Source organism: Perca fluviatilis, chromosome 12 (assembly GCF_010015445.1).
Source record: "Perca fluviatilis chromosome 12, GENO_Pfluv_1.0, whole genome shotgun sequence".
NCBI lineage: Eukaryota > Metazoa > Chordata > Actinopteri > Perciformes > Percidae > Perca > Perca fluviatilis.
The window spans coordinates 36,480,145-36,552,233 of NC_053123.1; the positions used below are offsets into that span (position 1 = coordinate 36,480,145).

At 40.0% G+C, this 72,089-nt stretch overlaps 1 protein-coding gene and 1 long non-coding RNA gene across 3 annotated transcripts; both read left to right on the forward strand.

The window, feature by feature from the left end:
• Positions 1–15,047: 15,047 nt before the first annotated feature.
• LOC120570177 lies at positions 15,048–15,924 on the forward strand. The gene is made up of 5 exons (XR_005641008.1): positions 15,048–15,094; positions 15,186–15,273; positions 15,378–15,543; positions 15,627–15,734; positions 15,838–15,924. It is a non-coding gene; the product is annotated as an uncharacterized LOC120570177 (long non-coding RNA).
• A 36,111-nt stretch (positions 15,925–52,035) lies between these two features.
• Positions 52,036–55,782, forward strand: LOC120570170 (ladderlectin-like). Of its 2 annotated transcripts, XM_039818423.1 has the most exons (7): positions 52,036–52,112; positions 52,344–52,400; positions 53,097–53,159; positions 53,588–53,677; positions 54,055–54,183; positions 54,813–54,924; positions 55,017–55,778. In XM_039818423.1, the coding sequence occupies exons 3-7, from the start codon at positions 53,097–53,099 to the stop codon at positions 55,082–55,084; spliced, it is 462 nt and encodes a 153-aa protein (XP_039674357.1). In that variant the 5' UTR covers positions 52,036–52,112; positions 52,344–52,400; the 3' UTR covers positions 55,085–55,778. The 2 variants fall into 2 exon arrangements, with proteins under 2 accessions (XP_039674357.1, XP_039674356.1); XM_039818422.1 differs by lacking the exons at positions 52,036–52,112; positions 52,344–52,400 and having other exon boundaries at positions 53,052–53,159; positions 55,017–55,782.
• Positions 55,783–72,089: the final 16,307 nt, after the last annotated feature.

Here is a 72,089-nt window from a genome sequence, read left to right on the forward strand (position 1 = left end):
CGCACAGGCAAGTTTGAACCTTTTTTTCACTTAAAATACAAATTGTGCAATTGTATAATTGTGTGATACATTAGTGGATAAGGTAGGCAGTGTTACTTTATTGACAACAGTTTGGCCCAAAGCTAACGTTAGCTGCTAGCTTCTGCTTATCCTAAGCTAGCAGCAAGGTTACCGTTAGCTAAGACTAATGTTAGCTGATAAATGCGGTACTTTTCTAAGCAGGTAACTTGGCTAAGGTTACCGTTTAAACTTCGTAAAAGCTTTTCAGACCGGTAGCGTTAGCTAAGTTAAAATACTTGTGTGATTCTACTATTTCGTAATTGCGGGAACGTTAGCTAGCTAGTAACATTAGCTAGCTAGTAACGTTATACATTTCTAACAGGGTCGGCTTTCGGCTTTTGGTTGCTTAAACCTAAACAACCTAGTTAGCTAGCTAATACCAACAGTTAAGCTATTAATTGGGTTCAATTCAAGTCAGTGTTGTGAATAGTGTTTTAAAGTAACTTTAGTACTAACGTGAGTTAGCATTAGTATAAGTCTAAGTATAAGTATAATGTCTAAATAACAGGTAAGAAGAATAGATTGCGCTAGCTAAATCATGCTGCCTCAAGACAGACTTCCACCTGCATCTCTCTGTCTTCTGATTCAGGAGAGAAGCACGGAGGTTTTATAAGACAGATAGCAAATTTAGGCTGGTTACACACTGCCTGCGTGGCGTGAGCGTGGCGTTTCTGTTGTGTCAGCTGCGTGGATTTTTCTGTCTTGACACACCAGAAATGCTGCTGCTAGCCTTGTCTGTACACATGTACTGTATGTTTCTTATTGATAAAATTAAATACTGTGTTACACATAAATATCTACAGATCTGATTACAGCAAAGACAACGTCTGCAGTATTGATGGAAAAATAGGCTCCAGAATATTTCCTTCTGTATTGACAGGTGCAATATTAGAAAATCTCGAGGCTTTCAAACATCAACAGGTCATTTATTAATATGTATTCGTGTCTGAACAACATATAAACATATTTTTATATTCTATTTTGCCTGGAAATGCTTCCAACACGCTTATGTGTCGCTGAAAAATAGTCGTCGGTTCTATTTCTAGCATGCACGCTGTGTGCTCGAGTTTTTCACGCTTCGAGAGGCGCGTGTCACGCAGGCAGTGTGTAAGCTCTAACCTGTTAACATGGGAGCCGAAATAAAAACGGACACGCCACGCAGCTGACACACGCACCGGCATTCGAGATTGAGCGGGGTCTAATAATGAATGTTATTGCGCTTGACTGACGCAGGGCTCAACTCCTAAAATATATGTGTATGTGTATGGATCAACTGATCTGTTGCACCACAATTAATCAATGTTTTAAGTTGATTAAGAACCACATATTTAAAAGAACAACTCATACTCAATTGTTTCTCCTATGTTTTGCTTATTACCAATATATTGTAACCTTTGTCTTTCATATTGGGTTGAATGCAATGCAAATCCTGGAAATTCACCAACCTCAAAGAAGCTGTTCTCCTGAAGCACTAGGCCTACTGTCTGTATCACAGAGGCCGGCAGAGTTCTATCGGATCACCAACAAGAACCTACTAGACAACTTTAGAGCAGCCATTAATCAGCACAGTCCAGGACTGCTTAGACTCTGTCGGGCTAGGAGGCCAGCTTTTCCGTCTGAGATGGATCAACTCCTTAAGGGACTGGATGAAGAGGTGATTAATTTAGTAATCTCAGTATTTTGGAAAATGTTGACAGTTGTATTGCAAGAAATTGTGGGATTTCTTTACTGCAAGATATATAAAGCTAAAATAATAAATCAAAGTTTCCAATTTAAGGTGTTTATCATAGTATCAAACATTAGAATTAACCCATTATACACTACCTAACATACAGAAAAAGTAGCAACTAGGTGCTGAACAAAGTGGCACATGTAGCAATTAAAAAGCATTATATATTGTAAGTTTTGAGTTACCCTTAGATTTGCATTCTAATAAAATTTGCTCGATGTGGAAGAAAACAGCGGTTTACCAATACTTACCAATACAGTTAATTGTGTGATTCAGTTTTAGTCCTCTGCCTTAGTAAATAAAAAAAGGCAGCTGTCACAGAAGTTGCTCAATTGTTAACTGGCCAGTCCCTTTGCGTATAGCTTTGGCTTTTCTGCTTGTTACTTAGATTTTGTTTTAATGTTTTTCATCCATCTGTTTGTGTTTCAGACCAATGACATCACAGCACACAGACAGGCTGCAGCCTTGAAGGGCCTTCCTTTGTATATCTGTGAAAGTCATGAGAAGCTGTTCAGGAGTTGTCTGGTGAGTGGTTATTAGCAACTCCTGTTTATCTTGTACTTGACTAGGATTGTTACCAAACAGTTAACACTGCCCATTTTTCCATTCCAGTTTATCTATCTACTGTTGTCCTTGCCCATTTTTATCTAAATGCATGAAGTGTCTCAAATAGATGTACTTTGCTGTTAATATTCTTTATTTAAGCTGCAATATTGAGAAATTTGGTTTGGTGCTCTTTAGTGCCATCTAAAATCCCCAAAATTGCAACTGCACTGAAACGTATAGTTGTGAAACGGATAAGAAACTCAGTGAGAAATCTGTCATCAAATCCATGTTTACTCATTAATTAATCTAGATACCTAATTTTGGAAACTTAAATTAATATTTTTTGTTAATTAGACTCTTTATATAGCCGATATATAATAAAGCTTCTAATATAACGTATTCATACTAAACTTATGCTCTTTTGAAGGTATTAACGCAGCTCTCTCCTGTCAGATACACCGCACAGGGAGGTCTTATTTTCTGTCAATTCTAAAGGGACCGTTTTATTACTTATTATAATTTGGTGATTAACAACCAAGTCTCTTCCTGTTCCATGAACTATATGACAATTTTTTCTCGTTGTCTCTGCAATTTAAGATTTACATTAGCGTCTTTGTACTGTCTTCTTTTTCTTTGCCCTCTTTGTTTGTTTATTTCCGGTACCGGCAGCCGCCTGATAGGTCATCAGCATGACCAATTGCTGAACCCAGATTGTCTCTGTCAGAAAGCTGAACGTTTAGTAAGCAGCAAACGATCCCGTGATACAGATAGCCGCAGTAGTGCCATTTTTTAACTCTCTTACAATATATAATTAAACTGTACATTTTCAAATCTCAGTTGTTTTTTTAACAATTTGAATATATATTCTCCGCAGTTTCTCCGCAAAGAGTCATGCAAAAGGCTGCATATATTGAATAAGATAATGCCTCCTTTGCATATTTAAACACAACATTTCAGAAAACGTGTAATACAACAAATAACTGCCTTAATGAAAGTTATTAAAGTAGATTTCACGGTGATATCTATTAGGTAAAATGTCAACCCTTAATTCGTGTGTTACCAGAGATGTGCTCGTACGTTTCTTGGAAATAAGTCATTCAGCATGAAAAAAGCATCAAACATGACTAATGGACTAAAGAAATCTAAGTTGACTAAGACCAAAACGACCGATTAGTCGTCTAATCGACTAAGAGGGAGCAGCCCAGATTTTTGATTAAAAAACGGTAGAGCTTGAATCGCGATTCAAATGTGAATCAATTTTTTTTGCACACCTACTGTCCAGGCAACACTGTTTATTAAAGGAATAGTTTAGCATTTTTTAAGTGGGGTTCTATGAGGTACCTATGCATAGTTATGGAGATGGTGATGAGTGCAGTCACTATAAGGAGATGGAGGAGATGTCACTGTAGCAGAAGTCATCCTTGTACTGTGGGGGTGAGTAGAAAAAATGCCTTTTTACCACATAGGAAATGCTTACCTAAAATAATAAATAAATGTGTGTTCAAATGTACACAAAATGTTGTCTCTGCTTTAGTTTGCCGCCAGACAGACATTTATTTTTGCGCCTCTTTTTTGTAGTGTAGTTTGGGCCATGTATTTCTGCACCAACTCCCCTGCTCTGATTTGGCGTGTTGAGTGATTCGCTGCACTCCACCAGCACAGGTTGGCATAGTATTACAGGGCTAAGGGACATCTCCCCCAAACTCCTTATAGTGAATTCACTAATCACCATCTCCATAAGGGAAAAGACTAACTATGCATAGGTAGCTCATACAACCGCACTTAAAATATGCTGAGCTATCCTTTTAACTGTCTCTGCTACTACCAAACATTGCTCTATCTGTACACTTAAGTTTTTTTCTCCTTTTCTACCCATTACTTATATTCAGTTGTTCTTTAAGTAACCTGCCCTTTATTAGTTAATAATACTATACTGTATTATTTACTTGTGTAAGGATTTCATTGTGTGAAATTGTTGATACACCGGCAGTATTTTAATACATATAGCATTTGCTGCAACATTTTACAAGTTAGAAAAGTAGAGTTACGGGTCTCCGCTGCTCTCAGTTGCTTGTATGAAGCATTTGATACATGTTGAATAAAAAAAGCTTTGAATCAAGACATTGTATATGATTATTTGTATGTGCACATTATTTGTATAAGTGGGTATTATGGTTATATTGAAATTGCCCTAACTTGGGTTTTAAAGTTGTTACAAAGCACAATCATGAGTTACTGAAACTTGGAAGTTGAGTTGAGATAAGAAAGGTTTTAGAGTCATCACAATGTATTGTTATGAGTCACTGCGACTTTGAGTTTAGTTAAGATAAGTAAGGTTTTGAAGTTTTCCCAATTCGGAATTATAAGCTACTGCAATTTTGAATTAGTTTGAGATAAGTAAGGATTTAAAGTTCCCTTAATTCATTGTTGTGAGTTACCGCAACTTGGAGTTGAGTTAAGCAAATTTAAAATTGAAAGTTGGACCAACTCAAAAGCAAAACTTAAAAAGTTAAGTTTTTTTCCCCAACTTAAAATTTTGCTGAAGTTTGTTGCCTTAAAATTGTAAGTTGTGTCAACTTTTTTTTTTTACGGTGTAGTTAGGGAGTGAGGAGTTGCAGCGTCCACCTTACCCGGCCCACCTGCTTCTCCTCGTAGTCATCAGTTTTATATACTGTATAATTAATAATATAGCGAGAGTAGAGGGAGGCAAGCCAGTACAGCCCGATCCGGTTGGGGAGAGTTCTAGCCCGACCAGGCACCTCTCTTAAACCTGCCTCTCTTAGTTATGCTATTACAATTCTAGACTGCAGGGGAGGCTGTTTCCTTCCTATGACACACTGAGCTGCTCTCTCATCTCTACTTGTTACTTTTGTATGCATCCAGTCCCAGAATTGCTTGTTACTAATCTAGCTCTGGGGAGTTTACTCCCCCGGAGTCCTTATGTTTCTTCTTCTCTGCAATTCCCGGCCCGGTCTCGCAGCGTCTGCTGCATCCGCGGCATCCACCCATGCTCTGCAAGCGCCACACTACATCCCGCAACGTCCTGCTGTGATGTTCCTATGCACAGAGTAGTCTGGATCCGGTATAGGGGACTGCACTACTCAGTATGACACGATGTGCCCTGCTATGACATGAACTTCCACGATAACCTTCGAAATCACTGTGACCTTTAATGTGACTATTATTGGCACTGTTCATCACACCCCCAACCGGCCCGTCAGACACCGCCTACCAAGAGTCTGGGTCTGCCGAGGTTTTTTTCTAAAAGGGAGTTTTTCCTTGCCACTGTCGCGACAGCCACTGCTAATGCTTGCTCTTGATGGAATTACTGTAATTGTTGGGGTTTTGGAAATTATAGAGTGTGATCTAGACCTACTCTATCTGTAAAGTGTCTCGAGATAACTTTTGTTATGATTTGATACTATAAATAAAATTGAATTGAAATTGAATTAATAGGCGCGTGTGTTCGTGGCGGCCGCTGTCCATTTCCTAAGGTTTTAAATTGCAAACAACTTTTTACAACTTGTGAGCACTTTGTGTCGGCCGCTGTCCATTTCCTAAGGTTTTGAAATGCAAACAAACTAATTTTGAATACTTGAAATGCAAACAACTTTTGTCCATTTCCTAAGGTTTTGAAATGCAAACAACTTTTGAATACTTTTTTTTTTTAAACGACGTGCGCCTGTGAGCACCCACGGAGGAAAACATCAATCGGCATCTATGACACCATTTACAACAACTACTGTTGTTCGACATCCCACTCCGAGCCTCCCTCCCAAATTTGGTGAAAATCGGCCGTTAGGGGGCGCTATAATGAATGTATTGGCAAATAAGTCAATGCATTTAAATGGGAATAATTTGCAATGGAAATATCTCTGCTGCAGTAAATCTCTGCTGCATCACAAAACTTGAGATTATTGTTCGACATGCCACTCTGCGGCTCTCCACCAGATTTGGTGATGATTGCCCTTTAGGGGGCGCTATAATTGAGGTAGTGTTTTTGCCTTTTACGCAACAAAGAGGAAATTGTTAACAGACTTTGGACCTCGCACTTCATCATATTTCCTGACTTTTGCCTCGGCGTCATCGTGCTTTGGGTTCTCCTTTCGCAGGCTCCGCTTCCGTGGTCTCTTAGCGTCGTTAGGGGTGACTCGCGCCGGGGGGACTGGTGCCGGGGAGGCTTGGACCCTGTTCATAACTGCTTGCAGTTCTAGTTATTATTGATATTGACTAAAATTAGTAGAAGTTTTTCCAAGTGATAATATTGATAAAAGAACAAATAATGCTTTTTGGAGTTATGTTTTGTGCCACACATTGCCTCGTGTGTGTCAGTCGGGTCTATCTCATTCCACCTACCGTTGAAAAACTGTAGCAGAAGGTTGACCATCACAGCACCTCAGACCACAGCACAGCTAGACACGATAAAGGATCATGGTCTGGCTACAGTTCTCGGCCCAGAGGGAAAGGGGTGGACCAGTGCTAGGCATCTTGTTGTGACTTCAGCATCTGGAGATGCACTATGCCAAACTAAAGAGCCAGCAGCAAACATACTTATAATACATCACACCAGGCATTATCATGGTTCGAGTCATATTTACAGGGTCGAGAACAATGTGTAGTTATTGATTATGCAAAGTCTGCCCCATGTAAAATTACGACCGGAATCCCGCAGGGACCTGTTCTCTTCAGCCTGTATGTGAACAAGCTGCTTGAAGTATGTCCTGAAGTTGGCATTCAGATGTATGCTGATGACACTGTGGTTTATGTGTCCGGCAAGAGCCCTGTTGTTATCGGCAGTACATTGACTAAAAGTCTTGAGAAAGTGTCTGACTGGCTAAACAAATCATGTTTAACACTTAATCTGAGGAAAACTAAATCTTTGTGTTTTTCTATAACAAGAAAGCTGATAATAAATAACCTTAACATTAAAATGAATGGTGAACTCATCGATCAAATAGAAGAAGAAAAATATTTAGGAGTGATTTTAGATTCTCAGCTAAATTACAAAAGTCATATTAAAACCATCTCAAGAAAAATGAAGGCCAGTATGAATTGTTTCAGATTGATCAGGACCAGTTTAACATTTGAATGTGCTCATGTCTTTCTGAACACTATGATCCTGTTTTTAGATAACAAGCCCATTTGATTCAATCACTGATACATTTTAAATAAATTTAAAATGTTAAACTTTGTTAATTTTGTTAATCTTAAATATAGACAGTTGTTTTTTAAATGTTTAGCTGGACTTGCACCTGAGCCACTTTTCTTTCTTCCAGATCCACAAGAGCTGCTGCATGTGGAGACTGTAAAATTCCATTTTGTAAAACCTCTTTTGCCCAAAATGTTTTTTCTGTGAAAGGAACCAAACTGTGGAACTGGCTTCCTACAAATATAAAGACTCTAACTAAATTGTCCACCTTTGAAAAACTAGTAAAAACACGGTTAATACAGCAGCAGTGTGATCATGCCATATGAAATGTATAGCTGTCTGTATGTGAGGTGTGCATCTGTGTGAATCCAAGTTAATGTGTTTATTTACTACAGTTATTTTCATTGATGTTAACTGTTTTTTTGGACATTTTATTGTATTAACTGTAAAAATTTGAGTCCTTTTATTATTTGAACTGTGAAAAGCCCTCCTAGGAACAGGTGTTGCGAATTAGCCATGTCTATAAACACTGTGATACAGGCATCGGATTGTTATTGATGTAATAATCTATGTTTTTTGTATCTGTCCCTATTTAAATAAACTAAAAAAAACACACGCCCTACCCAAAGCCTGGATGAACATTCTGTGATGAACTGATGACGTCTATCTGGAGGTACGGGACATCGGCCAGCAGATGGACTGAGAGAAGGAGGTGGGGGGACTAGAGACCGTCCTGACCTGACACATCTGACGCAAGTTAAGTAGCCCAGAGACTCACATTCTGAAAATACACCCACTATTAGGAGAAGATAATTAGAAGTACTTATTTTTATTTTTAAGATACGTATTCAGTTGGTGTGTCAGGAAATGTTTAGAGTACATTTCACTGTTCAAATTTGAATTGGATTGATGAAGAGTTGATAAAAATGATCCATTCAAAGACTTCCTAGAAATTGTATGTTTCTAATTTTTTGCAGTTGCTGCATCTTTCCTGGTGACCTGTGGAAGTTGTGTGAGGTTTAGTGCTGAGAAGGTTTGAAACCATGATAATTAAATGTATCAACAACTTTAACATGAGATATGATTAAGACTTACATCTAAATGAAAATGTTTAATGATGTACATTATGAGTAATATACTAAGACAATGGTATACACATAATTAATATAATATTTACTCTCATATTATTCTTATTGAAGTTACAACACGTTTAATCATTAAAATATATTGTATTTTTGATGATGCAAAAGTAATTCAGAAGGGAAGTTAAAGATAAAACTTACACAAAAAGTAAGATATAATATAAATTAAAGATAAATCTTATAAACAGTAAAAGATAATACCTTTATACTATAAAGATAATAATATATAATATACAAATATACCTTGTATATAAAAGGGATGACAATTCAGTCAGGAAAAGCTAAGAGGAAACAAGAGCTTTAGAGAGATAGAGAAGTGCACTGGATGATGGTCTATGAGAGACTGGCTCAGGTTACAGCAGGCGTTTCCAGAGGAGGAGTCTGCCACAAGACCTTCTGTCTCTGAGCTTTCAGCACACCAACATCAAAAACTGGAATTGACTCAAATGCCTCGTGGGAAAATAATTAGAAAAAACAAGACGTCAGTTCCAGGCCAGTTCCTGCTGGTGCCAGAGAGCTAAATGTACTTTTGTATTAGGATAATGGGTTTCCTATTGATGGATTGTATAGGAGTTTAATTTACCAGTAACTTTCAATCAGAAGTCAATTATATTTGACCTACTTCTTGCCTTTATCTGAGGGATATTTAAATGATAGTTTTCCTATTAATGGAATTTTTTCCAAAATGCCAAAAGCTGAAAAAAATTGTGAATATACAAAAGTAAAGTGCTAAAAATCGAAAAATACAGTTGATTAGAAGTTTTAAAATAAAGCTGACAAAGACTAAATATATTTTTTGTGATTGAAATTTTGAGCTGCTGTAACTAGGGAATTTCCCCGTGTGGGTTCAATAAGATCTTTCTATTGTCATATAGGTGATTAACACACAGTTAATTTTTGATTTCAAAGACAAATTATTGTCTTTTAGGAATAACTAATTTGGATTTCAAAAGACAAAAAGTTAGTATCAAAGTTTTGTCAAATGCTCATAGATTCTATTGTAATCTGACATATTTGGGTTAAGAAGAATTAGGATTTTTGTACACAAAACATACGTTTATGAAATATCTTTTATTGTCATCAAACTGCCCGACAAATATATTCAGCTGGACTTGTAAGTCCAGCTGAAATTATTAGTTGCTTAATCAATTAGTTAATTGACAGAAAACTGCTTTGATCGTTTCCAGTTTAAAAAGATGTGAGGACTTTTCTATATTGTTGCTTTTTTATACCTTAAATACATATTTTTATGATCCCATTCTTACGTAGATAACATTTTTAATGGAATATTGCTGGTAACAGAAAATGTTTACAGTTTGGAATCAGTACTTACTTTGTCCACTATAACTCTCTGTATGAACCTTGTTTAATTGACTAACCCTAATGTAGCAATATTTTTGAATCAATAATGACATAGATCAGACTTAGAAAAGAAGTGTGTTTAAATGCTCGTTTCTTACAGAGGCTCAGAACAGCCAAGAAGGGGACTACACACACACACACACACACACACACACACACACACACACACACACACACACGCGCACACACGCACAAGACGGTGGTAAAGACTTGTTTCCTACGATTTGTCAAGTGCTAGTGGACGAACCTCTGACAGCAGAAGAACATGGAAGATGCTATTTGCAAATATATAATCATAAAAGTAATTTGTTTATTTGTGATTAGGTTGTAATCAAAAGAGTGGAGTGTAATGGCACATTTAGCATGATTCTTTATATTCTTGTCTTATTTCTGTTTCTCTCTGTGTATCTCACAATGCTGAAAGGGAGTTTATCTCATTCCCACATGTAGATTCTGATTCTAATTAAGTGAGAATCACAAAGTCTGGAACATAATGTGAGCACTGTTTATCTGAACTGATAAAGGTACAAGGTCACAGTAAACTATCTTCCTCTGCCTATTCACTCCTCCCTTGCCAGTTGAGATGTACAGGTCAGGTGACCTCAGGGTGAAAGTAGGGCAGAGGGGAAAGAACAAAATGGCTCCGAGATGTCTCTTGTGTTTTTCGATTGTCTTCATGTGTATCAGATTGCCTGTGACAAATGTAGAGTCGTGATAAGCCAAGTGCGTGTATTTGCAAATATATTTTTAATAAAATACAAAAACCTAACTTGGTTTAGTTTGCAATTGTTTTTATTTTTTTTTAACTTTTTAACTTTCTAAACCCACTCCTGCTACACAGAAACTTCCATAACACAGTAGTTTTAGGAAGCATTTTCAGGAAATTAAAAGGATAAGCAGATTGTTGCCGAGGATATTTGTTCACAGAGTAAGATATATATAGATTTGTATGGGTACGTGTACATATACAACATGTGTTTTGGCATTTTTGGCACACTTCTACCTGAGCCTATATACTGCACACAGACACAACTCACCCATCTCATTCAACTATTTCACAAACTGAGGAGTTGGTGAAGAAATAGGTACCCCAATTTAAACAAAATATTTCTAAACTATAGGCCTATTTGGACCTACCTCAATTAAAAAAAAAAAATTAATTTAAATAATATTGCTTGAGGCTGCAGGGGAGTAGCTTCATGATATGACGCATATGGTTATGTGTTGCTCTTGTCACTGTTTGTGAAAGATAAGCAATAGATTGTGGCTGTCTGATGTGATTCACTCTGACTACATATCACTTTGTTTATGTTTTTATTGTAAGTATATGTCAGCTGTATGATAAAACAATATGTCAAGTGTTATGTGTGAAGCATTTGAACTCAAGGCAAATATCCCTCTGGGGACAAACCATGATATGTAAAAATTAAAACCTTGTCGTAGGACTATAGCAAACACATTGTTGAAAAGGTCTCAACCTGGAGAGTAACATTTGTCAGTCTGAAGAGGATACATCACTCCTGCTTTGAAATATTGACCTCTGAACCTTGAACCCAGTACATGTTTGAAGGCTTGTCATTTAGCAACAGAAGGTGCTACACACATAAGACCAGCTGTTATAGAAGGTACTACACACATAGGACCAGCTGTTATAGAAGGTGCTACACACATAGGACCAGCTGTTATAGAAGGTGCTACACACATAGGACCAGCTGTTATAGAAGGTGCTACACACATAGGACCAGCTGTTATAGAAGGTGCTACACACATAGGACCAGCTGTTATAGAAGGTGCTACACACATAGGACCAGCTGTTATAGAAGGTGCTACACACATAAGACCAGCTGTTATAGAAGGTACTACACACATAGGACCAGCTGTTATAGAAGGTACTACACACATAGGACCAGCTGTTATAGAAAGCTCTGCACCTCAGCTGTTATGTAGATATGGTCACCAAAGATTACCCACTGTAAGCACTGTCAAATATGGTAATAAGCTATTTTCATCTATTTAATTATCAATTCTGCTGTCGGCCGTGAATGGGCTTCATTCCATTTCAGTTTGCCGCCCGCCTGCCGGCCGAGCAAACAGTTCATGAGACAAATAAATGAAAATGTATTTGTACAGTGTGGTATTAGTTATTTTACTGCAGTAAAGTATAGGAGTACATTGGTATTAAGAATACATGTGTTATGATAGATGGAACTTCTGTACCTTGGCATAGAGTCAGGTCTTTGCCTGGATGTAGAAAGCAAAACAGCAAGAGCCAAACTGAGTCCTGTAATGGAAAATTACATTTAAGCATGTTTTTTATGTTCTTGTCTTATTTCTGTTTTAGTTTCTCTCGCAATGCTGAAGGTGAGTTTATCTCATTCTCACATGTTGATTCTGATTCTCACTAAACTAAGTGGGAGCCACAAAGTCTGGGAACGTAATGTGTACGCTGAAAAGACAAGGTACAAGGTCACCCTAAACTATCTCTCTCGATACATTCATTTCTCCCTGGATAGCTGAGACTTCTCAGATAGTTGAGATAAACGGGATGTCTAAACCTTGGGGTAGAAAGTGGTACAGAGGGGAAGAAGCGAAGTGGCTCCTGAATGAATGCTCCATGACACGTTCCTACAACTCGAGAGGCTTCTCCTTCTATTCGTCTCCTGACATGTCAACAGTATATGCCGTAGTATATGGCGTTACATACTAGCACCGTTTCCCGACTGACTTAAGCACTGTATATCCTGCCCCCTTGTGGAGCATCATCAGTATGTGAGTAACCTTACGACATTAACTAGATGTAGCATGTGAACAGTTACATGACATCTCCCCCTTTTTTGAGTTGTAGGCTTATTAACAGTTTTTCCCTCTTAAGAAAATGAACAGTTTACAGCGGAAATCAAATCTAACCTTACACGACTGTAACTCAAGCTTTTAGATGTTAAGTTGAAAAATATAACTCTTGAGGCACCTTCTACAAGTCTTATACGCCTCATATGATTTTGTAAAAAATATCAATATTTAAAGTGTTTTGAACAAACGTCAACATGACCCTTTTAACTGTTAACAATAAACATGAATCTTTTTCCTTTAGTTTCTCCACATTTCACATTTATGCATACATTCGTGCACATTCATCCCCCCATGTTTTTTTTTTTTTGCAATTGCAATACTTAATAAGATGGGGTAACCTGAGGTCATGAGGTAGACTGCCCATGCACCTCCATAGCTGCTGGAGATTATTCTGCTCCAATATGCAAGCTATGTGTTAATCACGCGTCTTTCAGTCTCTCTGGTGGACGGACAATTTCTCCCCATGAAGACACACAAGCCTGAGCAGGGAGCTGTACCACAGGCACCGGTAGCACAGTCTGTTCCACAGGTGAAGGTGGAGGCGAAGACCAGGAAGGTGGGGAATGTTCAGCCACCTGCATGTCTTCCGTTGTGTCTGGCTCCGTGTAGGTAGGAAAGTTGGGCATAAGTAGTCGTGCTGTTCATCCGCAGTGTCCTGTGATCTGTTAGGATCAGGTAGGACCTCGGAGTTGGGTGTGGCAGTTGGACTGTCCTTGTTGTTGTCCAACCTGACTCACTGTCAAGTTTGACTGCCACACTGTCCCCTGGATTGAGAGGTGGAAGTGGTCTGACGCCGTGGCGTTTGTTGTAGGGCAGCCTCGTAGCTTTCTTTGGACTTGGCATCAGCTTTACGCACTTTTGAGAGGTCCGGCCATCTTGGAGACAGTACCGTGTTAGTAGTATAAAGATGGCGGTTTTGCGCGTGCATGTGTGACGTCATCGTCACACGCAACCGAAACCTGCCATGCCAACTGATGATATGTGTGATGTGATGGCGCGCCGCCGCAACGTCGTTATCGCCGATCGCCATCTAGTGGCTGAATATGTTAGTGCATCTAATCGTCGAAGCTGCGCACGACGCATCGGATGTGATGATCCCGCGTGGCCGAACGTCGGCACCCCTGCGAGCGCCATCTAGTGGCCGAATATGTTAGTGCATCTAATCGTCGGTACGCGACGCATCTCAGCGGATGTGATGAGCGTCGCGGTCGAACGTCGGCACCCCGCGAGCGCCATCTAGTGGCCGAATATGGTAGTGCATCTAGCGGATGTGATGACTTCGGTGTCGCGGTCGTACGCCTCCCTGCAACGAGGGTCTTGTGGCCTTGAGCTGAGGCGGCCTCTCACACCCGCTTCGAATGAGGTCACTCTGTCGTACTACCTGGGGGGGGTCTGCACACTTTTTAGCTTTTCTGCTAGCTAGCTAGCTTACTACCACGTTTTTCCACAATCAATACCGGTGAGTTGTTCTTTTTTTTTGTGAGAAAAAAAAAGAGGATCCTTTTTTCAGCAGTGCACTGTTTAAAACCCCTTGTTTCATGCTAGCTGTCTCTTTTTTAGATGCTTTTTTCTAGCTAGTCTGGTAGCTAGCTAGATAGCTACCACGTTTTTCCTCATCAAAAAAAAAAACCTCTGGAGTTTCACTTTTTAATTCTTCTTGGTGAAAGCAACGCAGGTGTTTCGTTTTTTCAGCAATACCTACTAGTGGTAAGTAAATTTAAAAGCACCTCTTGTGTTTAAGGATGTTCAAAGATATTTAATTCATTCAGTCATTCATGAATTAGCTAAAACTTTGACCGTGCGTGTTCGTAATGCGGGCGTGGTTGTCACATATGACGATAGTAAAAAACACGCTGTTAGCCCAGTGGTTAGCTTGTAAATGTGAGGTCTATTGTTGGGGTGTTAAATCGTCATAAAGGGGTGGTTTGTGGTGTTTAAAAACCCCTTGTTTTAAGGCTGACTGCTCACTTTTTACCTGCGTATTTTAGCTAAGGTGCTAGCTAAAAATTTTCCCTCGTTTTCTCAGGCTTCCTCAACAAATACCTCTGAAGAAAAGAGGATTCGTTTCTACAGAAATGGCGCGTTTGGTGAGTAAATTTTAAAAAAAAAGCTTATTGTAAGGTGTTTAATTCATTCAGTCATTTGTGACTTAAAAAGTTTTTTTTTTTTGTATAATGCAGTTTGCGTCATTAGGTGATTTTACAAAGAGCTGGGACAATGTGGCTGTGTTAGTTGATGAAACACTTATACCACAAGGTAAAAACCTATAAATATATTATACACTACAGCATTAATTGATTTAGTACTGTGTTTTCATTAATTTTTTGTTTTTTGTTTTTTAAAAAAGAGCTGTGTAGCCCGATCCTACAGACCCCAACACACCAGAACATAAAACAAAAGGTCCTTCTAATAAGGAATAAGAACGTTGGAAACAGGTATTTATGGGGCTATTTATCTCTTTCAGGCTGTAATATTTATTACTATTTAATTTATCACCGTGTTTCTAGTCCTCTAATATATATATATATTCTGTGTCTAGACAATCCGTTCCTGAACAAAGGATCCGTAAGGGTGATGGCTACTCGATAGCACATAGGGCTGAAATCAACCATGATAAAAGGCCGTGTGCTTCTCTAAACCTCTCTGTGAAAGCTGCTACCCCTAAAAACGTTCACCATCGTAAGCATAAGAAGCAATTTATTGAGGTGAGTTGAAAAGAAAAACGGTAAAATGCTGTGTTGTATAAAAAAAAAATAATCTAATGCATCTAATCTAATGCTTATTACAGCCTGAGCCATACCAGAAAGGCTTCCCGCCCAAAAGACGCAACCATTCCTTTGTTCCGGTTTCATCTTACCCGGCCACTGTATCTTATGATCCTAACACAGTTGCAGAGGTGAGAAACCCTTTTGTATCTAGCAGAATATATTTACATGTGTTATAAAAGCTTTTTAAATAAAATGTATATGTTGTTAAAAAAGACCTTTCCTTTGTTTTAGCAACTAAAGGCTACGGAAGACTTAGTTTCATTGTATTTGACGCCTGAGGACGATTTCACACAGCCACCCCCATGGAGCAGAAACGGATGTCTAACACGCCTAAGAAGGGATCTAAGAAGAGATCTATTGAGGTGAATTGAAAAGAAAAACATGAAAATAGAGTGTTGTATTTAAAAAAAGAAAAAAAAAAAAAAATTTCTAATCTAATGCTTATTACAGCCTGGCGCGCCATACCAGAAAAGGCTTCCCCCCAAAAAGACTAACCATTCCTTTGTTCCGGTCTCATCTTACCCGGCCACTGTATCTTATGATCCTAACACAGTTGCAGAGGTGAGAAACCCTTTTGTATCTAGCAGAATATATTTACATAGTGTTATAAAAGCTTTTAAATAAAATGTATATATTGTTAAAAAGGCATTTCTTTTGTTTTAGCAAGTAACGACGACCGAAGACTTAGAGTCCTTGCATTTGTTGTCGGTCTAAGTGTGATTTCACACTTAGTACACCAAAGCCCGCGCACCCCACGAGTGACTCCATTAGAGGGGAAAAACGGACACCCCTTTACAAAAGACATCTGATGAGGTGTGTGGGTGTGTGTCTGTGTTGTGTGTGTGTGTGTGTGTGTGTGTGGCGCGTGTCTTTATTTAACCAGAAAAATATGTTGTTATACCTCTAGACAATCCATGCCGTAGAAGCCGGAGAAGGGTCTGAAGACACAGGACTAACAGCGGCAGCTCCTACACCCCCTCAACCAAATCGGCTAGCTACAGCAGAAGGGTCTGAAGACGCCGGAATAGCAGAGACACCACTTACAGCCCATCAATCGAGTCAGGCATCTTTGCAGGTGTTCCCTGAATATAATGTAGGTGCATACCTCTTTAACTGTATCTATAGCACCGAGGAAGGATCCGACCATGTCAGCTGTATACCACACACCTCTGTCATAACGGTGTCAGATAAAAAGTGTAACAGGGGAATACATCAGTAACCAATCCTGTAAATGTATTAGAGGTTAACGTTCCATTCCTTGATAAGCAAGCAGTGCCTAATTATAATACTTACAACCAGTTTGAACACTGTGGGGCACTAGGAGGTCCTGAGCAGGTGACATTGCTTCAGGGTGAAGAGCTTTTTGAGTATTGTGTCAACACTACACCTCAACAACCGCGTCAGATGGCAATTATAAACAAATACAATCAGAATTAGCGAGGAATTACGAAACAAAACGATGCTCTTATGAATAAATTAGATGTCTTGCAAACAGCTAACACACAATTGACTGGTTTGGTCACAGACTTCGGAACAACGCTGGCCAGCCAGGTCAGAGCTAACACGCATTTGGTTGATTTGGTCACAGGTTTTGGCACCACGCTGGCCAATCAGGTCAGCTCTCTCAATACGCTGATTGTACCTATGATAGTATGCCTTTAAAAGACTATGAATATGCCCCCCACAGTAAAAAAACAGGCTATAGTTTGTGTACAATATAAAAAAAATTTTTTAAAAAAATTAAAAAGAAAATGCCACCTCCACCCAAAAAACCAAAAAATCTGAACCCTTAGGTGTGTGTCGCATAGTAGTGACGAGGGAACTAGAATGGCCACGCGAGGACGATTACACAAGAGCAGTAAGCAATCCTCAGGATTTTGCACGTTGTGTGCTATACATGCCAAAATATTCGAAGCCTGGGCCCAATCTATGCCTAGTGCTAGCGCGTAGTGAAAGCAACAGTGAGAAAACACAAGAATTAGATAGTCCGCCCCTGAACAGTTGTCACATAATGGTCCTTCAGACGTGTATTCCAGCAATACACCGTCAATACAGACGCTACACAATCATCAAATACAGACCCCCAGACATAGATCAGAGTAATAAGAGACCTGCATGTTTTCCGAGTGTTCAGCCGTCAAAACGATCCTGTACAGATGAACAGACCGGTCCCCAACCGTCCACAAGCGCTTATAGTACCCCTCCATCACCCACAGAAAATCCTTCGGGTAGTGTGCAGTGTGGTGCGGGGCGCGTTTCTAAGGTAACATCCGAAATAGCATCCAGACAGATACCCCTTTTAATGCTGCTGAATTTCGTCAAGATTAAGCCGCCCTCGCGAAATATTGATTTGACTGATATCGGTAGTGTTCCTGAAAGGGTGTATAGCACCTTAACAGATTTAATAGCGAGGGCTTTGGGCAATGCAACACAGGACAGCGTTTTAAATGTTGAGTTAAGGGGCCAGCCGTGATGTCCCTATCCAAACAATGTTGAACTCAGGCGATGGCTATAACACAGACACATTTCTGGAGCAAGTCGCACAAGCGGATGCAGAGTAACGATAATTCACTGACCGATGACTCTTTAGAATTAATTGTGACAATAGCGCACACGTCGGAGGGGTGTCGGAGACGTCGAAAACTAGGAAGCATTGGTTACGATCAAATATTGTCAGAAAAAGGTAATGCTTTGTATAATAAGAATAACGCTGGTAACGACAATCTCTGCTTTTCTCTCTGCCTGGCACATTATGTGAATAGCAGATGGTCGCATGATGAGAAGATGAATTATGCTAAGCATCTGCATAGTGATTTGGGTTTTGACTACACACATAAGGTTTCGTTCTCTGATGTTGACAGATTTCAGAAACATTTGAAAATGAAAATTGTGATATTCCATCATGTAGCCGGATGTAAAAACCCACGATCTTCAAAAACGCACGGACCAACCAGATGTGAAAACAGCATGGTTGTATTTGCATGACGAACATTATTATCTCATCGTAAATAAAACGGCTTTTTTGGGGCGGCCGTTACGCTTATGGCGGGTGTTACAAGACCTACCAGAACCCTCTGGGGCACCTTTGTAGTTGGCTTTGTAAATGTGTGTTACACTGATTGTATACCTGACAAGACCATTAAATGCACAGGCTGTGGACGCATATGCAAATCGCAACAGTGTTTTGAAAACCATAAAAACCCGACGTGGAAACACGGGCTTATACCCTGCAATAAAATCAAATATTGCGAGTCCTGTCACGCAACATATCGTGTGTCGAAAAATCCACACAGCTGTAAAAAACCTAAATGCCTACATTGTAGAGAGCCTTTAGGGGCTACTACGCACTCTTGCTATATACAGCCCGTCGAACGCAAAGAAAGTAGTGATAAGTATATATTTTACGATTTGAAACACGTTATCAATGTGGGGCGCCATGAAGCTAATTTGATGCGTTATGGATATGGACGGGTCAAAAAACTGCTACTGAAACAACAAACTGTGTCGCATCATTCATTAAGAACTACAGACAGGAGAAATACAGAGGCTATACTTTTATAGCACACAATGCATCAGGTTTTGACAGTTATATAGTTTTAGAGTATCTGGTGAGTCAGAAACTTTGTCCAACTATTACTATGCGCGGTTCTAGGGTGCTTCTGATGATCGATTCTACTTTCAATCAACGTTGGATCGATTCGTTCAGTTTTATCCCTATGGCTCTATCTAAAACAACCGGCAGCCATGGGGTTCTCCGATCTTCTCAAAGGCTTCTTCCCACAACGAATTTAACAAGCGAGAGAATGAGAATTATATTGGTCCGTATCCTGCACCAGCTCTATATGGTTATGATGCTATGAGTGGACCTCTAAGAAAACGTTCATGGAGTGGTACGTTACGGTCCGTGACACACCTTTTGACTTTCGAAAAGAGCTGCTCAGCTATTGTGTTAACGATGTAACGGTTTTGATTAAAGCATGCAAAATATACAGAGAGTGCACAGGCCTAGACCCGTTTGGACGCGCTACATTGACGTCCTCATGTATGGGTGTATTTAAAACGTTGTTCCTCCCCAAAGATTCTGTTGCTCTGACATACGAAGGGGCCTACCTTAGGCAAAACAAGACATGTTCTGATGTTTCAATACAGTGGCTTTGAGTATGTTGCAGACAAGAGGGCCCTTGACATACCAGACGCTCTGAACAGAGGTGAAAAGTCATTTGGTCAGTTCTTTGTAGATGGTTATTGTGAAGACACACACACGTGTTATGAATTTAATGGCTGCTTCTTTCACGGCTGTGATAAGTGCTACGTGCCAGGTGAAACTCAATCCCTCTCAAACCAAAACAAAAACAAAGGGTGAACTGCTATCGGAGTTCCGTAACAGAGTGTCTGCTCTAAAAAATAAGCATCAGCTGAAAGTTGTGGTGATGTGGGAATGTGATTGGAGACAGGCTGTGGACAATGACCCAGACGTTAAGGAGTTCATGTTAACATATGAAAAGCCAGGGCGTCTCAATCCGCAGAATCCCTCTTTGGAGGCCGCCAAATGCAATGAAACTGTACCACAAGGTAGAAAATGATGAAAAGATCAGATACTATGATTTCACAAGTTTGTACCCAACTGTTCAGTCTAAAAGAGATTATCCAATAGGACACCCCCAAATAATACACAAGGATTTTGATGACATAAACAAATACTTTGGCATTGTGAAATGTACAGTAGCACCCCCAGAGGCCTGTATCAACCCTGTGTTGCCCTACCACTGTAACGGTAAACTGATGTTCCCCTATAGGGCGCGAGTCGCTCAGATGAATCAAACAACACCATGCACACATAGCGATCAAGAGAGGTGGTTGTCTGGCGCTTGGGGTGACGCTTTGAATTACAGAAAGCCATAGAGAAAGGGTATAAGATTGTTTCCATTGCTGAGGTTTGGCATTTCCCAGAAAAAACTGATCAGCTTTTAAAGCCTATGTTAAAACATTTTCTTAAACGTAACAAGAAGCTTCAGGATACCCCGGGCATATCAAAAACGGAAGACGAAAACAAAAGTACATAGATGACTATTATGCACACGGCGAAGGCATCTCGCTTGATCCCACCAAGATATGTTTTAACAAAGCTGTCAGGCATACAAATAAATTGCTTCTGAATAGTCTTTGGGGCAAATTTGCCATGCGTAGCAACATGACTACTGCTGAGCTCATAACCGAACCATCCCGCTTCACACAGCCCATGTTCAGCGACACTTTTGATGTTCGCCAGTTCTCATTCATCTCACCAGAAGTAGCGATTGTCCAATGGCGACACAGAGGGGGTCGTCATCCAGAGTAAAAGATGTGAATGTTTTATAGGGGCCATGACCACAGCCTATGCTCGCATGGAGCTATATGATTTGTTGGATAAACTGCAGGAACGTGATTTTATATGTTGACACTGACAGCATTCTGTTCACAAGCAGAGACGGCGAAAGTGGATCCCACCTCTAGGTCCTTACCTTGCGCATTTAACGGATGAACTAAATGAAGCTTCAAGTCTGTGGGGCTCCTACCGAAGATTATATAACTGAGTTATTTCCGGGGTCCTAAATGCTATGCTTATAGGACCGCTCAAGGAAATACACAGGTTAAATGCAAGGGTAAACCTCAATGCCACAAATGCCAAAGTGGTTACACATGAATCGTTAATTGGGCTTGTTCAATCCTTTGTGACCAAGCAGCCGCAGCCTCCTAACCATCTGACCACAACGGCCTTCACAATAACACGCGACAAAAAACAGTTCCATCTCAAAAACGCACACACTCACCAGGGGAAAAGTACAGGTCGCTTACAATAAACGACGCTGCGGCTCCAAGACTATACAACTGTACCTTATGGCTACTAGGGATGTTTCAGGATTTGATGGTAGGCTTCAAACACCCTTTCAGCCTTGTTATCAGTGGTCCCTCTAATTGTGGGAAAACATACTTTGTCAAAGACATTATTGAAAACATGTCGTTGTGTTATTTCACACAAAAATCGATAACATTGTATACATCTATTCATGTTGGCAACCAATATAACGAACCAATTACTTAAAACGTTGAATATAAACTTTGTACAAGGCTCCCGAATGTTCTGCGCGAAACACTCTTGCCTACTACTAAGAATAATTTGCTCATTATAGACGATTTAATGAATCAAGCCAGTGATAATTTGGAAGTTCAAAAGTTTTCACCCAGTATGTCCATCATAGACGTCTTAGTTGTATATATCTAGTGCAGAATCTGTTTATTCAAGGTAAAGCTAGTCGTATTCAATCAGTTTGAATACAAACTATATGATTATTTTCAAAAATGAGATCAACATCAGATAAGCTTACTGGCACGCCTAAATGTTCCCCGTATTAGTAAATATTTTTAGAGGCTTTTAACGATGCAACTAGTTACACCTTTGCATCCATTGATAGATATAAAACCACAAACCCCCGGGAATATTTTAAGACTCAGAACCCTTGATATCCCCACAGCAGGTTGTGTACGCCTTAAAAAAGGTGTAATAATGTCAAACCTAATGGAGAGGAATTTTACATTGTTAGACATGCTACATAAGGCATCACCCTGAGAGCTGGTGTCATTGTGAGCAACGCTATCCAACTTTTATTAATGCCCTTTAGAAATATCTTTGAATGCAAGAGGTCACATACCGTTGTCTAATATTAGTAAACAAGCTGTTAAAGAAAAAGAAGAAGATATTAGACTGATAGTTGATAAAAAGTTAAACATTTAAAAAAAAAGACAATCAATCAAACAGGAGGGTTTCTTTACGCCTCTACTGGGGCTGCTATCCCATTCATAGTAAGTCTTATCAACAGGAGTTGAGATGGAACACACTAGAAAAATAAGTTTTGGTTCACCAAAATCAATTAGTAGCATTACAGCATCTCTCAAAACATCGGACTCCTCAAATGTATCTCTCAAGTGATAGTCTGTACAAAGTGAATTGGACCGAGCCATGAGTGATATATTGAAACAGCAGGACATTGATGTATATGAAAAAGTTAAAAGATATTCAAGTATTCTACAGAGGTACCTGGTCATGATAAACAGGGTAAGTGAGAAATGGTGGGATTACATTATCAATGCTGAAGTTGATTCAAAGGATTCAAAAGATGAAGAAGAAAATATGTTAAAACAGAAGTGTGGAAACATATCCTATAAGAAACAAAGAAGGGAATACATATTGGATTCATTATCCCACACAATGACCAGATATCTTGGACAGATCAAGGGGAAAAAGTGTTGGAAATAAGAATGTGCAGGGTAGTCATCTGTATGATCTGCTGAAAAGTGTCACAGAAAAATGTGCAGACCGGCTTAGACCAAAAAGGGTGGAACATATTTTTAAAACGCTAGCTAGATTTAAAAGTGCAATATCCGTGAATCCCAAACACAAGGGTACTGCCTCTATTGAGGCTTTAAAAGCAGATACATCATCTGGAAGTAATACACACAACTTCTTATGATGGCTTTACGAACTCTCAACAAGCACTCCTAGAGAGCATTAAGAATGGCCCCTGTATTTAATACACAAACGGGCATCTGATTTGACCACAAGAACTAGAAATTCTAGAACCTTTAGTATTACACCATCCATTACTAAGCACTCGCTGGGCTAGTTTTAATCTTTCTATTATTACAATTAATTTTTATATTTTACTTTTTTAAACCTATTCTTTTATTTATTTTATTATTACACTAATTTTTATATTTTCACTTTAAACCTATTTCATTATTTTTTCTATTGAGATGTGTTTTCTATTAGAGGTGTGTTTCTTTATTCAACTATGGAAAAGTCGAAGTGTTGTAGTAAACTGGTGACATTAAATGAATGTTGATACATAAATTTATTTTTATTTTAAATCTGTTTTTATTATTATTTTTTCTATTCAGGGTTTTTCTTTATTCAACTATGTGAAAATGTGTGGGTTGTAGTTAACTTGTGACATACATTTTATATTTTTTATTAAATTTTTTCTCCATTGAGTGGGTAATTTCTTCAGGCATAGAAAAATGCTGTGTTGTATGTAAACCTGTGACATTAAATGAATGTTTTACATTAATTTTTATCTATTGAATGCATTTTTCCTGTATAATTTGTTTTAAAATAAAAAGGAATGCAAAAATTGAGACATCGTAAGACATGTATATTCCACATTCTTTATTTTTTGAAAAACATCATTACAACCCATTTCCTACACAATTTTTCTAATTGTAGGTGGGTATGAACATTGTAACACATTTAAATTTTGACAGAGTACACACTGATGGACTGCTAACAAAATGACTAACCATTGTAAAGTTGCATACAGATTACCCCATCACATGCTCCCAATACTTTTGTAGTAAGGAATCTTTTTTCTGAATGTGACATAAAAAGAAACACACAGTGCGTCACACATGTAGGTGTATAATATATTTTGAACTTGTTTTTATTGAATGGCACATCTCCACACTGTTTTTAGAGGAAATTGGCTAATTTCTGAGGAAAAACAGGTGGATGTCCAGCTATCAAAGAACAAACCATACTTGTTCTCTGTAATGGGGTAAATAGGAGCCGAAAGGGGGTTCTACCCATAGGTTAACTGAGTTGTGTATTTACAACTAAGATAGCGGGTAATTTCACACACTCACGGTTTTGGGAGATGATCACATGGCATTACTCCTAAGAAATTTAGGTTCCCTTATTCATTCTTTTTCTGAGTACGCTTAGTGAGTTATTTAGATTCATCTTTAGTAATGATCCATTCGCTAACCCGCCCGCGCACGCAATGCTTCACCCAAACCCAGGGGGGGGGGGGGGGGGGGGGGGGGGCCCCTGAAATGGATGGAATGGAAATGGATCGAATGGAATGGAATGGACATGGAATGGAATGGAATGGAATGAAATGAAATAATGGATGGGGTCAACAAATGGAAGGAATGGAATGGAATGGACAAATGGAATGGAAATGAAATGAAATGGATTTGGAATGGATGAATGAAATGGAATGAAATGGAATGGAAATGGAATGGAATGGATGGAATGGAATGGACAAATGAATGGAAATGAATGGGAAATGGACAAATGGCCTAATGGAAATGGAATGGAATGGAATGGAATGAATGGAATGGATGGACAATGGAAATGGAAATGGAATTTATTTGAATATTGATCTGGAATTAAGAAAACAACGATTTCTCTGTGAGGGCTTTGCCTCGCCTCTCAGGGTAAATCTCTATGCCAAACAAAAGAGGACGCTAAAGGCTGACTATCATCTTTCTGCCGTCGGCGAAGTCTGCTTCATGTCTGCTCATCATCCAAGTCCCCATTTTGTTGCTGTCATCGGGTGAGCAACGTGCGTACCGAAATGCACTTTCGACCCCAAAGCCGACACATGTTGTCACTTCCCCCTACGACTTGTTTAAAATGGTTCCATATCTCAGACTTTCCTCCAAACTTGCTCAAAGGTTGTTGTTTTTTCTTTACATCCTCAAGCTCCATGTTGCACCTAAGCTGCACCATACAGGCCCTCAGGCCCGGCCGGTGTGATGTGTGCGAGAGGAGACATGATGCATTTCGGTAACTGGAGTCTAACTTGTGTAACATTTTGGACACATTTATTACTTTGGCCTAAATATAGCCTTTAAAGATAATATTTCTGATTATGGCATCGCTTTCTCCCCCACCCAATTAGGCTATAGTAATGATAAAAAAAAACCAAATGCTTGATCAAAGGAAATAGCCCGCCGGCCGAGGATAGTGGTAAATAACGGCCCGGCCCGGCCAGAAAGTCGGGGCTTCGAGGTGGGTTCGGGCAGAGAATCTAATCTCACCCATGATGCAGAGCCGGCTGAGAATAAAACGGAAGTTGCCGCACACACGCAGCGCCAAAGAGAAGGACTTTTTCTTTTGATGAGGGGAGGAAGAAGAGGCAATGTCCTTTAGCGCAGACTCAGAGGTACTGGAGTACATGAGATCAGGCTCAGAATTAGAAGTTCTCAACCGTTTCCCCTGAGTGAAAGCTGTTTTCATGAAATACAACACTGCCACACCATCCAGTACACTGTGGAAAGGCTGTTCAGCCTGGGAGGTCTTGTGCTTACCCCCAGAAGAAACAGACTTTCAGATAAACGTTTTGAAAGAATGCTCCCGATGAGGTATAATCACATTTTGTGCTGATGTGGAATAGGTTGCCTGACATAGCTCAAGCCTATGCCTAATATCCTCTTTTTTATCTGCCATCATACTGTGAAGAAGGGCCAGCGTATTCACTCATTTTATTTTATTTACACAAGCAGCATCGACATCAAGCCATTTTTAAGTTCTTCTTTCTGTTGGATTTAGATGAGGCATGTTTTATTTTGAGACATATGACCCATTTTGAGGTTGTGGGGCAACCATTTTACCTCTGGCCCACAAGCCACCCGAGGGTGAAAGTATTTTGTCAAATGCGCTCTCTGGCATGTAAGCGTTGTGTTTCATGTTTACACCACACTATTTCATTTTGAGATTGTTTGCATGAATAAGTCTTTTGGCATTCACGGCCAAGTGGCATTTAATTAATCCATGGTTTAAGGAGAGGGATTTAATGTTTAATGTTTTGCATGTTTTGTTTTGTTGTGCATGAGCAACCCCCCCCCCCCTCTGCTTTTTTCACAAACACAAACAACTCTCAGACAGCTTGAGAGGTGATTTAACTGTCAAAAGGGTGAGAAGCCTTTTAGAGAAAATATTCACATCTAACTCCTAATGTAATCATGAATATTTTCACAGTTAGGTGCAATTTAACCAGACATTTTTTTTCCCCAGTAACTGTAACAGATTACATTTACCTTTATTACCTCTGTTACTTGTAACTAGTTCCTCCCCAACACTGTTTAAAAGCCAACAGACAGACGGTGATGTGTTAGCTCAGGGTCTCCAGCAGAGGGCAGACATGTTGTTTTATAGATCCAGCTGCTGAACCTCTGGATCTGATGATGGTTCTGCCTCTCAGTCAAGGGTGGAGGTTTGGTTTACACATTGATGGTGGGGACACATTATAACTGGGGGGTCTGGGGGTCGTCCTTCATAAAATATTGTTTGTCAAACTCTTCATTTCCTGCATGCTGGTGAATTTTGATGCAACAATTCATGGTGCAAATGTCTTTATATAAAGGAAATGATTATTCTCCTTTATTGTTCAAAACTTTCTTCACATTCAATCACACGTGTTTCCAGGATGTGTTATTTTAGGAATCATGTCCATCTCAACAGCTAATCTGTTAGAGAATGAGACCGTGTTAAAGCCAGAAGCTCCAATGTTTAAATCTACATAAATCTATCTTTATTTTTCACTTCCTGTTGTTTTCTTTAACTACACACAGTTCTATTTTTACGTACGTTTGTGCCCCCTCATTGGGTATTTTTACCCTCTTTTCGGGTTGGGTTTTTCATAGTTTATGAGGGAGACAAATCTACGTCCTGTAAATATTGGGGAGACCTATCCCCGCCATCCCCCTGAAGTCTACACCTATGACCTCAGTGGATAAACTCTGTCACACTGCTGACAGCTGGAGACCTCTTATGATCAATACAACTTTATCATCATTACTTATTTATTTATCTTTTTCATGCTTAAGTAAACAGAACACAAAGACAACTAGAAAAAATATGGATAAAGGCAAAATATATACAAGTTATCTTAAATAGTAAAACAAGTTTTTAAAAACCATTAAAACAGTGGTTAATGCAGCATGAAACAATTGTGCACAACAGTGAATCAAGTCTTTGGAAGTGTGTGTGAGTGTGGGGGGGGGGAGAAGAGCAGTTTTTCAGCCCACTTGTTTTACATGTAGTGGCTCTGTACCCACTCTCGGAGGGGAGGGGTGAGAACAGGCAGTGTCCAGGGTAGGATGGGTCCTTTTTAATACAGCTGGCTTTCTTTTTAAGTCGACCTGTGTAGATGTCCTGCAGAGAGTGAGATGTTCAGTACACCCTGACCGGCTGAAATCACCTCCTTGATCTTAGTTGTTAAGGTCTAGGTTGTTATGCTGACACCACTGAGCCAGATGTTGGACCTCCTCTCTGTAGGATGTTTCGTCATTGTCTGTTATGAGGACATCAACGGTGTTGTCATCCACAAATCTGATAATGGTATTGGACACAGCGGCGTAGCTGTAATTTAAGAAGTGAGGAGGACAGATTGTTCAGGAAGAAGATTTTTTTTAAAGATTATTGTTATGGGCATTTTTAGGCCTTTATTAAATAGGACAGTTTAGACATGAAAGGTGAGAGAGAGGGGGAATGACATGCAGCAAAGGGCCCAGGTCGGAAATAAAAACCCGTTGAGGACTGAGCCTCTGCATATGGGCGCATGCTCTACCAGGTGAGCTACACAGGCGCCCAGGAGGAGGATTTTTTATGAAAGATCCTCATCCATTTGTCTCTCCAAATCACGGCTTCTAACTAGCCTATATTTCATTTAATAAACCATTCCATACTATTTTACTGATGCATCTTGACCAATGGGAGACCTGTTAACATTTTACTAGAGTAGGGGGTCTGGAGGCATGCCTGCCCAGAGAAATTTTTGGCCGTAATAGTCCAATTTCGGTGGCCTAAGGCACATTCTAATGCCACTGTTCCATCATATACACTGATTTTTAAAATTGCACATTTACATGAGTTTCCTCTCTATATTTTTATATACATTTTAATTATATATATTTTTTTATTATTGCCTATACCTATATGAGTCCATCAATCAACTGACGTAACCTGAGTAACATTACTTACTCACTAATTATTAGGGGTGTGACGAGACACTCGCTCACAAGACAAGACGAGACACGAGATTGGGGTCACGAGAGCGAGACGCGATTTTAACACTAATTTAAAGAAAACTTCAGTTAAGAAATATGACTGGGAAAAATAGTCTTTACTCAGAGAACCAAGGTTACAAGCTAGGGGTGTGACGACACGCTTACTCCACAAGACGAAACACATCACGAGATTGGGTTCATGAGAACGAGACGAGATTTCCGTCGAGGTGAAAAGTTGTCTCGGGAGGAGCGCATGTGATGTCAGCGTGATGGAGCGTTGGAATACCTTTTGAAAATCCCCTGCCACTTTTAATAATCATTTTGTGGCAACATTTTTGGTTTTCCTGCGGAAATAATAAAACGGCGAAGAGTGATAGACAAGACGAACACAATATGTAAACATTGTAAGAAAGAAATGCCGTATACCGCGGCTAACACGAGCACTATGCAAAAACACTTCCAGCACCACCACAGCTCTCTACTAACTACTGCCCGGCACTGCGGCGAATTACTAGTAGAATAATCATATTCTTTCTTACAATGTTTACATATTGTGTTCGTCTTGTCTGTCACTCTTTCACTCTTTTCACCTCGACGAGAAATCTCGTCACACCCTTACTAATTATGGTGCGTTCAAATCAACTCAGACGTGTTTCAAGTGTGGTGGATGGGTTAAGTGGGGTGGACATGTCCACCCCGTACCCAATGTTTGCTACGCCCTTGATTGGAGGTGTGAATTTAGGAGCAGAGGTTTGTGCAAAGGGTGTAGAGGAGGGGGCAGAGGATGCATCCCAGTGGCATTCCTGTGTTCAGGATCAGAGTTGAGGATGTGTGGCGGCCTATCCTGATGTGTTTTGGCATATTTCTCTCTTTTGGCATGCTTCTGTCATGAACAGTGCTGGGCAAGTTACTTCCAAAATGTAATACATTATAGATTACTAGTTACTGTCATTTGAGAGTAATTAGTTATATTACAATATTACTGTCTCTGAATTGTAATGCGTTACACTACTTTTGCATGACTTTTGAGTTACTTTCACCAAAATAAAAGCGGAAGTTTGACCTGGCAGCTAGCTTGTGAATTTCACCACTGGATCAATAAAGTCTCCTCTTTATCCACTTTAATACATCACAGATTATTCATAATATTTTGTATAATTAATATGAATATGCAAAGTAACTAAATCTATAAAAAATAGATAAGTAAAACGTACAATAGGCAAGTAGGCAAATACTTAATTAAAAGTACCATACAGTTGTATTGAAGTACGGCATTGTTGTAAAATGTTTGTTTAAAGCACTTGAATAAGAAATTCACGTTGTTTAGTTTAAAACAGTCTAAAGGAAATTGCCAATTATAGTGTGATTAAAACTCACTAGTTAAATTATTTACAGTACTTGATATACAGCGGATATGTGAAAAGGTCCACAACCTTATTTGTTTAACAGTAATTCAGTTTTACTGCGAACCGTCACAGGAAGTGCTTTTATTTTGAAGTAGCCTACACGGAAGTTGTCGGTTGTGTACCTTGTGTACTCTTGCTAGCTTACTGAGATGTAACTATTATGCATGTTGTTGATGCAACAAATACTGTCTATGGATGCAACATGTCCATCAAGCTAAGTTACTCACTTTCTTGTTTGTAAAACTGCATCTTTAATAATTATTACTGTTCATGACAGAAACATATTGAACAGTAAATGGTCAGAGTAAAAGACAAGCGTTTTTGGTCGCCAAGCCAATCCACTACAGGCAGAGTTACTCTCCACGGCTGATAAACTGCAATGATTTACGTGTAACAAGCCTAAACATTAATTCCCGACATGTTTAAATCTGTCAGCGGCTCGGACACACTGCTGTCCGCGCTGACGTACCGTCACCTGTTGGGACACAGATGTTATGAAATAGGCTAATACTCACAGCTTTTTTTTCCTGTGAACAAATGCTTCGCGGTGTTGGGAAATTCTTAAAAAATGCGTTGTAACTCGCGTTACTGAGATTGTAATGAGTAATAATATTAACAAAATGTAATTAGTAATGCGTTATATTACTGCGTTACAGCAAAAAGGAATACATTACTGTAATTGTGTTACTTTTGTAACGCGTTACTCCCAACACTGGTCATGAATGACAACGCGTGGCACTTTTCACATATTATCACATATTAGTTGTTGTTAGCTGAGCGAAGACGGCCCTCCCTCAGTTTCTGTAGTCGCTCTGTTTATGGATCAGTTTGTATGGGGATATTTGATTATCTTTTAAAACACGTGGCAATGATGGGGGAAAGAGCAAGAGCAACTGGTCTAAAAACAAACATTGTGAAAGACACCAAGAGATTTATATTTATTTGAAAGAAAATATCAGCAGAAAACTGCACTTTAAAATGTAGCTGTCATTCTTTTTTTAGTGGTGCCTTATATATTCAATTCAATGTTCAATTTGTTCAATAAAAGAAAATTAGAAATGATTTTCCTTTCACTTGCTTTAAATTCAACAAGCAATTTGTTGTATTTTAGCAGATTACTGAAAGCAGCACAACTGATAAGACTTTAATATCTGATTATTTATTGCAAGTTATATTGTTATTGTGATATTCAACAACTTCATCACTTATTCAGTTTGTGTCCTTGCCCGTGACGAATACTACCTCGACTTGCCCATCTTCTTTAACTGCCTTCAGGTACGTCACAGCACCAATGGCCTTGGTTGATGAATCCGAGAACAAACATAACTCTGGGTGCAATGCCTTGGTGAGTGAGGTTGTCGTGTACGTATGAGAAAAATGAAGCTTTTTTAGGTCTTGAAGCAAATCTCTCCAGGATTCCCATCTGCTTAATTTGTCTTCTGGGGGAGTCTGAAAGTTCAGATGTATGTTCTTTGAGGAGAGCTCATCCCTGGATCGTAACGAGTGCCAGCAGAGCCAGAGGACCGAAAAGACTGTTAACAGTGGAGAGGATTCCACGGCGTGTAGAAGGTTTGATCATGGTCGACACAGAGTAGGTGAATGTGTTGGTTGTGATCTCACAGAGTAAAGCTAGGCTTCACTGTGTGGGGGCTGTTTTTCTCAGCACTCGCTATGATCTACGTCCTTAATTACTGGGGCAGCAAGTGAGGCAGCGACTGAGGCCTGAACATTGTCTATGATTGGTCCAATTCCACATGAATTGTCCCGATATGACAGGCCCATGAGATAACTCTTCAGGGCCTTGGATCTCCATGAACAAATCCCCAAGTTCACGTAATTTGGAGTGATCCTTAGCCGAAATGGTAGGAAAACTGTTCAACTGCTGAAACATTGACCTCTCAATGTTTTCAGGGGCAGCATAGCATTCAAATAGTACCATGCATTTTGTAAAGCCAGAGTGGGACTGCTGATATGCACTGAACGTATGCGTTCACTCCTGTGTTTTATGACTCATCCATCCAACTCCAACCAGAGATGGGGATTCAGGTCAAGACTCTTACTTGAGTCACACTTAAAGGGTAACTACATGGGCCCCATTTCCCCATGCATGTGTGTCTAATTGACTGATGTCACCACAAATCTTTGAATTTGGTCCAGTATTGAGCGAGATCGCAATGACGATCCGACGCAAACCGAGGTAGCTTTTTGTCCAATAAAAGTGATTTTGTTTGGTACTGACAGGCTCACATTGTTTCTACAGATGTCAATACAGGTGGTCATCGTACTATGACTACCTCATCCACATTTTCAAAACTATTTGAATATTGAGCCATGGCACTGATAAACTTGTAGATATCACAAACCTATCATTTCTGCAGTCTACTCCGTAACAACAGACTACCTGAACGCCTTTATTATCATCTCACGTTCCGCTATCCACACCACTGTCTTCAGAAACAAACTCATGCCCTGAGATCGATAATGTTGTCAGACACATTTAGTAATAATCTGAGCCTGTCATTAACAAATAAAAAAATGTATTAAAAAAAAACCCATTAGGTTACATTGCAGATTGGTTCACGCCGGCTCATCATTGCGATCTCGCTCAATATTGGACCAAATTCAATTATTTTGGTGACATCAGTCAGAAGCAGAGTATAAGGGCATGCCCTGACAGTACCTAGGTAAGGACTACTAGCCAGTCAGAAGCAGAGTATAAGGGCATGCCCTGACAGTACCTAGGTAAGGACTACTAGCCAGTCAGAAGCAGAGTATAAGGGTGAGCCCTGACAGTACCTAGGTAAAGACTACTAGCCAGTCAGAAGCAGAGTATAAGGGCGAGCCCTGACAGTACCTAGGTAAGGACTACTAGCCAGTCAGAAGCAGAGTATGAGGGTGAGCCCTGACAGTACCTAGGTAAAGACTACTAGCCAGTCAGAAGCAGAGTATAAGGGCATGCCCTGACAGTACCTAGGTAAAGACTACTAGCCAGTCAGAAGCAGAGTATTAGGGCGAGCCCTGACAGTACCTAGGTAAGGACTACTAGCCAGTCAGAAGCAGAGTATGAGGGCGTGTCCTGACAGTACCTAGGTAAGGACTACTAGCCAGTCAGAAGCAGAGTATGAGGGTGAGCCCTGACAGTACCTAGGTAAAGACTATAGCCAGTCAGAAGCAGAGTATGAGGGCGTACCCTGACAGTACCTAGGTAAAGACTACTAGCCAGTCAGAAGCAGAGTATGAGGGTGAGCCCTTACAGTACCTAGGGTACGAACTACTCGCCAGTCAGAAGCAGGCCACAGCGAGAGAGGGACAACAAACATGTCGAGCTCACTGGCAGCTGCTGTGTCATTCATCAGAAGCTTTGGCTTCAAAAACTGGCACAGAACGCCAAGGCCCAACAAAGATGATCTGAATGCTACACATGTGGTATCAAGATAAAGGATTCTGGCTCAACCACATCTAACTGATTCAGGCACCTGAAACCGTATTCTGATAGGTTAGCAAACATGTTAAGCTCAGCGTTGGCCATCTAGCGTTAGCTTGCTTCTTGCTTTAGCTACGACCTCCGAGGGTAAACTACGACATCGTTCGCTAAATGTTATGAAAAGATGAATGAGCGTTTGTTTTGTTTGTTTGCCAAACATTTTAGTTGGATTAAACCTTACATAATCATTTACGTCCCGCTGGCTGCCACCACGTTAATTATTAACTTTGGCTGCAAAACGGTTAGAGGTTTATTGATGATCATATAATGAAAAACAAAAAGAGGCCACTGAGAAGGATGAGTGGGAACGATCTTAAATGCATCAGCGATGTCCTTGGAGAGCCAAGCGCCTGTCAACTTAATCATTTTGATAGCGTTGTCGACAGTAGCATAGTGTAGAGAAAAGGGGACAGGCGGAATGAGGCTATTGATACTTGTGACAGGACTGTTGTGCGGCGCGGACAAATCGAAAATCAAGCAAAATAATAAAAACGGAGACGAGATGAATGTCGCGATGACACAGCCCTTATCGACCTCCGAAATGGTGTCGGGTTCGTAAACTGTGGAGAGAAGATTTTTTGCCAGTTCAGAGCACCAAAAAGTGAAACACGGCTAGAAGCTAAAGGAGACTTTATTTACAAAATAAAGACAGTTGCAGACTAAACCATGTTTGGCTTTTTGTATTTTATTTATATTTGGAAATATAGGAGTAACAATTTCACAAAAGGCACAGTAGCTCAGTGTGAAAAAATCTCTTCCTCGATTGAGAAAAAGCACAGAGCTTATATGCATCTCAAAGTGAGATAGTACACACACACTTGTCTAAGCATGACTCGGCATTTCTTTCAATCAATCAAGCATAGTAGATTTCATGTAACTGTTCACATGCTGGATCTAGTTAATGTTGTAAGGTTACACACATACTGATGATGCTCCACAAGGGGGCAGGATATACAGTGCTTAAGTCAGTCAGGAAACGGTGCTAGTATGTAACGCTATATACTACGGCATATACTGTTGACATGTCAGGAGACGAATAGAAGGAGAAGCCTCTCGAGTTGTACGAACGTGTCATGGAGCATTCATTCAGGAGCCACTTCGCTTCTTCCCCTCTGTACCACTTTCTACCCCAAGGTTTAGACATCCCGTTTATCTCAACTATCTGAGAAGTCTCAACTATCCAGGGAGAAATGAATGTATCGAGAGAGATAGTTTAGGGTGACCTTGTACCTTGTCTGTTCAGCGTACACATTACGGTCCCAGACTTTGTGGCTCCCACTTAGTTTAGTGAGAATCAGAATCAACATGTGAGAATGAGATAAACTCACCTTCAGCATTGTGAGAGAAACTAAAACAGAAATAAGACAAGAACATAAAAAGTCATGCTTAAATGTAATTTTCCATTACAGGACTCAGTTTGGCTCTCGCTGTTTTGCTTTCTACATCCAGGCAAAGACCTGGATCGACACACACGATGGTACAGCAGTTCCTTCTATAATGACACATGTATGCTTAATACCAATGTACTCCTATACTTTACTGCAGTAAAAGAACTAATACCACACTGTACAAATACAGTTTCATGTATTTGTCTCATGTACTGCTAGCTCGGCCGGCCGGCGGCAATCTGAAATGAAATAAAGCACATTAACGGCTGACAGCAGAATGAATCGTTAAATAGGTGAAAATAGCTTATTACCATATTTGACAGTGCTTACAGTGGGTAATCTTTGGTGGGTAACCATATCTACATAACAGCTGAGGTGCAGAGCTTTCTATAACAACTGGTCTTATGTGTGTAGTAGCTTCTATAACAGCTGGTCCTATGTGTGTAGTACCTTCTATAACAGCTGGTCCTATGTGTGTAGTACCTTCTATAACAACTGGTCCTATGTGTGTAGCACCTTCTATAACAGCTGGTCCTATGTGTGTAGTACCTTCTATAGAAGCTGGTCCTATGTGTGTAGTACCTTCTATAACAGCTGGTCTTACAGTATGTGTGTAGTACCTTCTATAACAACTGGTCCTATGTGTGTAGCACCTTCTATAACAGCTGGTCCTATGTGTGTAGCACCTTCTATAACAGCTGGTCCTATGTGTCTATAACAGCTGGTCCTATGTGTAGCACCTTCTATAACAGCTGGTCCTATGTGGGTAGCACCTTCTATAACAGCTGGTCCTATGTGTGTAGTACCTTCTATAACAGCTGGTCCTATGTGTGTAGCACCTTCTATAACAGCTGGTCCTATGTGTGTAGCACCTTCTATAACAGCTGGTCCTATGTTGTAAAAGGCAAGGCAAGGCAAGGCAGCTTTATTTGTATAGCACATTTCAGCAACAGGGCAATTCAAAGTGCTTTACATAAAACATTAAAGAGCAGTTAAAAACAATTGAAAACAATTTAAAAACATTAATAAACAAATTAAAAACATTAAAAGAACAAGAATAAAATTTATAGTGCAGTATAAGAATAAAAGTTACAGTGCAGTATAAGAAATTAAAGTTAATAGATTATTTAAAGAAAAGCAACATCAAAAGATAGGTCTTTAGCTTAGATTTAAAAGAACTGAGAGTTGCAGCGGACCTGCAGGTTTCTGGGAGTTTGTTCCAGATATGTGGAGCATAAAAACTGAACGCTGCTTCCCCCTGTTTAGTTCTGACTCTGGGTACAACAAGTAGACCTGTCCCAGACGACCTTAGAGGTCTGGGTGGGTCATAATGTAGTAGCAGATCAGAAATGTATTTTGGCCCTAAACCGTTTAGTGATTTATAAACCAGTAAAAGTATTTTGAAATCAATTCTTTGAGGCACTGGAAGCCAGTGTAGAGACTTCAGTACTGGAGTGATGTGATCCACTTTCTTGGTCTTAGTGAGGACTCGAGCAGCAGCGTTCTGAATCAGCTGCAGCTGTCTGATTGAGTTTTTGGGAAGACCTGTAAAGACTCCGTTACAGTAGTCAAGTCTACTGAAGATAAAAGCATGGACAAGTTTTTCCAGATCCTGCTGAGACATAAGTCCTTTAACCCTTGATATATTTTTAAGGTGATAATAGGCTGATTTTTTAATTATGTTAATGTGGCTTTTAAAATTCAGGTCTGAGTCCATGACTACACCAAGATTTCTGGCTTTGTCTGTTGTTTTTAACATTGTCGTTTGAAGCTGAGTGCTGACTTTCAATCGTTCCTCTTTTGCTCCAAAAACAACCACCTCCGTTTTTTCTTCATTTAATTTAAGAAAGTTCTGGCACATCCAGTCATTAATCTGTTCAATGCACATATTTAATTGTTGTATTGGGCTATAGTTCCCTGGTGATAAGGTTATGTAAATTTGGGTGTCATCCGCATAACTATGGTAACTTATTTTGTTGTTTTCCATAATCTGAGCCAGTGGAAGCATGTAGATGTTGAACAGAAGAGGCCCCAGAACTGAGCCTTGGGGAACTCCGCACGTCATATTTGTATGCTCAGATGTATAATTACCTATAGACACAAAATAGTCCCTATTCTTTAAATAGGATTCAAACCACTTTAGTACTGAGCCAGAAAGACCAACCCAGTTTTCCAATCGGTCAAGCAATATGTCATGGTCTACCGTATCAAATGCAGCACTGAGATCAAGTAATACTAAGACTGAAATTTTGCCACTATCTGTGTTTAAGTGGATGTCATTAAAGACTTTAACAAGAGCCGTCTCAGTGCTGTGGTGTGGTCGAAAACCTGACTGGAAGGCATCAAAACTGTTGTTTAACGATAAGAAAAGGTTGAGTTGTTGACAAACCACTTTTTCTATGATTTTACTTAAAAATGGAAGGTTTGATATTGGCCTATAGTTGCTCATTAGTGTTGTGTCTAGATTGTTCTTTTTTAGGAGTGGCTTGATGACTGCAGTTTTCAGGGCCTGTGGGAAGATACCTGAGAGCAGAGATGTGTTTACAATCTGTAGAAGATCTGAAGCCAAACAATTCAAAACATTTTTGAAAACACCCGTTGGTAGAATATCAAGGCAACAGGAGGAGGTTTTCAGATGTTGTATAATGTCCTCCAGGTTTTAAAGGTTGATTGTATGAAATTGTGTCATGTTGGAATTTGTTTTGCATGCACACTGTGACAACACATATCCTGTACTTGATATGGAAGCACTTACTGTTTGTCTAATTTTCTGAATTTTGTCTGTGAAGAAGGAGGCAAAGTCATTGCAAGCCTTGGTAGACAACAGTTCCGATGCTACTGGTACTGGAGGGTTAGTTAATCTATCAACAGTAGCAAACAAAGCACGTGAATTATTATTGTTTCTGGCAATAATGTCAGAGAAGAAGGACCGCCTTCCATTTCTTAGTTCCAGATTATAAATGCGAAGTCTCTCTTTATAGGTGTTATAATGGACCTGGAGATTAGATTTTCGCCAACTGCGTTCAGCTTTTCGACACTCTCTTTTTCTGTTCTCACAACTATAAAATTTCTCCATGGAGATCTTTTCTTACCAGAGACAGCTTTGATCTTAGTGGGAGCAATATCATCAATAACATGCGTAATTTTACAGTTGATTTATCGACAAGCTCGAAAGTGACTGAGACCCCAGTGAGGAGTGTAGAGGAGAAAAGCTGAATGAATTTTTCACTGGTGTTTTCAGTGATATACCGTTTTCTGATTAACTTTGTTTGAACACTTTTTGGCACAGAGATAGTGCCGTAAAGAAAAACACAGGAATGATCAGAGAGAGCAACATCAGTCACCACAACCTTGGGAATGTTCAGACCCTTTGTGATAATCAAGTCCAGAGTGTGCCCCTTATTGTGCGTGGGCTGTGTCACATGCTGAGTTAGTCCATAGCTCTCAAAAACACAACACAGTTCTTTGGTCCCTCTGTCCTGGGGTTGTCAACATGAATGTTAAAATCACCAGCAATAATTACACGGTCAAAGTTAATACAAATTATAGACAGCAGTTCAGTAAAGTCGTCAAAAAGGATGCACAGTATTTAGGTGGCCTGTAGATATTTAGAAGTAGAGCTTGAGGGGAGGATCTTAGCTGAAGAGCCACATATTCAAAAGAAGCAAAATTTCCGTAAGATAATTGCGTACATTGAAATGAGTCATTAAACAAAATGGGCGACCCCACCTCCTTTCTTATTCACTCTATTCTCACTCATAAAACTAAAGTTAGGGGGCTGACTCAATGAGAACAGCAGCACTGTTATTATGGTCCAACCAGGTTTCAGTTAAAAACATAAAATCAAGATTGTGCTTGATAATAAAATCATTGATTAAAAATGATTTCGCCAACCCAGCCACACCTAACGTTTAGTAGGGCTAGTGTAGTGCGTTTTCATTTTTGGGACAGACTGTGGCTGACGAGAATGGATATTAAATTTGCAAAGTTTGCAGTTACGTGCTTATTCGCCATTCTTTTTCTATTACCTATCACAACATAAATTGTGGAAGAACCTAATACGCAGGGCCCGGGCTTCGTCTTGGAAAGAGTCATGAGTGCTACTAGGCATGCAGCCTGGACCCGGCCCATATCAGTTAACGCTTACTGCATTTTGCACACAAGCATCCTTATCAGTTTGGGGAGAAGGAGTTAGCTGCCGTCCTTGAGGGGGCAGAGGTGCCTGGCGTGTTTCCGATGGGAGAAGGAAGGGGGCATACTTGGTTCCAGCATTCACCAGCTGCTTCATCTGGTCAGTGAACTCCAACATGGGGATGGGGGAAGAGGGGAGAGCGACGTATCCTTAAAGAGGTCCTCAAAGCTGTCGTGGTTGTCCAAGGGGTTTGAGGAGTGTTGGACGGGTGAGAAGGGGTGTTGAGATTTCTCATCTCCGCTCTTTGGTCTCCCATGGTTAAATCTTTGCTCAGGTGGGGGCTGTGGTGGCTCACTGCCGCACTTTGTTGTGTCTTCCTCTTGTTTTGGTTCATCTTGTCTCGGTTCCTTGGCCAAGGGAGCAGATGTGTGGCGAAAGAAAAGTAAAGAGAAAGTAAAGTAGGCTAGAGGTGAACAGCTTTACTCCTGACTTGTTAAGGAATAGTCCATCTGCTTTAAAAAAGATGTCTGCAGAAAATGTTAAAATTGTCAATGAACTGCAGAGAATGGTTGTTGGTACATGCAGTTGAAAGCCATCTGTTCAGTGCCAACAGTCTACCGAATCTCTCAGCTCCTCCTCTGACTGGCGGTATAGGGCCACTGATAAACACCTTTGCATTTAGGGAGCTGACTGCGTTCAGCAGATTCATAAAGTCACGATTCAGCACTTCAGACTCTTGCTTTACAACATCATTTGACCCTATATGCAGTATAATGTTCTTCACAGTTGGGTGTGCTGCTATGATATCCTGGATTCTTTGGGCGGCCAGTGGGCGCGCAGACACCATGTCTTTGGGAAAACAGAGTATTTTGGTGTTTTTACTGCTTTTTATATCTTTCACAGCAGAGTCACCCACAATCAGAGTTTGGGGCCCAGTTGTTAGCTTTCCCTGTAGCTTTTTCCTTTTAGAATTGCTCTCAGTCCTTACCCTGCTGTGTGACGATGAGACGTAATCCAGGTCATGTCCAGGGTCCTGCAGCAGAGGAGCAAATCTGTTCTTCACCTGCACACTCAGTTGTTGGGGAGGCATTTTGTTGCTGATTTTCCCTTTGGCAGCTGTCCACGACTGTGTCCTGCTAAGCACAGGGGTTGAAGAGGCGCTCTGCCTGGGTGGTAATGCAGGCCAGGCGGTCATATCACAAATCTCAGGGCTGTGCTCTGCCCGTTAGTCGTCCTCCCATTTCCCAGGAAAATGATTTACTCTTAGGCTTTGCACCAAAGAGTTCCAGGGAGGACTGCCACTTGTTGATTTATTATCCGTTCCACAGCCCTCTTGTTTCTTTGTGGTCTTGCTGGTGCTAGTTAGCCGTGTGTTAGCATACTTTTGTCCATTGTTTTGGGTCACTGGTAAAGTGGTGTCATTTCCACATGATCTGTTCACTTCCACGTTTACTTCTAACCGGGTAAATTTTGGTTTCCAGAACTGCAATCTTCTGAAGGAGTTTGTAGTAGTCCTCTATGGAGAAGGGTGGCATCTTGCTGCTAATTAGCTTTAGCTACAGTCACTTTAGGACAGGCTTAAGCTATTGGTAGGCCACGCTCCCCGCGCAGAAAAATGTTCAAAAATGACAGTAGCCTACTATGTCTACAAAAATGTATAGTCCAGTGATTTATAAGTATCCAAGAGACGCTGCTCATAGTTTCTCTCAGAGGAAAAGCAAGATTATCAGCAGAAATATGCAAGCAGAAGCAGGAGCAAGCAGTAGAGCGTCTGCACTGTAAGAAGCAGAAGGCACCTTCTATAACAGCTGGTCCTATGTGTGTAGTAACTTCTATAACAGCTGGTCCTATGTGTGTAGCACCTTCTATAACAGCTGGTCCTATGTGTGTAGTACCTTCTATAACAGCTGGTCTTATGTGTGTAGTACCTTCTATAACAGCTGGTCCTATGTGTGTAGCACCTTCTATAACAGCTGGTCCTATGTGTGTAGCACCTTCTATAACAGCTGGTCCTATGTGTGTAGTACCTTCTATAACAGCTGGTCCTATGTGTGTAGTACCTTCTGTAACAGCTGGTCCTATGTGTGTAGTACCTTCTGTAACAGCTGGTCCTATGTGTGTAGTACCTTCTGTAACAGCTGGCCCTATGTGTGTAGTACCTTCTATAACAGCTGGCCCTATGTGTGTAGTACCTTCTATAACAGCTGGTCCTATGTGTGTAGTACCTTCTATAACAGCTGGTCCTATGTGTGTAGTACCTTCTATAACAGCTGGTCCTATGTGTGTAGTACCTTCTGTAACAGCTGGTCCTATGTGTGTAGTACCTTCTATAACAGCTGGTCCTATGTGTGTAGTACCTTCTGTAACTGCTGGTCCTATGTGTGTAGTACCTTCTGTAACAGCTGGTCCTATGTGTGTAGTACCTTCTGTAACAGCTGGTCCTATGTGTGTAGTACCTTCTATAACAGCTGGTCCTATGTGTGTAGTACCTTCTATAACAGCTGGTCCTATGTGTGTCGTACCTTCTATAACAGCTGGTCCTATGTGTGTAGTACCTTCTATAACAGCTGGTCCTATGTGTGTAGTACCTTCTATAACAGCTGGTCTTATGTGTGTAGTACCTTCTATAACAGCTGGTCCTATGTGTGTAGTACCTTCTATAACAGCTGGTCCTATGTGTGTAGTACCTTCTATAACAGCTGGCCCTATGTGTGTAGCACCTTCTGTTGCTAAATGACAAGCCTTCAAACATGAACTGGGATCAGAGGTCAATATTTCAAAGCAGGAGTGATGTATCCTCTTCAGACTGACAAATGTTACTCTCCAGGTTGAGACCTTTTCAACAATGTGTTTGCTATAGCCCTACGACAAGGTTTTAATTTTTACATATCTTGGTTTCCAAGCAATACTTTATTGTCCCCAGAGGGATATTTGCCTTGAGTTCAAATGCTTCACACATAACATTTGACATATTGTTTTATCATACAGCTGACATATACTTACAATAAAAAACATAAACAAAGTGATATGTAGTCAGACTGAATCACATCAGACAGCCACAATCTATTGCTCATCTTTCACAAACAGTGAGCAAGAGCAACACATAACCATATGCGTCATATCATGAAGCAATTCCCCTGCAGCCTCAAGCAACATTATTTAAAGTTTTATTAGAGGTAGGTCCAAATAGGCCTATAGTTTTGAAATATTTAGTTTAAATTGGGTTACCCTATTTCTTCTGCTAGAGGATAAGTAATTAATACTTGGCATGGAGAATAAAGATGGATCAGACCATATTCTCTGTGCTTGCCTGGGGAGACAACCATCTGACAAGCAAGCTTTAAATGAGATGTTTTTAGATATCACCATGCTTTCTGACATATGAATATGCTCTGTAATGCAGCCTTGTACAACATAAACCCTCTGATTCACCGGGAGTGTCTGCTCTAAATGATAACACATACTTTGAACATGGGCCTTCCAGCCAAAGGTGTTGTCCATATGAACACCAAGGTGCCCATTGATTGGTTCATCATTTATGACCTCTGATGCCCTCTGACCCATGTCAGGACCAACTCCTCAGTTTGTGAAATAGTTGAATGAGATGGGTGAGTTGTGTCTGTATGCAGTATATAGGCTGAGCTAGAAGTCTGCCAAAAATGCCAAAACACATGTTGTATATGTACACGTACCCATACAAATCTATATACATCTTACTCTGTGAACAAATATCCTCGGCAACAATCTGCTTATCCTTTTAATTTCCTGAAAATGCTTCCTAAAACTACTGTGTTATGGAAGTTTCTGTGTAGCAGGAGTGGGTTTAGAAAGTTAAAAAGTGAAAAAATAAAGACAATAGCATATTAAACCAAGTTAGGTTTTTGTATTTTATTAAAAATATAATTGCAATTATGGGAAGAACATGAATTTCACAAAAGACAGCAGCGCAGTGTGGAAACAGGAACACTGAGTTTAAGACCGGAGGTGGCAGGGGAGGAGGAGGGTCGAGCGCTTTGCCTGAAACGACAGCTGACAGCACAGGGAGAGAACAGATTTAAAGCAGAGTTGCAAAGCTGTGATTGGCCCTTGAATTTCGTGGGCAAGTCTGATTGGTTTAACTGAAAGCATCACTTCCAAACAGCTAATGTGATTTAAGAATGAGTAGTGATTGGCTTAATGACGTCTTCCTGAAAGAATTTGCGCTGAGCTTCATATACATCTTCAGAGTGACAGCACACACGGACTTGGCTTATCACGACTCTACATTTGTCACAGGCAATCTGATACACATGAAGACAATCGAAAAACACAAGAGACATCTCAGAGCCATTTTGTTCTTTCCCCTCTGCCCTACTTTCACCCTGAGGTCACCTGACCTGTACATCTCAACTGGCAAGGGAGGAGTGAATAGGCAGAGGAAGATAGTTTACTGTGACCTTGTACCTTTATCAGTTCAGATAAACAGTGCTCACATTATGTTCCAGACTTTGTGATTCTCACTTAATTAGAATCAGAATCTACATGTGGGAATGAGATAAACTCCCTTTCAGCATTGTGAGAGAAACTTAAACAGAAATAAGACAAGAATATAAAGAATCATGCTTAAATGTAAATTTGCCATTACACTCCACTTTTTTGATTACAACCTAATCACAAATAAACAAATTACTTTTATGATTATATATTTGCAAATAGCATCTTCCATGTTCTTCTGCTGTCAGAGGTTCGTCCATTAACACTTGACAAATCGTAGGAAACAAGTCTTTACCACTGTCTCGTGCGTGTGTGTGTGTGTGTGTGTGTGTGTGTGTGTGTGTGTAGTCCCCTTCTTGGCTGTTCTGAGCCTCTGTAAGAAAGGAGCATTTAAACACACTTCTTTTCTAAGTCTGATCTATGTCATCATTGATTCAAAAATATTGCTACATTAGGGTTAGTCAATTAAACAAGGTTCATACATATAGTTATAGTGGACAAAGTAAGTACTGATTCCAAACTGTAAACATTTTCTGTTACCAGCAATATTCCATTAAAAATACGGAGTGTCTATTTGCACCCCCGGTACGAATAGCCTCGGCCACACAGCTGAGCTATTTACACCCTGTGACGTAACAACAAAAAAACGTTGCTCGTGTGCACCGAAATCATGGCGGACATTCATCTTCCATGACCGCAGAAACTGGCATATTAGGGAAGTTTTGTCTCTAAAGTTTATAACAATTGAATTTCTAGCGGAAAATGGATACTACATTTGCGCTTTCTGTCTTCAGTGAAAGCATACAACCGTTAGTTTGTTAGTTAGTACCTATTTTTTTGTATATAGTATGGTAACCTAGCAACCGAGGCTTGAAGAAACCAAGTGGTAAACAGTTGCTCAATTTCCTGAAAGAACTGCTAGGTGAGTGGTTAGTACGCTTAACTTTGGTATGGGAGTTTGGAGTTTGATTTCCCTGTGTGGTGATCTTACTTTTTTAAATTTGGATTGGATAATTTGCATGCAATTGCGCAAGTCAGACGCAATTTTTTTTTTGCAGGGTGGTAGGGGAAGACTCTGCCTGCTCTGGTTGGGTTGGTTAGGTTTAGGCAAGAGGAGTGGGATTGGTTATGGTTAGGGTAAGAATGTCAGGGCGATAATATTCCAAAAAGGTGTAATACATGAGTAGTATGGATAACTGTGTGTAAATATATGCCAAGGTACTGTAAATGCACAGGGGTGCAAATAGCATACATTGATATTTGTACCAGACGGGGTATTAATAGAACACATTGCTGTGTGCACCGACGGGGTACTAATAGCATTCATTTCTAATTGCACCAGGGTACGAAGAGCACTTCTAATTGCACCAGGGTGCAAATAGCATACACTGCTAATTGTACCAGGGATGCAAATAGCATACACTTCTAATTAAACCAGGGGTGCAAATAGCATACACTTCTAATTGTACCAGGGGTGCAAATAGCATACACTGCTAATTGTACCAGGGGTGCAAATAGCATACACTTCTAATTAAACCAGGGGTGCAAATAGCATACACTTCTAATTGTACCAGGGGTGCAAATAGCATACACTTCTAATTGTACCAGGGGTGCAAATAGCATACACTTCTAATTGTACCAGGGGTGCAAATAGCATACACTGCTAATTGTACCAGGGGTGCAAATAGCATACACTTCTAATTGTACCAGGGGTGCAAATAGCATACACTTCTAATTGCACCAGGGGTACAAATAGCATACACTTCTAATTGTACCAGGGGTGCAAATAGCATACACTTCTAATTGTACCAGGGGTGCAAATAGCATACACTGCTAATTGTACCAGGGGTGCAAATAGCATACACTGCTAATTGTACCAGGGGTGCAAATAGCCTCACCCTTAAAAATATTATCTAAGTAAGAAAGGTATCATAAAAATATGTACTTAAGGTATAAAAAAGCAACAATATAGAAAAGTCCTCACATCTTTTTAAACTGGAAACGATCAAAGCAGTTTTCTGTCAATGAACTAATTGATTAAGCAACTAATCATTTCAGCTGGACTTATATTTACTTATATATACTATATATTTGTTGGGCAGTTTGATGACAATAAAACATTATATTTCATAAACGTATGTTTTGTGTACAAAAATACACTAATTCTTCTTAACCCAAATATATCAGATTACAATAGCATCTGTAAGCATTTGACAAAACTTTGATACTAACTTTTTTGTCTTTGAAATCCAAATTAGTTATTCCTAAAAATGACAATTTGTCTTTTTTGTTTATCACCTATATGACAATAGAAAGATTTTATTGAACCCACACTGGGGAAATTCCCTAGTTACAGCAGCTCAAAATTTCAATAACAAAAATATACTTAGTCTTTGTCAGCTTTATTTTAAAGGTTTTTAGCACTTTACTTTTGTATGTTCACAATTTTCATCAGCTTTTGGCATTTTGGAAAAAACATATTTTACTCCATTAATAGGAAAACTATCATTTAAATATCCCTCAGATAAAGGCAAGAAGTAGGTCAAACATAATTGACTTCTGATTGAAAGTAACTGTTAAATTTAACTCCTATACAATCCATCAATAGGAAACCCATTGTCCTAATTCCAAAGTACATTTAGCTCTCTGGCTCTCTGGCACCAGCAGGAACTGGCCTCTTGTTTTTTATAAACTTTTTCCTACGAGGCATTTGAGTCAATTCCAGTTTTGATGTTGGTGTGCTGAAAGCTCAGAGACAGAAGGTCTTGTGGCAGACTCCTCCTCTGGAAACGCCTGCTGTAACCTGAGCCAGTCTCTCATAGACCATCATCCAGTGCACTTCTCTATCTCTCTAAAGCTCTTGTTTCCTCTAAGCTTTTCCTGACTGAATTGTTATCCCTTTTATATACAAGGTGTATTAGTATATTATATATTATCTTTATAGTATAAAGGTATTATCTTTTACTGTTTATATGATTTATCTTTAATTTATATCTTACTTTTCGTGTAAGTTTTATCTTTAACCTCCCTCCTGAATTACTTTTGCATCATCATCATTGAGATGGCGCCGCATATGGTGACTCGGTGAGTTTGTGCATGTTGCTTTAATGTTTTAATGTGATTTGCACTTACGATACCAAGACACATCCCTCGTGTGTGTAAACATACTTGGCAATAAAGCTTTTCTGATTCTGATTCTGATTCTGATCAAAAATACAATATATTTTAATAATTAAACGTGTTGTAACTTCAATAAGCATAAAATGAGAGTAAATATTAAATGAATTATGTTTATACCATTGTCTTAGTACATTACTCATAATGTACATCATTAAACATTTTCATTTAGATGTTAGTCTTAATCATATCTCATGTTAAAGTTGTTGATACATTTAATTATCATGGTTTCAAACCATCTCAGCACTAAACCTCACACAACTTCCACAGGTCACCAGGAAAGATGCAGCAACTGCAAGAAATTAGAAACATGCAATTTCTAGGAAGTCTTTGAATGGATCATTTGAATCATTTAGAAAACAATTTAAAACAATTTAAAAGCATTAAAAGACAATAATGAAATGTAAAGAGCAGTTAGAAAACAATTAAAAACAATTTAAAAACATTAAAAGACAAGAATAATAATTTAGTGGTTTTATAACCTGTATAACAGAAACAAATAGTTCAATGGATCATTTCTTTAAAAGAAAAGGAAATTACCAAAATAAAATGTTTTCAACATCAATATCAATTAATAATTTAGTTTTAAACAATTTGTGATATAGCAAACCAAAACCTCACTAGAGTACGATATTAAATGAACTGTTTTCAGGCTGAAATCTCATATCAACCTGTATTGGTTTCAATATAACCAATACACTACGACGAATTAAATAAAAATATGTTGTTTATTTTATTTTTATCTTTAGTTTGCAACACAAAGTTATACTAATCGCTGTCTGCTATTTATAAAAATCATTATGAATTAAAGTTTTTAGGCCTATAGAGCAAACCTAAGTACTTCTAATTTGACGTCTATTTATCCAATTTGTTACCTGATAAGAAAACTTATTACATTCTATAATTTATGATAAAAACTGTACCAAAAGCATTGCTGAACCTAAATTCCACATGCACAACTCCTGTTTTTCTCTTATCTCTGTGTGTGTGTGTGTGGTGCTATGGTCTTGCTCCTCTGTAAGCCTAGTCTACAGTGAGGGGTTACCAAGGTTACCAATCACTTCACTGAGTGGCTCTGCTGCTCTTGTTGTGGTTGTTAGATGTCATCAGGAATTTGTGCCTTTTGCAGTGAGATATAATACGTTATCAGGTGGTCATCACACCATGGTGTGTCTGGTGGGTGTCCTCTTCACCCAAGTCCAATGTGTGGAGGTGCTGTAAACAAAATCTCAAAGGGTGACAGGTTAAGACACTTGAACATGAGCATTTTCATTGTCAAGGGTAGGCATGTTGCATTTTGAAGGCAAACCACTATACTTGAGATTTTGGTTGGAATTCTCCATTTTGGAATTATTTCAGTGAGTAAGGCTTTGGCTAATACACTGGCTGTCTGTTTTGACATGACACATGCCTGACAGTAGTCTTGATCCAAAAAATAATTTGTGAACCAATGTTGTTTCACTCTTGTGAAACAATTGTTTTTCCCTCAATTGTATTTCCATCATACTAATCATTCCCCCTTTATACTTGGTTTTAACCCATGTGTCAACTTTGCAAAATTAGGAAAGAAAAGGCTGGATAGCCTTCTGTTAGGACAATGAGCTCCACTGCTTGTACTGAGAGATGAGATGGCAGAGGTCCAGATCAGATAGCATCAGAATCAGGTACAACAGAGAACCCCACACGGTTCAGGCCAGTGCTGGAGTCTCTGGAAGAAGAACTGTCAACATAATAAATGAAACCAAGGTTAGTGAGAGGTGTGTCAGAGAGGTCAGGTCGTGGTATTCAGACCCCCTGTAGCTCTGCAACACAATTGTTCCTCTCTGTCATCTGGTGTGTGGAGAAGAAAAATCAGGGTTAAGAACAGTTCATCTGTTAGAGTGACATTTGGCAATCTAACAGAGTAGTAATATCCTCCAAGTACGCTAAAGTTAGCCATGGCGTTCCACAAGGCTCAGTGCTTGGACCAATTCTATTCTCCTTATATATGCTACCACTTGGTAATATTATTAGGAAACACTCAATTAACTTTCACTGTTATGCGGATGACCAATTATACTTGTCAATCAAACCAGATGAAACCAGTCAGTTAGCTAAACTTCAAGCATGCATTAAAGATATAAAATCCTGCATGACCTACAACTTTCTGATGTTAAACTCTAACAAAACTTATTATTATTGTGCTGGGCCCTAAACACCTCCGAACTTCATTATCTACAGATATAGCTACTCTGGATGGTATTGGTCAGGTATGGGAGTATTGTGTTGATCGCTGAGCTCATGTCAACAAACAGCATCCTTACATATGTGTTCTGATGTTCCAGGTGTGTTAGTGCTGAGTGGAGAGCTGTTGTAACTGCATTATCTGTCAATCTGTTGGTCCAAACTGATGTTTATCAAGATCTGCAGGGGTGGCAGCCTTTATATTTATTCATTTATTTATCTTTTAAAACACTTGGCAATGATGGGGGAAAGAGCAATTGGTCTGAAAACATGAACACATTGTGTAAGACACTCAGATAATTTCAGTGTTGGTTGAAAGAAAATATATTTAATATAATATTATATATATTCATTCTTTCTTTAGTGCTGCATTTTATATTCGATTTAATGTTCAATTAGTTCAATAAAGGAAAGTTGGAAATTATTTCCTTTCATTAGTTTAAAATTAAACTAGCAGTTTGTTGGATTTTAGCAGAATACTGAAAGTAAGAACTGAGAACACTTTTATATCGTTAAGTTATATCATTATCGTGATATTCAAGAACGTTATCGCATATTTATTTTGTGTCTCTTTGCTGTTGTTTTGTGTCTTCATGGTCGTTTTGTGTCTGAATTGCTGTTTTGTTTGTTTTTGTGGTACTTGTGTGTGTGTGTCATTTTCAATGTGCAGGGTGAAACCACCTAGTTAAGGTCATATATATATATTAAATATTACGGAAAGATGGTGGATGGGGTTACAAAATGTAAGTTTCAGTGACAAACGGGACAAGAACAGGACACAAACCCCTGTTGGGAATTCGAAGGGTACAGATTAAATTATTGGCAAATTATAGAAGACGTGTTATCAATATTAATAAAGTTATGAATACAGTATTAATTACCAAAGTGAGAAACAATCAAAACGGGGCACCACCCTGGTACCAGGGACCAATAATCAAACTGTGAAACAGTCTCATTTAGGTGGTGTTCCCTTTAAAATACAGATCTGAATTATTTTGGTTAATTTATCTGGTATATTCTAAAGGAACAAAATGAAGGGTGAATTCGAGCAACTGACTGTGTTCAACCAGCTTGTTATTACAACAAATACGCGAAACAGACATCTGCTATTTAAAGTATAATAGAATTTATTTAACTTCAAAATCATCAATGGCCAATTGATAATTCTTCAATCAATCAAAACCAATATACCGTTTTTTAAACTACAACAAAAAAACGGAAAGAAACAAGCATGTGGGGAGACAGGTCTGTGTGTGTGTGTGTGTGTTTGTGTGTGTGTGTGTGAGTGAGTGTGTGTGTGTGTGGAGGTTTGGAGGATTGAGGAGGACAAAAGGGTAGGATTGAAGTAGTTGTTCAAGTGGTTAACCCCCAAGATTTTTTTTAAGCATCCAAGATGGCTATCCACGGCGAAATTTGACGGAATGACATTTGGTTTTCTACGCTGTTACGGGCAAAGAGGGAACACACCCCGGAGTGCTATTTTTCACAGCTCAGTCAGGTCAGCAGTAGTTGGTAAATGCTTTTAGCTGCTACAGACCTCTGCTATGTCGGAAACGGTGCTCCGCATGGTGCTCTGGTAGTTTGTGGTTCAGTTAACCCGATAAAAGGGGACTATGAGCCGGTTACAGAGCACCGCGAGCTCCCAGTCGTTTCGGCAGACATTACAAAAAGAAAGTGTAAGTTTAGGCGCCAAAACGACTAGTTAAGTTCAGGGAAAAGATCATGGTTGGGATTAAAACACACAATGAACATGCTTTTTCTGGGTGAAAGTATTTTGTTTTCCTGGGACAGTCCTGTGTTTTATGACCCATCCAACTACCCTGGTAGACAAAGTTATCTTCCGTTTTGTAAATGTGTTAATGTGTGTATTTGTTAGGATAATTATTTATCAAAGAATGGACAAAATCACTGGAGTTATCTTAAAAGCTGGTTTACTTGCAAGTAGAGTCAGTTTATAGCACTCACAGCATGAGTACAGAAAATGACTGAAGGTTTTTCACAACAGTGTCTTTTTGAAGGAGTTGGGAGTCAAGATCGTTATTCGGTTCATGTAATCGGTAGATTTTCTTCTTATCTCCGGTCATGCCCCGCATCTCCTCCACATAATGCGCTCTGCCCTTAGGATACAGCCTGTGCTCTTTGCAAGGTCACTCAGCTTTCATGATTAGCCCATGAAAGACAGAAATCCTAAAACAAACAAACAAAGTTTGGATGCAAATGGTTTAACAGAGAAAAAGAAGCAAAAACCATTCTAAGCATCATTTTTCTACCAGTATTGTTGAAGCTGAATAACGAGGTCCTGTTTATTTGTTTGTCCCCAGAGAGAATACATTGATATCATCATAAAGAGATCCTGTGTCACAGTGGGATTAATAAATCAAACACAACGCAGAAGTCCACCGGTTAAACACACATTGTTCATCACATCCAGACACCATCATACACCACTGACTAAACCTGTTTGAGTCGTTACTCGCTCTGATCTTTGACCTGTGTCTTTAAATTACCTCATGAGTCGCGAGTCTCTAGTATCATTAACTTAGATCAGTTCAGTCCTACTACAATTCAATCTAAAATGATAACAGCACCACACACAAACCTATTGCAACATTAGCTGTTAATAGTCCTAGCCATCTCAGCTGCCAAAAGCTTTATAACTTACAATTTCATAGGCAACCACAACTCCACATGTCAACTCCTGACCCGCAGACTCAGAGCCGGAAACATTTCAAGCTCGGAGACCATGGGACTCTTGAGTACACAAGTCAGTCGGTCGCGTGAATCAGCCAGCTACGTTGTCATGAGTGGATCTGTAGAGTGAGTGAAGTCTCTCCTCGAGTCAGGTTGAAAAGAAAATCCACAACAAAAGCCATTCTTTAATTTCTGAAATAACATGAAAATAGATTATAGGTTTGGTGTATAGATGTAGCATATCAAAATTAGGTCGATCGATTTAAAAAAAAAAAAAAAGTATTCACTGTGGGCATTTCTCCGTTCCTGTTTCTATGTCTACATTGAAAGCCTATATATTGCTTAGGCTACACTAAGTTAAGTAAAAAATGCTCTATTTCCCGTGACTAAATGGCTCTCCTGTGAGCAGCTGCATGAGGTGGCAAGTAGGACTGAGTTTTCTTGGTGATTTAGCAATACTGACTCAAGTGACTCAAGTGACTCGCACAACCCGGATCAGTTTAGTGAGAGACTCAGAATAACTCAAATCCTTAAAAGGAATCGAGTTTACCAGGCCTATCACTGACCCTGACTTTAACACCCTGTTAAATATCAAGTCTTTACCTGCGTCATCATGATTAAGACCACTCCCCTTTCTAAGGTATATAAGTGACTCTCTTTTCCCTCCAAACCAAACCAAACCAGGCAGTACAAAGATTACTGATGTGAGTTTAATGGACAATTACACATTGTATTATTATTATCATTGAAAGAAAGATTTGCCTGAAAAATGTATAAATGTTGTTTATGCTAGATTGCAGAGTTTATTCTGTTGAGTAAAGATAAAAATGAGTGCAGATTGTGAATGCATTAATGATATAAATCAGGTGAAGTTTGACCTAATTTGTTATTATTGAGTGTTTAATGCTATTCAGATCTGTGACATTTTCTTTCAGTGACAGTCATCAGCTTGTTCTTCTCCTCTGTGTCAGCCAATCACCACCTCAGCAAAGGTAATCATATTTCAATGTATTATCACAATTTCATCTATTTTACTTTTATTAATAAATAATCTTGTCTGCATCGAGAGGACATTTTTGGGGGAGGGAATGAGTCCTTACCCCAAGTGCAGCAGTTTAAGTTCCTCTAGTCTTGTTTGCAAGTGAGGGGACAACAGAGAGGGAGATTGACTGGAGAATCGGCTCAGCGGGTGCACTATTACATACACAATTTGTGTGTTCTGAGCCAAAAGGGAAAGTTCTCGATCTACCAGCCTGTTTGAGTTTCTACCCTCACCTATGGTCATGAAGGCTGGGTAATGACTGGAGCTCATTGAGGTGGTTTGGTAATCTGGTAAGGATGCCCCCTGGGCGACTCCCTAGGGACGTGTTCCAGATACGTCCAGCTGGGAGGAGGCCTCGGGGAAGACCCAGAACTAGGTGGAGGGATTATATCTCCAACCTGGCCTGGGAACACCTCAGGATCCCCCAGTTAGACGTCTGGTAAAGATGCCCCTGGGCAATCAGAATTGCGGTCAGCGGATGACAATGCATAATCTATCAAATATTAAACCATATCTATATTTTATTATACACTATTCACTAATCTGGATACTTTAATTTGATGAATGGCTCATTAATGTTCAGTTAATTGTCTGACATTCTTTCCTTGTCTGCAGTATGTTGACTTTGTTTAACTTCTTTCCACAGATGACATCAGTCTTTCCATTTGCTTTGTTGCTCTGTTTGTCCAGCGGACTGTTGACTGCATATGTAAGTACACTCTTTTTTTTAAGTACAACAATTTGCTGTGTACATACAGTAAAAATCACATTTTCTGTTATTATACACAGCTTTTAATAAACAGTTAATTTTTTTAATTTTTAAATGTTTGTTAATAATAGTTGCACTCTTTAATGTGCATTGAAAATTTTGGGTTGATAAAACTTGTGCTCCAGGGACCATATTCATATAACATCTAAAGCTAAATGTAGCTCTTAACTGGCTGAGTTAGAGGCTGTTAAAGTCTTGTCTAACTTATAATAAACAGGTCAGAACAGTATCTCTGACTCGTTGGGTTGCTCTGATTGTAGTCTTGCATTGCCAGCTCTATCTCCATAGCACAGAGGAGGAACAATCCGTAAATGAACAGTTGTTGATATAGACTAGTCTGATTGTTTTTGGCTCATTTGTTCATACAGGGTGAACATTGCTGCCCTCTTGGTTGGACTCAGTTTGGCTCTCGCTGTTTCAATTACTACATCCAGACAAAGACCTGGTCTGATGCAGAGGTACAGTAGTTCTATCCATCATAACACATGTATGCTTAATACCAATGTACTGTAAAACTTTACTGCAGTAAAACTACTAATACCACATAATTAGGAAAATGATCAAACTCTCCCGAGACATGAATACCCGATGATACCGATGATAGTTACATACTTTTATTTAAGTAACATTTTCATTGCAGAAGATTTACTGTAACAGAGTATTTTTACAGTGTGTTATTAGTTTTAAGTAAAGGATCTGAATACTTCTTCCACTACTGATTAAAAGTATAAAAATGTTCCATGTGACTATAAAACTGCCCTGAGATCTGTTAATAATGTGATTATGTTTTTGTTTCTTTCTAAACGTTTTAAACTGATGATATTGTCTCCATTAGGCCTTCTGCATCTCCGCTGGTGGGAATCTGGCTTCCATCCACTCAGATGCGGAACATGTATTCATCAAAAACCAGATTTTCCAAGGTGCACAGACAACTGCCTGGATCGGAGGCTTTGACGCAGTGAAGGTGAGACTTTTATCATCACACAGGAAGTGATGTCACCCGTCTCTCAGCCTGTTCTATGAAGCATTCATACATATAGCTGTGAAAAGTAAATCTCTGTGATCTTTATGTATTCCAAATTTGTATTACTATCAGCAGCACATTGACTGCTGCTGTATAAGAGCGTGAAGATCCTCATAGGGAGGAGGTATGGGGGGGATATTTGGCTCCTAAAACACAGGGCTTTGAAGCTGGGGAGCAGAGTTCATGTCCTGAAGAAGTTAAGAAGAAAACAAAAGACTATCACCCTGTAAACGAGTGTTCATGTCCTGAATCCTGATCTTAACTAGTTGTTTTGGTGTCTAAATGTAACTGTCGTCACTGCATGACGCACAGTACCAGCTCACTGTCACCTTTTCTCAGCTAAATTTAACTGTCATGTGACCGGCAGGCGGTCGCCTAATTTCGTAGGATTTCTTACATAATTATGTGATTGTGCATAAGTTTTCATACAATATCTTACAAACCCATTCATGAGAATGCGTTGGGTCTCATGACTTGTTGTAGAAAATAAGAAGTCTTTTGGCCTGAATGAGTATTACAAGAAAACCTCTTGACTTCACTTTGACTTTAAACTAATCTTTCTCCTCCAGGTGTTTACATGGTTCTGGTCTGATGGATCCAAATTCGACTACGCAAGCTGGAATGCGGGGGAGCCTAACAACCTCGGAGGGGAGAACTGTCTTACGATGAACTGGGGTGGAGGTAAAAAATATTTAAAAGATCTTGTTGTATGTTGCATTTTTTAATATAAAAGTTAAATGTAATCAGTAATTGGTTGTAAACTCTCTCTACAGCTAACTGGAACGACTTGGCTTGTGCCAACAAGCTTTCTTTCGTGTGCTCCATTAACCTGTGTGTGTAACTCTACCACACCATCATGAAGCCTCTACAGCTCATCTATAATCTCTATCATTGATTCCCTTTCAGTTTGTTCAGCAGACAGAAACAGCTCTCTGCTGACAGATGACTCACTTTCACTTGTTTATTATCTGAAGAGTTAGGGAACAGTTCACATTTGGGTTTAAAATTAGACAGAAACTGGCTCACTGAGCTGGACAAAAACAAATCAGTAATTGGACTTTTAATCTACAGAAAATAACACAAAACGAAATACAGAAAACATTTGAATAGTCACACATCTTTTACATTTAACGTACGGTAAATATGAAGTTCCGTCAAGCAGACATTAGCTTAGCTTAGCATAAAGATTGGAAACAGTGCAAACAGCTAGTCTAGCTTAGCATAAAGACTGGAAACAGCTAGAATGACTCTGTCCAAAGGTAAACCTACCAGACATGAGTGGTGATGATCTTTTTATCCGAAATGTCGAGATAGAAAATAAAAGTGTATATTTTGTCGGATCTTTCTGTGATACAAGAGGAGAATGCAACTGTAATAGCACTTCATAATAAGTATTAATAATTCATATAGTCCACTGGTTTAATGAACTCCGTCCTTTTTATTCTTAAATCTTATGTGTTGTGTTCTTTATTCATCTTTATTTCCTTTACTATATAATCAACTAAGCATTCAAAAATAAAAGACATATTGTCACATAAACAGTGTCTGGTCCTGTTTTTGTTTTCTAAAAGGCACACATCATTAATATTTCCCCTGGGGGCTTGAAGTCACATACATATCCCTGCTTCTGCTCAATTATTGTTATCCCCCGGTGTATGGAGTTATATTCCTATCTTTAATCAAGAGCGCATTCTTTCAATTTGAGAGCATTTCTCACTGATATTACGTTCAGATTTTGTAATAATTTCCCTCAAAACCTTGCTCTCACACTGAAATAGTCACTGCTCGCGCTTGGATTTGCTCTGCTTGTGCTCAAAGTTTGTGCTCGCGCTTGGATTTTCTCTGCTTGCACTCAAACTTTCTGCTTGGACTCAGATATGTTGTTGTTTGGACAGATTTCCTGCTCTCAGCTTTGAACCTTCTCCTCGCACTCAGGCTGATTCTGCTCACTTGCAAAGTTTCTGCTCTCGGATTTCTCCTGCGCGCTTGGATTTTTTTGTGTTATAACCCTATCAAAAGTCAACAACCAATAGAATGCCAGCTGTAGTGTTGACCAATGAAATGATCCCAACCCCGTTGAGGGTGCGTTCACTTTACTTTAGAACGTCTGTTGAGGGCGGCTTCACTGTAACCTGACTGTAACCAAGTTTATATATCCCCGCGCCGTTTATAGCTTTATTATAAGTATATGTCAACAATGTGCACAGAATGGTCGACGCACTTTCACCTGCACCCGTCAGGAAACGGGAGAAAGCTTTGAAGTGGGACGTATGAAGTTATGTCCACAACTACGAGGGTGAGTAACATAACTTAAGCACCTAGCTAGCTAGCTAGCATATGTCCTAGCTTGATGTCCAGAAACAAATAGAGGTGGTTTAATGTACCTAAACAATGATCAATGATTACCTCTCTCATATTGCTCCTCATAACCACTGAAAACTGTCAAAAAAATCTAACCCAAAGTCCAATTATTATGGACGTTATGTGACTGATAACTGATTGATATCTGATTGATCATTGTTTAGGTACATTAAGTTACCACGTTAAGCTTTTTCACGTTAAGCGTTAGAATGTCCCGGCTGCTGTTGAGGGAAACTGTAGTCTATAACTTCCTGAGCGACTGATCCATTTTTGCCCCCTTTACATAATAAATATGGCTATGAAATGGAACATGAAATACATAAATGAGGCAATACATATATAGGCATTAGTCATTATAGTTCAATAGCCTAAATACATATGTTTTACTTATATTTATTTCCGGGGGACTTTTATTTATTCCGTCATTTATATGCACGTTATATTCAAAGGAAGTTTAGTTATCTCACAGGCTCAGACTAAAAGCAGCAGCAAGCCTGCCTGACATCAGTGCATAGCATATCACTGCAAAGTAAATAAAATATGAATAAATCACGAGCGGAAGATTCCCAGGTCAGCTAGAGCGGGTAACGCAGCTCTGCAGACGGACCAGAGTCAGTCAGCACCGGAGGGAAGCGCGGACCAAGGACCAAGCTCACAGGGCTGGTAGCTAGCTGCTAGCTAGCTGCAGCAGCTAATATTAGAATATTAGACCCAGCACCGGAGGTCTGATCCCCATGATTTAAAACGAAAATCAAATAACCATTTGTTTTTTAATACCTGTTTATGAAATGAAAATCAAATGAACGAAAAAGTACACGGACCCAGTCTAAGTACAATTTCACCACTAATGAAACAGATCTAGAGATGATATGCTTTATTTGCAACTTAAATGTAATTTTTTTAATTAATACAAAGCAAACTGAGCAGAAAGAACAAGTATTTTGTTGGTTTGTTTCTCTTCTTCCAGGTGTGACTGAAGTACCCGTTGAGCTGCATCACAGCTGCACTATGTGCATGGACCTGTGCCAGTCAGCACATCACTCACCTGTGTGCAGAGGACAGGCAGCAGTAGCACAAACCAAGAAGGTTGGCAAGTCTGATAATAATGCAATTGTAAAAATAATAATAATATCCTAGTAAAATCATGTTACATACACTTATGTTTCTTGCTTAAATTCACAGGGTGCACAACCAGGCCTGGGAGAGAAAATTACTGATGTCCACAAAACCAAATCAGAGAAGGTAAGGTAAGATAGTAATGATGTTAAAGCAAGCTATGTACACCTAATATAATACGTGTTGATGTCTATGAATCTGTCTTTAATAGGAGCATACTATACAAAGACAACAGTGGAGAGTTCCTGGATCGGTCTGTCCTCAAAGTGCCAGAGATCTACAAGGACTTCACCCTTTTCTGCACCATCAGCGTATAATCAAAGTGATAAAAGAGAGAACAAATTATTGTTTTCTCTGTTGACATGAATAGGTGCCTGTAATGTCTGTCAATATATTCAATCAATTCAATAAATGTTGATAAGTATCACTGCTATTTCTTAAATCATTGTAGTTTTTCAGAGCAATAAGATACAGATTATTAAAACCATGTTCACATTTGCAACAAATTAAAACCCTGATCAAGGCAAATTGTTTTGTCATGTTCCATAACATTTATAAAAAAAAAACAGTACAATTAAATTTACCAGAGCTGACACTTGGTAAATAGCTTTAATTTACCTTGTCAAAACAATGAGTAATCCATAACAAATTGCACAATATTTGACACAAAACCTTAAAAGTGTATGGTTCATACTACGGTGAAGCAGTACAATGTGCCTATAGGATTTACTGTAGCAGGAACATTGATATTGGCAAACAGATGACCCAGGTTCAGGTGAGTTTGTGAGCAGGGTTATGAATAAAGATAAGATAGGCCTAGTGTTCACAAGAGGGATGATTCAGGTATGGCAACACAAATTAAGAATAATTCAATTAAATAGGAGGTATGTACAACTAGTAGAAGATAAATTAACTATACAAGAGCAATTAAGGTAAAGTTTTGAGGTGGCAAGCCAAAGTATAGTCAATAGCATGGAGTCAAGTCAACAGTGTACACCAGAATAATATATACTGTGATTAAGTAATGATACTTACTTGTCTGTACTAATATAACACAAAAAATAATACAGTGTTTGATGCAGTATGGAGAACAACCAAGTCCCATATGAACCCAAGAGACTTTAAGTGCAGCTGTTGATGATGTTCACTACAAACAAAACTTGCAGATGGTTGTAGTCTGTAGCCAGTCATACAGTAGGTAGATCTGGAGCAGATGGTTGTAGTCTGTAGCCAGTCATACAGTAGGTAGATCTGGAGCAGATGGTTGTAGTCTGTAACCAGTCATACAGTAGGTAGATCTGGAGCAGATGGTTGTAGTCTGTAGCCAGCCATACAGTAGGTAGATCTGGAGCAGATGGTTGTAGTCTGTAGCCAGCCATACAGTAGGTAGATCTGGAGCAGATGGTTGTAGTCTGTAGCCAGTCATACAGTAGGTAGATCTGGAGCAGATGGTTGTAGTCTGTAGCGCGCCATACAGTAGGTAGATCTGGAGCAGATGGTTGTAGTCTGTAGCAAGCAGTACAGTAGGTAGATCTGGAGCAGATGGTTGTAGTCTGTAGCCAGTCATACAGTAGGTAGATCTGGAGCAGATGGTTGTAGTCTGTAACCAGTCATACAGTAGGTAGATCTGGAGCAGATGGTTGTAGTCTGTAACCAGTCATACAGTAGGTAGATCTGGAGCAGATGGTTGTAGTCTGTAGCCAGTCATACAGTAGGTAGATCTGGAGCAGATGGTTGTAGTCTGTAACCAGTCATACAGTAGGTAGATCTGGAGCAGATGGTTGTAGTCTGTAGCCAGCCATACAGTAGGTAGATCTGGAGCAGATGGTTGTAGTCTGTAGCCAGCCGTAGAGTTAGATCTGGAGCAGATGGTTGTAGTCTGTAGCCAGCCATACAGTAGGTAGATCTGGAGCAGATGGTTGTAGTCTGTAGCCAGTCATACAGTAGGTAGATCTGGAGCAGATGGTTGTAGTCTGTAGCAAGCCATACAGTAGGTAGATCTGGAGCAGATGGTTGTAGTCTGTAGCAAGCAGTACAGTAGGTAGATCTGGAGCAGATGGTTGTAGTCTGTAGCCAGTCATACAGTAGGTAGATCTGGAGCAGATGGTTGTAGTCTGTAACCAGTCATACAGTAGGTAGATCTGGAGCAGATGGTTGTAGTCTGTAACCAGTCATACAGTAGGTAGATCTGGAGCAGATGGTTGTAGTCTGTAACCAGTCATACAGTAGGTAGATCTGGAGCAGATGGTTGTAGTCTGTAACCAGTCATACAGTAGGTAGATCTGGAGCAGATGGTTGTAGTCTGTAGCCAGTCATACAGTAGGTAGATCTGGAGCAGATGGTTGTAGTCTGTAACCAGTCATACAGTAGGTAGATCTGGAGCAGATGGTTGTAGTCTGTAGCCAGTCATACAGTAGGTAGATCTGGAGCAGATGGTTGTAGTCTGTAGCCAGTCATACAGTAGGTAGATCTGGAGCAGATGGTTGTAGTCTGTAGCCAGTCATACAGCAGGTAGATCTGGAGCAGATGGTTGTAGTCTGTAACCAGCCGTACAGTAGGTAGATCTGGAGCAGATGGTTGTAGTCTGTAGCCAGACATACAGCAGGTAGATCTGGAGTAGCAGGGTGAATTCTAGCTATCATGGGTTGGTGATATGACACACAGATCAACAGGGGTCAAACCCCTCAGCCCCACCTGGATGAAAAGAAAGTAAAACAAAATACTTGTTTTTTCAGTTCAGTTTGCTTTGTATCAATTAAACAAATAACTGCTATTTAAGGAGCAAATAAGAAACCATATCATTTCTAGATCTGTTTTTATTATAGTGATAACATTACGTTTTATACAGATTGCTATGAATCTATTTTCAAACTAATGTTATATGAAGGAATGAAGACTAAATTATGATGAACAACAAACAACAGTGATGCAAAAACTGACACAAACAATCCAGTTTCTTGTGTTCTTTCAGTTATATTACAGTTTATGTTTTACTACTGGCTCTAACATGAAATTAGCCAAATCCCAGGAACATGGTTAACCAAACGAGGAAAAAATACAAAGTAGGGTCATCACATATACACACACTGTCCGTCATATGTCGTTCAATCTAGCTAGCTATACAATAAAGAACATATATTTGTTTCTGGACATCAAGCTAGGCTATATGCTAGCTAGCTAGCTAGGTGCTTAAGTTATGTTACTCACCCTCGTAGTTGTGGACATAACTTCATACGTCCCACTTCAAAGCTTTCTCCCGTTTCCTGACGGGTGCAGGTGAAAGTGCGTCGACCATTCTGTGCACATTGTTGACATATACTTATAATAAAGCTATAAACGGGCGCGGGATATATAAACTTGGTTACAGTCAGGTTACAGTGCAGCCGCCCTCAACAGACGTTCTAAAGTAAAGTGAACGCACCCTCAACGGGGTTGGGATCATTTCATTGGTCAACACTACAGCTGGCATTCTATTGGTTGTTGACTTTTGATAGGGTTATAACACAAAAAATCCAAGCGCCGCAGGAGAAACCGAGAGCAGAAACTTTGCAAGTGAGCAGAATCAGCCTGAGCGCGAGGAGAAGGTTCAAAGCTGAGAGCAGAAAATCTGTCCAAACAACAACATATCTGAGTCCAAGCAGAAAGTTTGAGTGCAAGCAGAGCAAATCCAAGCGCGAGCACCAAACTTTGAGCACAAGCAGAGCAAATCCAAGCGCGAGCACAAACTTTGAGCACAAGCAGAGCAAATCCAAGCGCGAGCAGTGACTATTTGAGTGTGAGAGCAAGGTTTTGAGGGAAATTATTACAAAATCTGAACGTAATATCAGTGAGAAATGCTCTCAAATTGAAAGAATGCGCTCTTGATTAAAGATAGGAATATAACTCCATACCGGTGGAGACAAAATGTATCCCCCCCCCACACCTCAAAGTGATCAATGTTACGTCACCGATAGCCTAGACCCTATATTAATTATAGCCTAAATAATAAGTCTTTTAAACTAAGTGAAGTGCTGTAACATGAACAGTCTATGCAGAGAACGATAAACTCTGAGCAGCAGTTGCTGGTTTTATTCAGCTGCTACAGAGCTCCGGGACGCAGTGGTGGTTCTAGACACATTTTACTAGGGGGTCCAAGGAGGGGGCAGTGTTTAACCAGGGGGGCACATTAAAAAATAACAACAAATTATATTTAAAGATTATACACTTTATTTTACTTTAAAATCATATAAACATTTATTTTGTACAAGAGTGAGTGCAGGTCCAAGAGAGGTAGGGCAATAAAAAAGGAAAAATGCTGTTTTTCTCACTTTTTTGTTTACTGGGGCAAAAAAGGACGCTATGTCTCTTCCTCGTTTCATGATAACTATCAGAAGGAGAAAAAACGTAGGGGCATGCATTACATTTCGTTGCCTAACCATCCCTCCCTACTTAAAGTGATGGTTTGGAGTAATTCACCCTAGGTTCCTTTGCACCATGACCTCGAGCCAAACGCCCCCCCAGGAGCTTTTTTCACCTGGGTCTAACACTGGGAGGGTTAGCGTAGCGTTATCAGCTGGATAGCTTAGCGCAGGGGCTAACGGATCCAGTGATGTATCTCGTAAGTTACCCCACTAATAATGCCCAAAATGATACCAAACTTCTTGACTAGTACAAATAGGTTATGTACTCATAAAATGATGGATTGTAAAGTTTCTAAGTACACCAGAAGTGTATGTAAATAACACTTGCCTGTTGGCTTCTCGTCTCTGCTGCTGCTGCTACTGTTACTGGGCAGTAAGCGTGCTTAGGGCCATCTACAAATTACAACACCGAAAAGAGATGCAACAAAAACATTTATTAATTTAATGATTAAATAAGGTAGGGTCTCCAAACTTACCTTAATTATAACTTGTCTCCTGCTAGTTATACTACAGCACTTACTTAAAAAAAAAAGTTAAATTAATACATTTTTATTTATTTATTTATATTGTTGGAGAGCAGGGAAGCTTCATTGGCTGCCTTGACGTTGCCAAAATTTAAAGTTTGATGGCTAGGGGGAGCAGAGCAGAGAGAAGCGGCGCGTGCACCACTCATCGCGGAGTGTCGCACTCTACCCCGTGATTAGAGCTTAGATCGGGCCCAAAAAATCAAGCCCGACCCTGCCCGAGCCTGTGCACGTTGTGTCCGAGCCCGGCCCGACACATTAACTGGAACACTTTTTTAATCCGTGGGCCGTTATAACTGATGTTCTCAACTACAATTCAGAGTTGTTTGAACTGCAGAAATATGTTTACAGTTTTTTTCGATTGCTAAGCGACAGCGGGCACAACTGGAGTCACATGTGCAAAACTCTAACTCCAGTCTGCACAGCAGCAGTTCATGTGGACAAAACTCTAGTTCATTTTTCATTGCTTGAACACAGTTTTCAAAACTCTACACACTTATCCCATGAGTTTAACCACAACGTGCACAACACTGTAGATTTACAGCACTTTGTTCAAATGCTAACACGCTGCTGTCAAAACTGTTAACCACACATTCAGAACAGAATAGATTTCAGTCTGGTGCCTATCAAACACTGCTGATTGCAATTTTAGCTGAAAGCCTAAGCAGGTGTCTTGTTTTAGACTAGTTAGTGAACATATATGGTATTGATTCAGAGAAAGCTCAGAAAGTCTTTTTTTGTATACAAACACCAAATAAGAATGAAACAATTCAACACTGTACTGTTTGAGAGAAACAGGTAAAAGAGCAAAGATACCAACATGTCCAGGTAAGATGTCTGAGGTTATATACACAGCTATAAAAAAAAGTGAAAAACACTATATCTTTACAATAGTAAAACTGCGTTCTTACTGTTTTTCAGAAAGTAATGGAGGTGAAAGCAATAGAAACACCACATTCATTTGAATTTAGAGATGATGCAGACATCCAATGTGATGAAGAAAACTTGCCACATGATGCTGGAGAGAGGCAGGATTAGTCACACTATTCGTTGGTACTGTTATGTACCTTTAGTTTTTTCCCCAGTAATTCAATAAATTTACTAGAGACAAAATACTTTATTGAAGAAAACTGCTGATTTTCATTCCTTCTTGTTTACCTTATGTAAAAATTGGTATGCTATACAATCTATATTTTTTCCTTAAATAAACTGTTGAGTAGTGTCAAGTGACTCAAATTGTTCAAACTGTAAAGATGAGAAAGTTTGTAATCTCTGTATTGGTGTTTGATGCTAGTGTTTTTACCCTCAGTGTGTTCTGAGTGACAGTGTGTGTTATCTCAGTGAGGCCTGTGCATACTGTTTGGCTGCACTGAGCCTGTTTTGAGACGTGCGTTAAGAGTTGTGTTGCTTTGAATGAGTTTTGCAGGTGATATGAACTGTTTAGCTCAGGTGACTGGTGGTAGTGCAGACTGTAGTTAGAGTTTTGCACATGTGACACATTGCACACGTTTAGCAATCGAAAAAAACTGTAAATAATCTTAATGAATAATGCAAGAAGAGTGAAGCATGTAAACTGCGCTGTTTGTTTATTCTGAATGGAAAGGATCGCAAATGGATCTGAATGAAGAAACGTTAAAAAACAACAATGTATTTCTCTGGGAGGGCTTGCCTCGCCCTCAGGGGTACCCCTATGCTTGGAGAAGTAACAAAAGAGGACGTTGAAGGCTGACTATCATCTTTTCTGCCACGGCGAGCCTGCTTCATGTGTCTGTTCATCATCCAAGTCCCCATTTTATTTGCTGTTATAGGCGAGCAGCGTGCCGCACTTAATGCACTCGACAACGCCGACACATGTTGTCACTTCCCACGACTTGTTTAAAATGGTTCCATACCTCAGACTTTCCTCCAAACTTGCTGATTATGGCATCGCTTTCTCCCCACCCAATTAGGCTATAGTAATGATAAAAAAAAAACACAAATGCTTGATCAAGGCCACAACCTGGCCCGTAGATAGTAGCAGAAAATAACGGCCCGGCCCGGCCAGAAAGTCTGGCGGGCTCGAGTCGGGCTCGGGCAGAGAATCTAAACTCTACCCATGATGCAGAGCCGGCTGAGAATAAAAACCGAGAAGTTGCCGCACACAGCAGCGCCAAAGAGAAGGACTTTTTTTCTTTTGATGAGGAGGAAGAAGAGGCAATGTCCTTTAGCGAAAAAACCCTAAAAAAACTGTTTTCTCAAGGTATTGAAGTACATTTGATTACCCCTGCAGAAATGTTAGTAAAAAAAAAAAAAAAAACAAAAAAAAAAAAAAAAAAAGAAGGGGTTTTGCGGGGGGGGGGGTGTGTCTCCCCCAGAAGAAACAGAATTTCAGATAAACGTTTTGAAAGAATGCTCCCGATGAGGTATAATCACATTTTGTGCTGATGTGGAATAGGTTGCCTGACATAGCTCAAGCCTATGCCTAATATCCTCTTTTTGTCTGCCATCATACTGTGAAACAGCATATTCACTTATTCACTCATTTTATTTTATTTACACAAGCAACATCAACATCAAGCCAAGTTCTTTTTTCTGTTGGATTTAGATGAGGCATGTTTTATTTTGAGACATATGACCCATTTTGAGGTAATCATGTTGTTCCTAAGGAGCCTGTTGATACTATTTTTTATAATAAAGAGCACAAAAGAAATACCTGTTATGTCTTCCATAGTATAACTTTATTTAGGCCTACACATTTAGGAAAAGATATTGGGTTCTGCCCAAAATCAGGCAATATAAAAGTAACGTAAAAGTAACGAGTAATGTGAAAAGTTACTTTCCATAGGGGGTATCTAAGTAAAGTAACGCATTACTTATCGTTTCAGAAACGATAAAGCTTTATTCTTAATTGTCACATACACACAGTACAACATAGTGAAATTCTATTACTGCATTTAACTACATGCATACACAGCCCGGTCTCATGGAAGTTCGTGTAAATGTGACGTTATTTGAATCTATTGATACGTGTTCACGGAGACGTTTTTGTCGTTTTTTTATGTGGTGGACAACACGAAAATGTGAAGTAATGTATTTCAATGGGAAGCATATTTCGTTACCACAGCACGAAATTGTAGGGAGTAATATAAAAAGCCGAAAATCCGCGTAGGGAGGTTGGTCGGGGTGGTGGATGGGTCAAACAACACAGGACTTTCACCCGGGCGAGCGGGGATCGCATCCCATTTGCGGCGCTTTGTTTCCCAGGGATGGCGTCCCTGCGTGTGGCGTTTTGTCCCACGTGTTACTGTGGCGCATCTCCCGGCGTTTAAGGTGCCCTTTCTCCGGCGTTTAAGGCGCCCTTTCTCCGGCGTTTAAGGCGCCCTTTCCCCGTAAGTTTTTTCCTAAACCCAACCTCCGCCATCCCGTTATTGTGGGGCGTCTCCAGCGGGCCACCTCGCGGGCCATCTCGCGGGCGCCTCCCGGCTTATGGAGCGTCCTTTTCGGCTGCCTCCCGGCTGGTCCCCAGCGGGCCGCCGCGGGCGCCTCCCGGCTTATGGAGCGACCTTTTCGGCCGCCTCCCGGCGTCCTTTCCCCGAGAAAATAATGTGACATTTACACGTAAAAAATAACGTGACAGTTACACGTAAAAAATGAGAAAAACATCTCCGTGAACACGTATCAATAGATTAAGAATAACGTGGACATTTACACAAACTGCCGTGAGACCGGGTTGGCATACAGGGAGAAACTTTGGCTTTTACATATGGTCAGCTGACCTGGGATTGATCCACCAACCTGTTTGTGGGGCAACCATTTTACCTCTGGCCAACAAGCCACCCAAGGGTGTAAGAATTTTGTCAAATGCGCTCTCTGGCTTGTAAGCGTTTCATGTTTACACCACACAATTTCATTTTGAGATTATTTGCATGAATAAGTGTTTTGGCATTCACGGCCAAGTGGCATTTAATTAATCCATGGTTTAAGGAGAGGGATTTAATGTTTAATGTTTTCCATGTTTTGTTTTGTTGTGCATGATCAACCCCCCCCCCCTGCTTTTTTCACAAACACACCCTACATATAGTGGCAACTGTCAGACACCTTGAGAGGTGATTTAACTGTCAAAAGGGTGAGAAGCCTTTTACAGAAAATATTCACATCTAACTCCCAATGTAATCATGAATATTTTCACAGTTAACTGCAATTTAACCAGACATTGTTTTCCCAGTAACTGTAACAGATTACATTTACCTTTATTACCTCTGTTACTTGTAACTAGTTCCTCCCCAACACTGTTTAAAAGCCAACAGACAGACGGTGATGTGTTAGCTCAGGGTCTCCAGCAGAGGGCAGACATGTTGTTTTATAGATCCAGCTGCTGAACCTCTGGATCTGATGATGGTTCTGCCTCTCAGTCAAGGGTGGAGGTTTGGTTTACACATTGATGGGGGGACACATTATAACTGGGGGGTCTGGGGGTCGTCCTTCATAAAAAAGTTGTCTGTCGAACACTTTATTTCCTGCATTCTGGTAAATGTTTCATGGTGCAAATGTCTTTATATAAAGGAAATGATTATTCTCCTTTATTATTCAAAACCTTCTTCACATTCAAAACATCACACGTGTTTCAGGATGTGTTATTTTTTAGGAATCATGTCCATCTCAACAGCTAATCTGATAGAGAATGAGACTGTGTTAAGAAGCTCCAATGTTTAAATCTACATAAATCTATCTTTATTTTTCACTTCCTGTTGTTTTCTTTAACTACACACAGTTCTATTTTTATGTACATGTTTTGTGCCCCCTCAATGGGTATTTTTACCTCTTGTCGGGGTTGGGGTTTTCATAGTTTTTGAGGGAGACAAATCTACGTCTTCTAAATATTGGGGGGAGACATATCCCCTGCATCCCCCCTGAAGTCTACACCTATGACCTCAGTGGATCAACCCTGTCACACTGCTCACAGCTGGAGACCTCTGATGATCAATACAACTTTACCATCATTATTTACTCATCTTTTTCATGCTTAAGTAAACAGAACACAAAGGCAACTAGAAAAAAATATGAATAAAGGCAAAATATATACAAGTTATCTTAAATAGTAAAACAAGTTTTTAAAAAACATTAAAACAGTGGTTAATGCAGCATGAAACAATTGTGCAAAACAGTGATTCAAGTTCTTTGAGTCTTTGGAAGTGTGTGTGTGTGGGGGGGGGGAGGGGGGGAGAAGCCGTTTTTAAGCCCATTTGTTTTACATGTAGTGGCTCTGTACCCACTCTCGGAGGGGAGGGGTGAGAACAGGCAGTGTCCAGGGTGGGATGGGTCCTTTATAATACAGCTGGCTTTCTTTTTAAGTCAGCCTATGTAGATGTCCTGCAGAGAGTGAGATGTTCAGTACACCCTGACCGGCTGAAATCTATCATCACCTCCTTGATCTTAGTTGTTAAGGTCTAGGTTGTTATGCTGACACCACTGAGCCAGATGTTGTACCTCCTCTCTGTAGGCTGTTTCATCATTGTCTGTTATGAGGACATCAACGGTGTTGTTGTCCACAAATTTTGTAATGGTATTGGACACAGCAGCGAAGCTATAATTTAAGAAGTGAGGAGGACAGATTGTTCAGGAATACGATTTTTTAAAAATTATTTTTATGGGCATTTTTAGGGCAATCTTTATTATATAGGACAGTTTAGACATGAAAGGTGAGAGAGAGTGGGAATGACATGCAGCGAAGGGCCCAGGTCGGAATCAAACCCGTTTACGACTGAGCCTCTGCATATGGGCGCGTGCTCTACCAGGTGAGCTACACAGGCGCCCAGGAGGAGAATTTTTAATGAAAGATCCTCATCCATTTGTCTCTCCAAATCACGGCTTCCAACTAGCCTATATTTCGTTTACAGACTGGTCTCACTGAATTCCGTAAAATGGGCACGGACTGGTAACAGCTCATTCCGTGGTGGTGGTACGGAATGTGTGAAAATTCCGTGTGGCCACCACGGAAAACAATGCCAATGTAAAGTCAATGACAAGATGACGTAGCGCGGTAGTGAGCAGTATGTAAGGCTGGAATTCTGCGTCAGGAGGTTGGTTGGGGAGGTGGATGGGTAAAACACAGGACTTTCACCCAGGAGAGCGGAGTTCGCGTCCCGCGTGTGGAGTTTATCAGTTGTGTTTTTTTTTTTTTATAAACATGTCCCGCGTGTGTCACAGAACCGTAAGCCCACCCACGACCTTTTCCTGAACCCAACCGCTCCGTTCTTCTTGCGTGTCACGTAAGCCCGTGTTTCTTTTTCGGCAATCCGTGTTCATTTCACGGAATTCTTCCGTGGGCCCATCACAGAATTTGACGATCTGTTGGCGATCCGTGTTCATTTATCAGAATTATTCCGTGGCAGTTTAACGGATTTTGTTGCAATTCCGTGAAACTGCCATGGATTTAGAGGTAAGGTGTTCATTTTACGGAATTCTGTGAGATCAGGTTGTTGATTTAATAAACCCTTCCATACTGTTTTACTGATGCATCTTGACCAATGGGAGACCTGTTAACATTTTACTAGAGTAGGGGGTCTGGAGGCATGCCTGCCCAGAGAGTTGGAGGGGGGTTTGGCGTAGGGGGTTCAGAATCACGTCAGAAGTTTTTGGAGGGTGAGTATGGGGGGGTTCCCCCGCCCCAAACAAAAAAAAAACAACCCCCCCCCGCAGAAAAAAAGAAAGGGGGGGGGGCCCGCCCCATTCCTAGGTAAAGACCACTAACCCGGTAAAAGCAGGCCACACGTGAGAGAGGACAACAAACATGTCGAGCGCACTGGCAGCTGCTGTGTCATTCATCAGAAACTTTGGCTTCAAAAACTTCAGACAACAAGGCCCAACCAAAAGATAATCTGAATGCTACCATGTGGTATCAAGATAAAGGATTCTGGCTCAACCACATCTAACTGATTCAGGCACCTGAAACCGTATTCTGATATGTTAGCAAACATGTTTAGCTCAGCATTGGCCATCTAGCGTTAGCTTGCTTCTTGCTTTAGCTATGACCTATGGGAGTTAACTACAACTGTTCGCTGATGTTATGAAAAGATGACTGAGCGTTTGTTTTGTTTGTTTTTCAAAACTTTTTGGGGGGATTAAACATTACGTAACCATTTATGACCCGCTGGCTGCCACCACGTTAATTATTGTTGATCATATAATGAAAAATGAAAAGAGGCCACTGAGAAGGATGAATGGGAACGATCTTAAATGCATCAGCGATGTCCTTGGAGAGCCAAGTACCAACCCCTGTCAACTTAATTATTTTGATAGCATTGTCGACAGTAGCATAGTGTAGAGAAAAGGGGACAGGCGGAATGAGGCTATTGATACTTGTGACAGGACCGAAAAATCGAACTAATGAAAACGGAGACGAGCTGAATGGCCCGATGACATAGATGACATCGACCTCCAAAATGGTGTCGGATTCGTAAACTGTGGAGAGAAGATTTTTTGCCAGTTCTTGTGTCGCATGTCAGTTAAACGTACATCTGACCCAGAGCACCAAAAAGTGAAACAGGGCTAGACGCTGAAGGAGACTTTATTTACAAAATAAAGACAGTGGCAGACTAAACCAAGTTTGGCTTTTTATATTTACAAAAGGCACAGCAGCTCAGTGTAAAAAATCTCTTCCTCGAATGAGAAAAAGCACACAGCTTATATGCATCTCAAAGTGAGATAGTACACACGCACTTGTCTAAGCATGACTCAGCATTTCTTACAATCAATCAAGCATAGTAGATGTCATGTAACTGTTCACATGCTGGATTTAGTTAATGGCGTAAGGTTACACACATACTGATGATGCTCCACAAGGGGGCAGGATATACAGTGCTTAAGTCAGTCAGGAAACAGTGCTAGTATGTAACGCCATATACTACGGCATATACTGTTGACATGTCAGGAGACGAATAAAAGGAGAAGCCTCTCGAGTTGTAGGAACGTGTCATGGAGCATTCATTCAGGAGCCACTTCGCTTCTTCCCCTCTGTACCACTTTCTACCCCAAGGTTTAGACATCCCGTTTATCTCAACTATCTGAGAAGTCTCAGCTATCCAGGGAGAAATGAATGTATCGAGAGAGATAGTTTAGGGTGACTTGTACCTTGTCCGTTCAGTGTACACATTACATTCTTAGACTTTGTGGCTCCCACTTAGTTTAGTGAGAATCAGAACCAACATGTGAGAATGAGATAAACTCACCTTCAGCATTGTGAGAGAAACTAAAACAGAAATAAGACAAGAATATAAAGAATCATGTTTAAATGTAATTTTCCATTACAGGACTCAGTTTGGCTCTTGCTGTTTTGCTTTCTACATCCAGGCAAAGACCTGGATCGATGCAGAGGTACAGCAGTTCCATCTATCATAACACATGTATGCTTAATACCAATGTAATCTAATACTTTACTGCAGTAAAAGAACTAATACCACACTGTACAAATACAGTTTCATGTATTTGTCTCATGTACTGTTTGCTCGGCCCATTCACAGCAGAATTAATCGTTAATTAAAGCTGCGAGCAGCGATGGACGGGCACTCGCGCCTCTGCGCGTGTCGGGGTTACTGGCGGACGCCGCTCCTTGCGACCATGCATTCGCGCGGCACTCGGACGCCGCAAATCGTCACCAATGAAAAGGGAACTCCCCGCCGAGTTCAACGATACCTCACACAAGACCCTACGTCATACGGTTCATTAGCTGTGAAAAGGGGCGTGGCTAAAGCATAGGGGGCGGGTCAAACCATCACCAATTAAAAAGGAAGTCTCTTGTGAGTTCATTGATACCTCACACAAGGGTCTATCTTAAAAAGTTCTAATTTTATGAAAGGGGGCGGGGCTTAAGCATAGGGGGCGGGTCAGACCATAACCAATTAAAAAGGAAGTCAGTGCTGAGTTCAATGACACCTACACAAAACTCTACCTTAAACGGTTCAAATGTTATGAAAGGGGGCGTGGCCTGAGTAAGTGGGCGTGGTCATATAATAAGGGGCGGCTCAGTATCACATGTAGACCACACATTCTGAGTTTCATGCAAATCGCATGATGTTTGTCATATAAGGCGCATTTCCTGTTGCCAGCAGGGGGCGCTATGACCAAAAGTCAATATTGGCCTGTAGGTGTCCTCAGGCCTGGACCCTTGTCAATCGTGAGAAATTTCGGGCAGATACGACAACGTACACTCAAGTTACAACAACTTCTTTGTTCATCGCTAAACACTCAAAATGGCCTCCACGCCACGCCCACACCGTCTGACAAAAAGTTTTTCTTTTAATAAGTTTTCATCGTTAAGGTGTTGGGATGGTACAGACCAAGTTTGAAGTCCATCGGATGAAATCTCTAGGAGGAGTTTGTTAAAGTATAGCACCTTGACTTTTAGGCCTACTTCCTGTTGCCACTAGGGGGCGCTATTACTTTAAGTAAATATCGGCCTTTATTTGTC

What these genes read in the sequence shown, in the direction of transcription:
- LOC120570170 (XM_039818422.1), top strand. Translation starts at nt 53,067, where the DNA reads ATGTTGACTTTGTTTAACTTCTTTCCACAGATGACATCAGTCTTTCCA. An exon ending in GAGGCTTTGACGCAGTGAAG is followed by an intron (nt 54,184 to 54,812) that starts GTGAGACTTTTA and finishes TTTCTCCTCCAG; the next exon opens with GTGTTTACATGGTTCTGGTC. An exon ending in TACGATGAACTGGGGTGGAG is followed by an intron (nt 54,925 to 55,016) that starts GTAAAAAATATT and finishes CTCTCTCTACAG; the next exon opens with CTAACTGGAACGACTTGGCT.